Here is a 72,089-nt window from a genome sequence, read left to right on the forward strand (position 1 = left end):
ATAATGGGTGCTGCAAGCATTTTCCTTTCAGAGGTGGCAAATTACACTGTAAATTCACATACAATGCAAATGAACTTAGAAATGCTAGACTGATGCACTAAAAGGTTTCTGGCATGGAAAACAACTAACCCGAGGGGAACTTCTGAGCAAGTAAGGCCAAATGTGCTTCTCTCTGCCATTCTACCTTGGCATATGTTACTGTGATATGTTTTTACTATTTCCTGCCCTGCCCCAGGTGTCTCCAAGCTTAGTATTTGATTTTTGCACCCTTTTCCCTACCTTGCTTATGCTTGTTTCAGGCAACAGCAGCTGTATGGAATAAATCCTTTGGGTTTTATAGAGCCATTGTTCAAAACTGTGTTTAAGAGTACTCCTAGACATTTGCAATAGTAAACAACTATACAAAGAACTTGGCATTAATAAAAACATAATAAAAAGGCAGAGCTAAATACTGTTAGACAGTGAAAGCAATTGGAAGTATGCATATACAGTAAAACCCTTGTGATGAGCACACTATGAAGGAATGATCATTTTAGAGGAAGAGCATGCAGTTCTTATTTCATTTACAAAGGCATGTCATTAGTTTTGTGTTTTGAATCCTGTTTTGTATAAACACAGAGATGTTAGATTTACTTTCTTAATTTTGTAACTAAATGTCACTTTAAGTCCACTTTCAACCAAGTGACCAGTACTTTAGTGCGTACTGGAACATCTTCAGGAATGATCTAGTTATGTTCAGACTAGAGTTATTTAAAAAGACAGAGATTCCAGTTGAATATACAAGTCTTCTCTCTTTTTTGTCATACTCCTTTTTGCAGATGAGAGGCATTTGGCATACAACTCCTCTGGCAATCCTACATGAGCTCAGAGGCTGCCTTCCACAGATCTATTCTTTGGAGTCTGTATTGGACCTTATTGCTAGAAAAAGAGAATGGCTTGGCTGTAGCAGAATTTTCTCTGTAGTGTGTTTTTTGTTTGGTTTTAGTTTGGGTTTTTTGTTCTCTTGTTTGTTTTTATTGGGTTACCCACAAATCACTAATTAAAAGGAATGGATCCTTGGAACAGGTTAATTTAGAGTTAACAGTAAGAATTACTATTTAAAGACTATTTTACATTTTACAAGAAAGAAAAAAAATACAGTAAACATCTTTTTATAACCTTGTAGTTCCACTCATAAGGCCAACTGCTATTTTGTGAAAGTGTGGTATGCTTTTCTGTGTTATCTAGAACTTCAGAACACAAGATGGCAATGTACACTGTAAAGATTTCAGGCTTCAAGCTGCTCCTGCTACTCAAACATATCATATAACATTTTATTCATTCCTGCATGCATTAATTTGATCATGTATTTGTGGTATTAGAAATAAACCTTAAAGTTTATTTGTCAACAGCAGGAACAAATGCAGTTAGCCAATAAATGAATATTGCATGAACAAGTGTTAGGTAAAGCTTAATTCCAGGTTTTACTGTACTTAACAACACTTGGGAGACATTAAAAGCTTCTTACGGAATTCCTCAATTGCAACAAGAGGATATCCCTTTATGAAGGAATGGAAGTTGGCTCAGTCATAAGAGCTTCAGAGCAAAATTGGCTGCTGGGGAAAAGCACATAAGAGAGCTGGCTGCCTGAAATATGTGAAAAGCTCAGGGCTCTCAGAGGAGTAGTGCAGACCACTGAAGTGGAACAAGCTGAACAGTATCTAAAATTGAGCAGGTGCCTTTCTGTGGAAAAAGAAAAATACAAAAAATAGGCAGACAACTGTTTGGCATGGCAATTGAGAGAAAAAAATAATCCACTGAGAGGCACTGAATTGGAGGATAGGTCTATGACTGAGGACAATATTGCTTAAAGAGCTACAAGGAATTGGGCCTTCCTGTGCATAACTTCACAGAAAGCTTGTTCGGAGTCTTTCTGGGTACCAGTGGGCAAAGAGAACTGCAGGAACAAACTTTGTAGGCAGCTACCTCCCAGTGTCTTTTCTTGGGTTGATCTGAATATTGGAATTAGTAGATGTAGCTAAAAAGTTGTCTCAGCTGCCTTTCTCAGCTGAACTCCTAGCACTTGTTTGTGCAAACATGACCTTAGTAGAATGGTTTGCTGCATGCTAGAAAAAGCCCTAAGAAAAATCCTAATATTGCAGAGTATAAAATAATCCTGGAAAATGTTCTCCCTATAGGATGTGTAACAGTGACAAAATTTTAGGCAGTCCTGCTTTCTCCCTGGAGGATGTTCAGGTGATATTGCCTCCCTGCATCTGAACTTATGGCACTAATGAGCAAGTCAGTCTGACCCAGAAGATCAAAACTCAACAGCAAGGTTCATCATTTCTGGACACAGCTCATAATTTAACATAGTTATTTGGAATTTGTTCAAGAAAAAAAAATATATACTTCCTCAAATGGGTGGATATAACATGTTATATTTTTCTTTCCAGAATTGAAGTATTTGCCATCCTCCATTGTCCTAAGCAATGGAGAACCTCACATGAATGTGAGTGGAGCATGGCATGCAGAGCTTGAGCAGCATTTTCGATAGAAGGTAGAATTGGGAATGCTGCCCCCCAAATCCACTTTTCTTGTAGTCATTATCCATGTGTAAAAATGTTGCCCCATTCCAAATCCCTCAGTCACAATAGCTCCAATGAAAAGTTGTCAGATTTTTTCATGGTGGTCCACTCCTGTCATTACAATTGATTGCTGCTAGTTATTGCCTTATGTTCCCATGCATAAATCACTGGGTTTATTCCAAGACTTTCCCCCCCTCTCTCTTTCTGAGTTTGCATAAGATTGAGTTTGGCATTGATTCAAAATCAAGTAATTCACATGTCATTTTTGCCTGGTTTTTAAACTAAGGCTGGATATGGGTTCATGACTAAAATAAAGTGTCTTACCTAGCAGTTTCAGTCACTTGGTCTATTTGTCAAAGAAAGTATGGCATGCACAGAATTATGCATGCACTTTTCTGCCATCTAAAATGGAGGATAAATTGAACATGTCATGGTTCTAGGATAGTAATTTATATTGAGTACAAGCTGGGGAAGGACCAGAGCCAAAACCTCAGATCTAAATTACCTTGAGTTACAGGGAAATTTTAATCCAAATAAAAACTTCACATCTGTTCATTATATAATTAAGTCAGCCAAAAAGAGACTGTTTCTCAATACTTCCAAACTAAATAATTTACACCAAAACTGAAACTTTGTGTCTAAGTCCATAGATGCCCTATACAAATCCTGATTATTGAAGTTCTCTGTATGCAGTTGTTTCCTCTTGACTTTTGCTGTGTGTTGTAACCACTTCACATGTGCTTGTAAATGAACTTTTTCAGCCTGATAATATTTGCTCACTGAGAGTGTATTATGAGGATTCACAAATTCAAGATTTTTCATATATGGAATATTGAAGTTGGCCTTAAGGCCTTGTCTTCATTAAAAGTTTTTATTCAAGGTTTGATTTGCAAGGGTGCATCTTCCCTTTGGCAGCCATGATAATTGCCTGCCTTTCAAACTTCTGTAACTGCAGATACCAACAGTAATGTCCAGGTCAGAAAGGAGAAAGGAAAACATCATCTTTTCTTGCTTCTTCTGCATGGTCTTACCTAGAGTCTGTGCCATTTTCTTTTGCCTCTAGTCAACACTCAAGAACTTTTTGATGACAGTAGTAAGCACATACAGACACACAGTGAAATTCTTTAGGTAAAATAGTTGTTACTTTTCTATTCAGAATCCATCCTCCTTTTACCAGGTACAATTAATTTTCCCATAATCAAAGATAATCTAACCTCCTCCCACTATAAAATGCAGCAGTAGTAGCCAACCCCAAGATTAAGTCCTCCCTTCCCATTATGTATTATGTAAAAGCACCTCATTGACTTGACCCAACACAGATCAAAATTAATTCCTTTCCCATAGCCCAAACCAACTTTTTCTTACAAATCTAATCTCTTCTCTTGACATTGAATTGTAACGACACCTGCAAATTCAGGAAGTCATTGTGCACCAGAAGGATGTTAGTCCTAGAGACACTTTAACCTTTTCATTTACTGCAAGCATCATCCCTCTGCCTTTCATCAACCCATAATGTAGAAAAGTGTTGTATAGTTGTTTTAAGCACCCAGAGCAACGCTTTCTGGACCAGATGTAAGCAGGCGAAGACCTTTATTATGTTATACAGTAAAGTTATAGTCTATCAGAAGGCATATGTGTCACATCTCAATTGGTCATTTTCTACTGGCGTATGTGTAATTAAGGCATACAATAGGTCAAAATAACCAAACAATATTTTAACACCTCCAACCAAATTCTGCCCAGCTTCTCTCCTTCATTTACAAGGTGTTTACACTATTCTCAGAGTCAAAGACAAAACATAGCATTCTCTAATTCGAGCAAAGGAAAATCTTACCTATAGTCTTCTAAAGCTGTCTGAGAACAATCCTTCTCCTACAGAAAAGCAAGGTCTGGTCTGTGAGGGTATGGAACAGGAAATGGCAGTAGGCTGGACATTGACCTGGACCTTCTGATCCAGCACAGGCACCCAGGCTACAGCTGGGCCTTCAGACTTGGTCAAGTTGAGGAGTGACTGGGAATGGATATTGGGTCTTATGCTGCCACTGATATGTTTCCCAAGTAAACACTGATTGTAGTAATGAAAGTAAAAGGCAATATATTTTAAACTGGCAAAAGTAACATGCCTATGAAACATGCTGGCAAATGGTATCACTGACGCCAAGGGCTTGGCTGGATACAGTAAAAGGTTATATATACATATTCATACATTTATGTGGGGAATTAGCTTGAACCTGATAAAAATTCATAATGGATATAAATGTTCACAGTTCAGGACATAAATCAGCCACTAGCCTGAGGTTAGAAAATAACTTCCCTTATAGTCAGGCTGTTACATAATTATCCATTATACTTGCGGAGCGGGGAAAGGAGGTTGAAGAATAGGGCAATTTCATCAGAGACATCTGGGAATTACTATTGGCAGACAACTAATTTAGATTTGATCTGGTATGGAAGTTCATATTACATCAAATAATGTAACTTAGAATTAAAGCTTATGATTTATTTTGTATTTCTTACTCTTCATGTAATCAAGTTCATGCCTGAGGGTAACTGCAAACCTTTCCCTTATAAGCCAGCCAGTAAGTGAAATTCACTGTGCTGCGTTTTCTCACAGAACCTCCTTTAAAACAGCTTCAATTTCTCCAAAGAAGACAAGCAGAGTCCCAGGAATTTTTTTTACATTTTTTTTTTTTAAAGCTAGACAACTAATATAGCCAATCTAATGTCTGTATTAGCAGAGAAAAATGTCTGCAGCAAAAATCACATATTCTGAAAAGCTTTCATTCTTGTTAAGCTTGCATAATAACCTAGAAAGACTTGCAGAGCTCCTGAACATCACACTTCTAGCAGCTGGGCTACTCCAGCCCTGCTTTTTTCTGGTTGATTTTGCCAGCCCACCTGAGCAAAACATACTTGTTCAGTGGATTTGTTTTCATCAAGCAACGTACCTCCACCTCTTTTGTTGCACTTCCAAACAGCCTGCAAGGTAACATAACACACACGGCGCACTAATATTAACAGCCTTTGTGACCTTGCAAACAGCTTGATTGAAAGTTAAATTCCTAATCAATCGATTAAGGGACTGCAAGTGAATACAGGAAGTCATTTACATTTGCTGCAGGGGTCAAGGGATATTATCTGCATTCTGCAGTAGTTTCTAGAATGCATATGATACATATAGCATAAATTATCATCATGATAGATGTAGGAAATTGAGTAACATTTATTAACCAGGCATCTCACCAGTTTTCACCAGGGGAAAAAAAAAGAGTGGTACGTAGCATCAGTCCTTCTTAACCATAATATAAACATAATATAGTGAGTAATACTGGAAACATTGCCCAGCAATTGCTCAGCATCTGGAAAAGTTCTAGGACCATGATCAACAAACAGTATAGTCTTATTTAAAAAAAAAGAATCTTGCTGTGCAAACTCAATTGATCTGTTCAGAGAGATTTATAAAGGGAATGGCAGAAGAGAAGGCAGCAGATAGAGTAGATCTTAAAAAAAAAAAAAAAAGAAGAAGAAAGAAAGAAAGAAAAGAAAAGGTTTCAAATCTTATTCCATAAAAATCTTACTCGAACAATGAATTTAAACTGTTTTTTGCTTGGACAGCTATGAGTTTGTTGTGGAGCACCCGTGCCATGAAGGCAGGCGAGGAGGCCCCCTCTGAGCACTGCCTCCCCTAGCTCAGTGCCCAGCGACGGAGTTGGAGTCAGGAGGCTCTGCAGGCTCTGGTTACCAGCCTGTCCTCGTTTAACACGCTGGGGCTGCAAAGGTAATGCGACTTCTTTATGGCTTTCCCGGAACAAATAGGGCAACTCTCTTAAGCACAATTAACTCTCAACAGTGACAACGTTATCAGTCCTGCAGCTGAATCTCAAATGAGGATTATGATCGTATGGGGTGGGCTTTTGTTGGGACCATTTGACACCAGTCTTCTGCCAGTCACACATGCAGTTTTGTTGTGTCTCCTGCCTCCTTATGTCCTCCTGCTGCTACTATTGACAGCCTGCCAGCAGCAAGATATTTCCCTAGGAAGCTCTCAGGCTGCTTACCGTCCAGCTGCCTCCTTCTGCCAACGACCAAACTGCTGCTCCAGCTTCCATATAGGCTTCTCCCTCTTCAATGTGGTTTACAGTGTGCTGGAAACCACAGTATATACTGGGCCCCCAATAGAGTGTTGCAAAGACATATGATATATTGAACTGTGAGGAATGTTCTGGCATAATAAATATGGGTGTGAGGACTGATTTTTCTGGTATCATTTTCATGAGGAAAATAAGGTAAATTTCAGTGTGCTGCTGACACAACTGTACATCACAAAGCTGCAAATACCATTGAAAAGAAAATTATAGATGTAAAGTGTAAAGGGTGTAAAGGATGTAAAGATGTAAAGGGTGTAAAGAAATAATGCATTCAAAAAAGTAACTATTTTGATCTAAAATAAGGCAAATTGATAAGTAGTGTACAAATAATCAAACAATTTTTCAGTGAAAAATATACCCTGAAAAGCATGAATTGGAAAAGAGAATGATGGGAAACTCTCCATCCTCTCTCCTGGCAACTAGATGTGAGTTTGCATAGGATACAGCAAGGTGAAAGAGCAATGTCATTTTGGACTCCATAAGAAGAACTGTAACAGCATCAGGTTAAGTAATTTTCTTTATGATTTTAGCCTCAAATATACAGTTCCATCCACGATGCTATCAAGAAGACAATAGATAAATGAGAGAGAGCTTGGGGGAGGGCTGGGGCAGAAAGCAGCAGCAATGGCTGGAGGCCAGATTTATTTGGAAATACATGTATATGTTTAACTTGTTCAAACCTTTGAGGCTGATTTAGGGGGATCCATAAGGAATGAGTTTTCTTGTACCACAGTACTTAGAAATACGAAGTAGGAAATAAAAGACTCAGGAAAGTCATGGTCTGCCAGAGTTTCCAGCATTGCTTTATTAGCTTCTTCTGCTGAGCAGCTGCCAAATTATTCTAGCAACAGATCCTACAACACAAAATGGATAAAAATGTGAGTTGCATTTATATGTTGAGAGTCAAACCTAGTTTTTGTTTCCTCAAAAACTCACTTCCAGAGACAAACCTCTGTGTTTCTACTATGTTTTAAAATAAAAAGTAGGGACACAGTCCAGTATAGTGCTGAGGATCAAACCAATTGCTTGATGTTGCTTCTAATTCAAATATCAGTTTTCATTTGTCTGTCAGGCTATGTGCTACTCTCTCCCAAGCACACACCAACAGAGGTGAGGTTAGGAGTGCGGCTAATGGGTGGTAATACCATGTACATGATCACGTATTTAGGAGAGGAGCAAGAGACACAAGTTCAGATAGAAAGGAGGGGCGGAGAGAGGGGGGGAAGAAAGAAAAAGAGTCAGGCAAAATACCAACAGAAACATCACAACTCCAGGGTTTCTACATTCCTGCCAGTTGCCTTCATACTGACATAGCCAGTCTGTGCAGCTTGTTCAAGGTATTACCTCTGCTGCCTAGCTAGCAGTGAGGCTGCACAAGCATTCCTGCTCAGCACCTGCGCAGCACTGGCGTCTGCTCTCCTGCCTATGCCCACTGTCACAATCTTGAGCACACTTGGAGGTCAGCATTCCAACAGATAGCTCAAGCTCTGCACTGACAGTTGCTGGTAGCTAACAGGCTGCCTGCAGAATAGCCCTGCAGATGAGAAGTAGAGTATCTTGTGCATGCAGCTGCTCAAGAGCGGCTCTTGCAGAACAGCATGAATAGAATCTGCAGGTTGGATGTATTTTAAACATAGTAACTAAGGACATCTTGCTGGGTTAGCAGAATATATGGGGCATGACAGGAGGCTGAAGGAGAAAACAACATATTATAGTTTCATGTCATGTGACTATCAGAAGGAAAATCTCAAAAAAACAGAAAAGACAAGGAAAGTGGCAATAAAGCAGCCAGCATCTCCCTTTCTCTTAGAAAAGCAAAGCAGGAAGTAACTTGGGTTTTTCCCTATTTAGCAAATGCTTTTGTTACATCAGAGGACATACAGAATGATCAGTTAGAGGAAAAGGGAGGCATTTCCTAGAATAGATTATTTATATATCATAGATTAAACACTGTTTGAGTTATTAACTCTATTTATATGGCTACTGCTAGTATACTAAAATAATACTAGGACAGATATTCTAGCCAATCTTTGTGTTATGTCTTGCATCAGAAAATGAAAGTCAAAGAGACCTCAGTATTATTTTTGATTTCACATTTTCTGAATTTTTTGGGAGGTGGAAGGGGCGACAAAAAAAACTATGAGCCATTATAATATGCATTTCAGAAATGCCTAGGCTGTCTGAGCTGCTGGGAACACTTGAGAATTTAAAGGGAAAGATAGGCGGGCAGGAGCTGGGTATTCCAATGCTTAGAAGGTGATGGGGAGTTCAAAGCATGTGGGGTTCTGACTCTAAAGTGCGTGATGCACTTTAGACTGTTTGTAATATATTTATTTATAGTTAGTCTGGCTTCAGCAGCTGAAGTCACAAAACTAAGTCTTTTTAAACTATTCCCAGTATATTCAGTACAATGCAGGATATATATATGCACACACACACACATATATAAATAAAATATTACACATAGAAAAGAATATTATATATACATAATTTTAGAGTAATTTCCTTCATCTATTGTAACTTATTTCAATATTTAATTATAGAATAGTTGTTCTACTCCAGAATTATTCCAGAATTGTCTTAGCTCCAGAAGGTCACGTGGATATCTTTCATCTAATATACTGATGTTGTAGTATGCCCTGTGTAAAACAAGAATTAAGATTGTAGTTGAATTAGGAGCCTAGATAGTATAATTTATTACCTGCAGATGCCAAGACATTAAAACTTTCAACTGTTTTCCCACCAAAGTGAATGAGGCAGTTCATTAATACAATTACCTCTGTATAATTGGAAACTAAATCAACGATGACTGCGTGATTTGAATATTACTTTAAGTAATTTAATTTTTATGATGCTATTCTCTTGTACATGGTATTACAAAATAGCTTATACATTTTCCTTCTGACTGTGATTTGAGTTTGCACCTTTCTTTGAGAAGGAAAAAGCACATTTTCAACCTTTCTAGTTTTCTCCATGACAATGTGCAGGACTTTTAATTATTTAGGCTGACAATCATTAACACTAAAAGTCCATAATTCATAGTGAGTGAAACAAGAGGGAAGAACCACATGGATTATAACTGCCTTGGAAGAAGAGCAGGCACCAGGGGCCTTTGACAAGGCCCTTATAGGAAAACAGGAAATTGGGGTATATAAAAAGCACAGAACTTGAATGTTGTGAAGGATTTGCAAGGCTCCTTTCAGGGGAGCATCCCTAGTCACTGACTGTTCACTCTTGGAAAGACACAGTTTTAAAGTGTTTGGACAGGCAGTAGGGAGAAATCATCTGGATCTCTCAAATTTACAGGACAACATATTCTGCAAATTAAACTTTATTTTATGACCTCATTAGGAAGGACAACAAGCACAACAAACAAGGGCTCAATCCCCTTTGTACAGGCTAATCTAGCACGTGAATTCACTAATTCATCACTTAAGTCATGAGGTTTCTAACTCACAAGTTCTTTAATTTGTAACTCACAATTCATTAACTTGTAACTTGCAACTCATGCACCTATGAGCAAAGTAATTACCTAGCTAACAGTGAGAGTGCTTATCCATCCTCTTCTGTCCTGGGCATCCTGTGTCACATTAGAAACTATGAACATCAGTATTTTATCAAAACTTGTTTTCACAAAAAATCCAAAATATTGCACCATACAAGCTATTATGAAGAAAATTCACTCAATCCCAGATAAAATTAGTACAAATTTCACATCTTATTTCATACCATTTATGTCATGTTCAGGTCCCACACTACCCAGTAGATATTCTTCAGCCACTTTCCCCCTTCCCATTCTGTGATATATATGCAGATATCATTCCCTTAATCTGTGGACCACCCTATAAAATGTCCATGAAATATCCATGGAGTTCATTATTAATCCATGACTTGGGTTCTATCTGTTACAGTGGTCACTCAGGATAGGAGAGGTGATGTATTATGTGGACTTATTTGGCATCAAAGCCAGCTCAAGTTGGGTCACTGTTGCATTTGCACTTCAACTTCTTGTAATTCTCATCCTGCACTGGTGGTAGTTCCTGCCATAGTACTTCCTTTGACATGCAACTTGAATCATAGGTTACAACATTTTAAATATTACAATCTCCACCAGTTACTCATGGGCCACAGCGTCTTCAGCAGTATGCTTTCTGTGGCCTGGTCTTACCCACAGCCACAGATGCTTTCATGTGTACATGCTCCACTGTGGACTTAGCCACAGTCAGATACTTCAAAATATCCTGCTTCCCCATGGACTTATCTACAGTCTGATACTTCAAAATGACCTGCTTCCCCATGGACTTACCCACAAGTCAATTCCCTTTTACTGAAGTTCGCACTGGAGCTCCAACCTGTCCAGCACAGCAGCACAGGAACAGCAGTGATGCTCTGGCCATTGGCCAGCCTAAGGCACATGGCCATTGCTGTTATCAAAATGCTCCCAGGCACAGCTGGGTAAAGATGATAAGGCCTGCAGCAAACAGTATGTGCAAAAAGCAGCCACTGACAGCCACCAGACTCTAAGGTACAGCAACGCAGGCAAGCTCCATGGCAAGCACAGGACTCTGCCAATTAATTACCAAATAGCTATAACAGCTATAAATTCAGTCTAGCAAACTCTCATCAAGTCTGTCATTACCTCAAGCCCTTTGTGCCCCATGTTAGACACCAAAAAGGTTTACCCCAGTGGGTGGCTAAGCCCCACACAGCCACATGCTCACCCTCATGGATGGGATGGGTGACAGAATCAGGAGGGTAAAAGTGAGAAAATCTGTGGGTTGAGATAAAGGTAGTTTGGTAGGGAAAGCAAAAATGGTACCAGCAGAGCGAAATAAGGAATGAAGTACTTCCCATGAGCAGATAGGTTTTCAGCCATCTCCAGGAAAAACAGGGCCCAATATGCATAATGGTGACTTGGGGAGAGAAACGCTGTAACTCTGAAGGTGCTTCCTCACTCCTTCTTCCACAGCTTTTATGGCTGAGCACAACATCATATGGTTTCTCGGGGGTCAGCTGTCCTGTCTGTGTCCTCTCTTGGCTCCTTGTGCACTCCCAGCGTGCTCACTATTGGGCAACCTGAGAAATGCAGAAGGCAATTACATTGTGCAAGTACTAAAACATCATCAGTAACTAAAACATCCCTGTGTTTTCAACAGTTTTCATCATAAATCCAAAACATAGCACCGTGTAAGCTACTATGAAGAGAATTAACTAAATCCCAGCCAAAAACATGTTCAGGAAATAAGAAGTTAACATGAATTTTCACTGCATGAAACACACGATAACATCAACAACTAAGAAATGTATTTATCTTTGTTTTTATCAAGCTAATGTAAAAGGAGATTAATTCCTAATGTCAAATGTTGGTAAAATGTGCACCCAGAAGTGCCTGTACATAAGCATCTGCACGTTACAAAAATCTCTCTGAAAATTGTTGTCTGTTGAGTAGATCAGGCCACTGTTGCAAAATGAAGGGCTGAAGAGTGATACTGTCACAGCAGCAGCCCTTACCCTCTGTGCAGGAAAAGAGGGGACAGGCAAAGTTACCTTTAAAATGCTGCCACAAAGTGGCTAAATCATCCTTACAAGCCCTTTTACCTGTATTAAATGTGTTGTTCTCAAGAATTTTTCAATTTGAAAGGAAATTAATTTCTCAGGTAAAGTTGTCAAGCCATAACAAGACAGAAACTCTGATAAATTATTTCAATGTTAGTTTATTCTACAGCATAGGACAAGTACCAGCAGAAGATGAACCATTTCTGATTCCTTGGAGCCAAATTTAAAATGGGACTTCTCCTTAGGAAGATTAAGGCTCTATATTCTACTTGTTCATACTCATGTAAAAAGTCCTACCATTTCAAATATTTGCATGGTTCCTGAGAATGAGATCACAATCCATACTTATCATTTGGGACATGGGAAAAGGTTGTAGGCATAAGATTACTGTTTCACTAGTACTAGAGACAGGGTCTTCTCTTTGAAGTGAAGAAAGAAACAGCTACTATTTAGATTGTACATTAACTCTGTCCAACTTTTAGATGGTAAAGGTTAGGGAAAGAAGAATTTCAGCCATGATGGCTGAGAACATATCATTTTATGCCAATAGCCAAGCAGGGATTCATGGTCCATCTTATGACTTTGCAATGTAAGAAGGGAATAGAGCTTGTGCTACATGTGATGCTGATTACAGGATCCTCATGCAGAGCTCTCTGTAAAATAGAGTGAAAAGTAAATTTTGTTTCACTCAATCCTTGCCTCAATGCTTTTCAGTTACATCACAGGGACAAGTTTCAAAATGAAAGTTGTAATTAAAAATATAACATTGAAAAAACTTCTAGTCACAATCCCAGATCCTCAGTCACTTCTCATGACAGTCTGTCAAAATAGTCACTCGTTCAAAGTTCAGAAATTCAGTATGACTGAAATTCACTAAGCAAGCCAAGATTTGTCACCAACATTTTTCAGAGGTCTGAAAGATTGTATTCCAACAGAGATTTTACTCCACTGCCCTTTTATTTGAAGGTGCCCATACTAGTAATTTTTTTTAAATGTATATTTTCAGCAGTAGGTGGCACTATGAAGTTTCTAGCTTCAGAACTACTCTAATGTAAAACAATATACGTAACACAGATACATTGGAAAGAACTTCATCAAAATGTTATTAATAGTCCACTATGAGGTGGTGGGGTCGCCGTCGCTGGGGGTGTTCAGGGCAAGGCTTGACAGGATGCTTGGTTCCATGGTTTAGTTGATTAGGTGGTGTTGGATGATAGGTTGGACACGATGATCTTGAAGGTCTCTTCCAACCTGGTTAATTCTATTCTATTCTATTCTATTCTATTCTATTCTATTCTATTCTATTCTATTCTATTCTATTCTATTCTATTCTATGAAAATATGGCCAGATCTTTCCATTTTCTTATCATTTAAAAAATGAAAACATTTTAGAATAAATTTGGATAATAAATGTTTTTCTAAATATTATGATTGACAAAAAGCCTAATGCAATTTGCATATAAGCTGTGATATTGCAATAATGGATGTCAATACATACAGTCTAGGTATGCAAGTTTTATAAAGTAAATGGATGTATACTAACAGGAACATAGCAAATGGAAAAGCATTTAGATTTTTCTGTGCTTGGCCAAAATTTCATATTCAGAAGTGGAAACCAAAGCGTTACATGTGGGCCCATATTCCTCTATGTATATCAGATGGTGATGTTACTAATATCCAAAATAAACTCCAGGATTAGAGAGATACAATGCTAACTGAAAGCATTTTCTTTGAAACTTTATTATACAGAAAGTTATAAAGGGCAGATAACAAGCCTGTTTCCAGGTATTTTTGTTGTCTAATCAAATTAAAATAACAATATTGCAAGAGTATTGCTCATACTTTTTTTTCCTAGTGCCATACACTGTGCTTGTCAGTGGCATGTGGTGGGAACAGTGCAGTGAGATACAGCATTTTCATTAAGCTGATTTTTGCATGGCTGCCTTCTCTTCAGGAATGAAGCACTGGCCTGCCTGAGCTCGAGGTGTGAAGATAAGGAGAAAATAAATTAAGCAAGGAACACAAATTAAAATACATAGCAAATGCTCTTTTATCTGGCTGGGCCAGAAAGTGGCCTTGCCGCCTTTTTTTTTTCTCACCGCAGGGTGCAAGCAAGCTGCTTAGTTTTGCATCCTATTTCTGTACTATGATACCATCTACGCCAACGCCCAAGACTCCTGCTTGCTTTTATTTTGCTTTCTATTAAACAAAGCAGGTAGAAAAGACACCTTTATAGCTTCAGGGCATTTTTTCATGAACTGACATTGTTTATTACTCCTTTTGTGCTAATGTGGTCTGCTTGGTGTTTCTTTTATAATACTGAAAAAGTCAAAAGCTGGTACTTAATAAAAACATCATTTGCAAAGAGCTGGCAGCAGCTATACTCAAAGGTTTTTTTCAACTCATAACAGCTCACTTCTGTTTCTCCAGAGCCTCCAACAGTCCTTTACATTGCATTCAGTTAGATTCACTTTCAGATCACAGAATACAGTTACTATTTAAAAAAAAAGGCATAGAAATATACATACAATTTGGATGCTGGTTCTTCACTACAAATGATTTATTGTCACCATGCACTCTCTCCAAGGAATCAAAGCCATACCATTGTAAATACTGGGCCCCGCACTTTGCTCACAACAACCCCAATTAATGCTACAGCCCTGAGAAGAGTGGCTGGAAAAGGATCTGGGGATGGTGGTGGACAGCCAGCTGAACATGAGCCAGCAGTGTGTCCAGGTGGACAAGAAAGCCAATGGCATCCCAGACTGTATCAAAGACAGTATTCCATCAGGAGTAGGGAAGTTATTGTGCCTCTGTAACTGGCTCTGGTGAGGCCACAGATTGTGTACTGTGTTCAATTCTGGTTGCCACAGTATAGGACATAAACTGAGGTCCTGGACCACATCCAAAGAAGAGCAATGAGACTGGTGAGGGGTTTGGATGGCATGTCATATGAGGAGCTGGGGTTATTATTATGTGTGTGGACACATCCCCCTCCTTTCCTGAGGGGAATAAAGGCCAAGGCATCAGCCAGGCGGCGCAAACAACTGCATGCACCCGTTGCATGGGATGCTCGTGCTAATACCAAGTATGGGCATAATTCTAGCTTCATGCTTTCTACAGGCTAAAGCTGGTTGTTTACAAGAATGCCCATTGGTCAAATCCAGCCTTGAGAAACTTAGAAGTATTACTCCAACTTGTAAACAATTTGCCCTTTTCCTCTTTGCTCTCTTTCTCTTTGCTCAGGCTACCAAGCTCTCTGCCCACATGCCATAGCCTTTGCTATTAGGCTCATTGATAGTAACTCTTCTCAATCTCACATGCAAGCAAACTAGTGGCCTCTGCATGATGAGGAGAAGCTAGCATTTGGGAAGGCCTGCCATGCCTCAGCCCTGAGAGTCTCTAGAGGAAGGACCCTCGCTGAAAGCCTGAGAAGCCATAGCGTTGTATTGCCAGCCCCACTGGTCAGAAGAAGAGCCCACTGTGTCTTCAAGAGGACTGGACCCCTGAGGGTAAGACTGCCCAGTTGACGGGAAAGGGACTAGCCAAGTCTGGCAGTCCAAACGTCTGCCTCAGCCTTAACTAGCAGACTAACAAGCTGCACAACCCTGTGTGTCAGCTCAGAAAGCAGGACCAGCACTTAGCCACATGCCTGCGTGAACCCGCCATTGCAGGAGAGAAGAGGGGCCACCACTTCTGCCTCTCCGTGCCCTGTGAACCCCAGGGAAATCCAGAGCACCATCCGTGCCTGTGCTCCAAAGCCGGGACCACTCCGAGAGGGTCCCACCCACTCCTTTGAGCCAAGCAAAGAGAAGCCGACACTCCACACAGCCATGTCTCTTCCCCGGGGCTGCCCTCACTGTCCAGGGACAGTCCTACCAGCTCTGCCGGGCTGACCCCACTGGACCACTTCCTGCCATCCGGAGGGAGCTGCCTGAGTCCTGCGAAGGGAGCCTGCCTACGGACTAGCCTACATTCCGGCTCCTCTCTGCTGCCGGGAGAGTTGCCTACCACCTGCTCTGCCGCAGCCTGGCAACTAACCTTGCTACAAATAAAGGACACAGTGTACCTTCCACGTGCATTCCACTCACTAACGCTCAGTTCAAAGCACCCGCGCCTAGCATTATAACATTTCCAGTTCAAGCCTCTGGCACATTGTAATACTCTCTGTATATAGTTAAGCAGCCGCCAGCGTCCTGTCGAGTCACCGCCTGGTGGACAAGCGGCAGAATGACACCCTTCATGCCATTAATAGAAATTAATGATGTAAATATTCTAATTGGGTCCAAATTGTAAATGTTAAACCACTTATGGGATGTATTTCACGATCGTGCACTAGAATCTGTATATAAAATAGTGATTCGTGGGTTATTAATAATTTTAATAACAAAATTAAGGTTTATATAATTCATCTTTCATATTAATAAATGAATAACCTCTTCATCACAACAAGCCATACAGGCTAAATAAGCACCTGCAAAGGGAGAGTTGGAGGGTCTGTTATGGCTAGTAATTGTCCTAATTCCACACTTTTTGGTTAAATTACATCATTGAAAGTGGCCTCAAAAATGGGCTCAGGGAGTGATGAAAGGATCATTTGAATGGCTTACATTGTCATACACTGTCAGCCAGCCTATGGACACAATAGCAGCAGTCATAACCTTTACTAAGCTGCATTCAGTGTGTTGAATTAACTGTTTGACTGCTACTTGTATTTCCAAGTGGAATTGAGCTTGCTCTCTGATTAACAACATTTACCAAATAATGTTACTTAAGACAAGCCACTCCAGTAATCTGATATCTATAACACAGGGGCAGAGGTCCAGGCCTGTGGCCCACACACACAGAAGCATTCCCTCTCTACTTTTAGGTGTGCTGTGGGACGTGCTTTCTTACACCTAAGGAATATGATAAATGTATGGAAGATGGAGAAGTCAGAAGGCTTGCAAAATGTTACCAGGACCGGAGACATTACTGCTCGGGGTTAAAGGCCTTGTCAGAAAGCACAAATTCCAAACAATATGTGTATCAAACCCCAAATCCACCTGTGTTTCGTCTGGTTTGCCCGTTTGGCTACTTGTCCGACGGAAGGCAGGCAGTACAGGAAGGGTCAGCCAGGCTGATCAGTCTCGCCCTGCCGTTCCCTTCACTTGCATCAGCACCCACGGTGTGATCGACCCGCCGGGTTTTGCCGTCACTTCTATATCTCCCGCATCAGCGCTGGGCACTCCGTTTGACTACGCAAAGATGAAGAGCGCTCTATGAGCGCGAAACAGTCGGACGCACGCTGAGGGGCAGCTGCACTAAGGCACAAGGACGAACACACTAAGCCGCCCCTAGTACCGGGGGGGTTTGCACAAGAAACACGATGCCCTTCTAGTATGGCCGGACCAAGATGCCGCTGGCCGTCAACCTGGAGCAGGGCAGGATCAAGCCCCACAGGGAATGACGCGCCGGGAAACTGGGTCTCTGGAGCCGGGGCCACAAATACATGAGGTTCCCTGCCAGGAATGGAGCCGCCTCCACGGGCTCCCATAGCCGCTGAGTGGCTGAGCGGCGGCGGGGCGGAGCACGGGGGCGGCCGTTGGCCTGGTCCGGGTCGGGCCGCTTTCGTCCCCAAACAGCGTCAGAGCTAGCAAGCAGGCAGTGCCGGGCCAGCCACCACCGCGCCGTACCGGCCTCCCCGTGGACCCCGGCACCGCGCGATGGAGATCGAGTTGCCCCCCGCCGCCTGGGTGAGCGCACAGCCGGCGGTGCAGGAGCGGAGGCGGGGGCGCCGACACCCCCAGCTGCCCCCGCGGGGCCCGGCTGGGTGTGCGGGCGCGGGTGGGGCGGCGGTCACGAGGTCGGCGGAGCACGTGTCACCGCTCCGCCCCTGCGAAGGCGCTGAGTCACGGTGGGAGCGGGGCGGGGCCGGGCAGCCCCCCTCGGCACCCGCTCTATCGTGGGGACCGGGTCGGGTCTCTTCCCGTCCTCGCCGGGGGCGGAAAGGTCAGTCGCAGCCTCTGGGAGTCGCCTCTTTGGCAGCTGCCCGCTGCGGGCAGCCTCGGGCCGGGGCAGGAGGTCGAAGGCACCGGGGAGGGTTCGGGGGCTGGAGCCAGTCCCTGAGGGAGCGGCTGAGAAGGTGCCTATTGCCGGAGGGGCTGTCCACCCGAGCGCAGCCTCGCGTCGCTGTCCCCGGCGTGCCCCTGTGCCTCCTGCTCCTTGCTCGGGTGAGTTACCGGAGATTGCCTTCTGTTGTACACCGCTGCCCGTCGCAGTTGCCTCACCGGGGCCCTGTCCCCGCTGGTGTGCGAGTGGCCCGGCCCGGCAAAGTGCTGTTGCACAATCATGCGATTCCCTGGGGCGGTTTCGGGTCTGGCTCAGCCTGTAGCACGCAGTTTGAGAAGTCACCCTGCTTTAGGGTGACCCTGGCCTTCGCCTGGGCCGCTGGGGGAGGGGCTGTAACCGGGGTGGTCCCCTCTACCTCCGCCTGTTGGAAGCATCTCTTGTGGGGTTTGAGTCAGTGCTTATGGAGTCTTGACTCGGAGGCTTAGGAGTATTTGTCTGTTTTGTTTCCTTGTGCTGCAAAGCCTCTTCTGAAAGCCTGCAAAAGTTCAGTACTTTTGTAGTGCAAACTAGTTGCACGAGAGTGTGGGGTGAAAAACTGAAAATGGAACAACTCCGTGTTGAACTTACATAAGAATTACGTATTTTATTGTTGGACTTTAAGATGGGATACATACCCGTGTCCTTTAAGTTTAAAGCTTAATCTGGAGCTGCTTAAATTCTTCCAAAAAGTCCAAATTTAAGGCTCAAACTTTCAGTTTAAGGCTCACTCTTTCAGTGTATGTCACTACGGTATATGCAATGTAGTAAGAGTTTCTTTTTATGTTGTCTGCCCTTCCCTTAGGATATGTAAATGTGTCCGTCCTACAGGTAATGTCTAATTAGTGGTGTTGGATATACCTTTTTCTGATTCACTGAATGCAGCTTTTCTGAATATTGCTTTTCTTGGGCCACTCATAGCTCTGCCTGTCCTCTTTGTTGTTCTAGCCCTGAGTAGCATGGCTGTGACCTCCACCTTGCCTCCATGTTTTCTTGGAAAATACTGCAATAAAAATCAGGTTCTTGGCCCACGCTGCACCAACAGTCTGGGAATTTCTTTTTGCCTATAGGATCTAGCTGTGTAATTTTTTTCTCTCATTTCTGAGAGAATCTTGACAGGCTGGTTCTGGTGTGTTTGCTGTTGTATCTGCTTGCCCAAACCATTGTTACTGCTCTGCTAGCAAACTTCATTTTTGTTACTATTTTATCTGCTTTGTCAGACCAAGCCATCTCTTGTACTTTTTCCTCAGCTCCACAGCTGCTGGTTTCTTCTCTTGCAGAAGCCTGAAAAGGCATTGCATTTTTAAAAATAGTGAATTGTTACCATCTTTAATATACAGTTTAAAACATTTTTATAAAATGGCAAATTTAAATACCCTTTCCCATAAAACATTCATTCAAAGTGAGAGATGGGGAATACAGTCTTCATTTACCCTTCAGATTTTAAAAGCCAGTGAAGGGGAAGGGTGGGCGCTTGTGGAAATGGAGTCCAAACTCTTAGTCTTTTATGTGCCTTGTAGCAGTTGTCATAGCAGTAAAGGTGAATGTGAATGGCTGGGATTGATTTATCTCCTTAAGCAGAATATAAAATTGCCACTTCCTGTTACATACTTCTGTGGAAGTCATCAGTGCAATAAACATTAAATATTCTTGAAAAGCTATTTCTTTGCTGTACCTCTATGCCTGGGAATAGGGTGCACCTCTGTACATGGAGGTGAAATGAGATGTTGCCTGTTATGCAACACAGACATCAGAACATGTTAAGAAAAAATAATTCAATGGAGTAAGGTTCAAGATGTTTCAAATCACTTGTGAAAGCATGATAGTATCATAGTAGCTTGTTCTCTTAAATTTAAAGATAACTGAAATAGTTACCTGTAAAACAGTTCAACACGCTCATCAGTTACTGAATTTTAAGCCTTATAACAAGAAGAGAGCAGAAATAATTTACTTTACAACAAAAAGAATGAAGCTGTGGGTTGCGCTTAGGCTGAAGTAAGATCATCTTTACTAACTGGCAAAACTAAGTAGGTGAACATTTGAGTGGTTTTGTATGTTAGAGTTTTTCTACCTAGAGAACTACCCTAAAGTGTCTCCAGCTCAATTAGCATGATCCCTTCAGTGTAAAGGGCTTTAAAATATGTACAATTCCTTGTTAATTTTTGAGGGGCCTGCTGCCTTTAATTATCAAGTTAGTATGTTTGTTTTTTATTAGCTAATGGCCTATCATTTCCACATGAGGTAGGCTTTGCAGGCAAAGACAAATGTGTACTACTCAGGCCTGGCAAAGATTCTTTGGTTTTTGCATTGATGTTTTGGGTGGTTTGTCTTTTTTTTGTTTTGTTTTGTTTCTTGATAATGAATTTTAATGACCTTGTTGAATGGGAATATCTGATAAAGAGAGCTATGGAAATACCTGTTTATGTAGATAAATTTCAATAAAGTATATTTTTAATGTAATGCTATCTACTAAAATTATGGTCAAGTTCAGAGTAAATGGATGAGAGAGTATCACAAGCTCTATTGTACATTTATTTTGACCCTCTCAGTTCTTGTGTGCTCACCTTGATATTGAATTGCACTGAAAAGCTTTCCTTCAAAGCTCATAAAAGGATATCTTCAATTAAGACAGTGGTAGAGGTAATGCAGTGCAGTATGTTTGGCTGAAATGTATACAGTCTAATAGGAGCTGACTCTGTCAATCCCTTCAGGAGAACACAGGAATTGGTGGTTATTGTTATTGTAGTAAATCTCCTTAATATGATCACTGTTCTATAGTTTGTCTTTAAAAGGTGGTACATTGGAAATTGATGGAAGTGCCAGAAGTTAACTGCATCTGAAAATATGATTTGAAGTTTGTGGTTAGCAGTCAAAGTTGGAGAACAGATTGGCTTTCAAAGTTTGTTGGGTAATGTTTGAAAGAGACCAAACTGGAATGAAAGAGAACATTCAGTGTAAGCAGAGGGCAGCTGGATGATCCTGTGTGTTTTCAAGAATTTAAGACATCTTTATAGTGCTGTGTGGGTGCTTAGGAAGGTCTGTGTATCTTTCCCATTAATGTTTGTGGGCAAGAATAAAGTTTGACCATGTGTCCCTTCTTTTTTTTTTTTCCCTAACTGAAGAAAAAAATCAAGGCAGTGCAATATTTATCTTTAAGAATGATGCAGGTTATATGTAATACTGAAGGATAAGGATTTTGTTGAAAATGTGTCATACTACTGTATTTGTTATTGCATCTGAATACCATCCTGATTGATTTTGGTTTCTTTTCCTCAAGTTTCTATACCTGAAATTTGCAAAGCACAAAAATACCTGTTTGATAGGTATTGCTACTTTTGTGATCCTGACTGAAATTAATATAGCAGTAGCATATTGAATATACTTACTTCATTAAATCTCAGATACCTTTGTGGAATATGCTGGGCTTTGTGAAATGATGTTGAGGAACACTAGAAGTGGAAGGAGCTAAGTGAAATATTTGTTTATTTACATTCTCAGTAAAATCAATTCATACTATTCTTTAACACTGGAACAGGTTGCCTGGAGAAATGGTAGAAGCCCTATCCCTGGAAGCATTTGGGGGCAGGTTAGATGGGGCTCTGCGCAACCTGATTTAATTAAAGACATCCTTGATCACTGTGGGGTGGAGGTTGAACTAGATGAAGTCCCTTCCAACCTAAAGCATTCTATGTTTCTATTTCTGTAATTTTTTTCTTTGCAGTCATAAAATTGTTGTATTTGGTCCTTCAGTATAACCAGCAAACCCCAAACCATCACAAGCTGTCAGAGTTTCTCTGAAATTTTTTGGAATGCATTAAGTTTTTAAATGAGGTTGAAAAGTTGATTGCAAGCCCAGAAAAGGATGAGTTTAGGGGAGGAGGATGAAGTATGCAATGCTCAGATGAAGACCGTAAATGATGCCAAATATGCCCATGCCTGTGGCACTGCACGTGTACTTCACTGGGGGGAAGGAACTTGATTTTTATGTCTAGAATTCTACTTCTTTCCTTTTTTGCTCTTTGAAATTATAAAGATAAACTTTAAAAGAATAAACCATTTGCTAAAATTAGGCCAGTTTGTCAAAGCTTGATCTATTTGATTGTGTTGGCTGAGGCTAGTACAGTACAAGTCCAGGCAGTAACCTGTCACCATTAATTAAATATTAATCCCTGCTGCTGTGCTTGAGTTGCAGCCAGCAAAAAGTCCTCCAAAGCTACTGGGTTAATCACCTAGATAAAGTTTATTTTGGACTCCATCTCATTCCAACCCTAAGTAACCTATTACTTGAATATCACACATTCTTAGAGAACTTGATATGGCTTGAGGTCTGTTCAGTTTTCTGATACAGTGTATTGCAGCAATATTGTGCCACAGCATACAGCTTTAGGTGAAGGAAAAAGAATACAGTGTGTTGGCCAGATTGTTTCTTTTTGCAGTGGTAATCTAGTTTAACTAGTTTGGGAAACTCTACATCTGCTACCTAAGCAAGTCTTTCTATGCAGCCCAATGAAAAGTCAGGTAGGAGGATTTGGAAATCATGACTTTGTGTTATCCAAAGATGACTGATGACACAATGAACTTAAATCCTTCTCAGGATTGCTCAACAGTAATATTCTTATGGCATATTTGTTTTATTGAGGTAAACAATTAAACCAGCCAGTCAGAAATTAAGCCAGCAATGCTATCTGTGGTTTATTACCCAGTTTTAAACTGTGGAAGGCTTATCTGAAACAGATATGGGCAAACATGTTTCAAGTAAAGATAGGCTTTGTATGCTTTTATCTTTCCTGCCCAGTAACTGTTTCCTGTACAGGAAAAGTAAAGCTAGTGACAGTCGCATATTAATTGGCAGTAGCAATAACTTAATGGATCATACAGCACTTAAGTTTTTCTAAAGTATAAGAACAGTATTACTGCTCTCTGCAGCATAGTGCTAAAGCAAGCACAAGAACAGCTCTGTCTCTGATTTTTTTTTTTAAGTCATTTTTAGGTGCATTTTATTTTTTTCTTTGTCACATTTTAAATAAGGAAATAAAAAGAACACATTCCCCAGCAGAGTATCTTGTTTTAATATTAGTTTAGCTTTACCTTGGCTCACATAGTCCAACAGTGCCTATTTCAAATAGATGCAAAATCTCTCAGAACTATACATTAAACAGTTTTATCCTTACTCGATTTCCTTATCCAAATTAATATTATTCGACTGCTTTGCAGAAGAGGTTTATCTTCATCTTATGAAGCATCTTCTGTTTTCTGTCTTTAGCCATATTGAGTTCTTGGTCAAATATCTTGCTCAGTTTTCATTAACTGACACATTGATTTATTTAAAAAAGTTACATGTTGCTACATGGCCTTTCTTTGGCTCTTAATTTCTACTTTAATACTCACCTTAAAAGAACTAATTTAAGGGCTTCAATATATTGGTCATGGAGATGTTGAAAAGCTTAAAGGAGTTAATAAGAATGTTAATAACCCAAAGTTAAGTTAGCATTGTTTTACAAGCAGCATGTACCTGCTACTTAGTGGTAATTTAATAATCCCTAGCACAAGTAATAATTGGCAAGACTGTGGTAGAATCGATAAGCTTAGAAATAATACTTAAATGAGTCCAATTTATATACTAGAGTTCTAATTTAAGTTTTTTGATTGTCAGTTTAGAGTTCTGATTTTGACTTGGTCGGCTGCAGTTTTCATACTGGAATAAGGAATGTAAAATGTTTAGCTAAGTTATGTCAAAGGTGCTTTAAATGACTGTCAAATTTTCCTGTCTTTGCAATTAAACCATTTCAAGAAATGCATCTTTGTTGTTGATGCTATTGCAGTACTGAGGGAGTTGAGACCACCCAACCCTGTGCTTGTCTTTAGTCTTGACTTTTAGCCCAACTTTTGCAGTATTATGAGCAATGTAATTAAAAAAGAGAAGAGAAAGGAAGAGAAAGTTCCTTTAAAGTTGGATGTTGCAGCCGTAAGTTATGTAAGACCAGTTTGAAACCATCTTTCAAGCCTTTTAAGGAAGTATCTTCCGTATGACTATGAAACATAAAGATCTCAACTTTACCCTTCTTGTCCCCACCTCTGCCTTGCAGTTTCAAAGTTTTATTGCTGCTTGCTGTATTAGTTTTACATGCTGTCTCTTTTAAGTATAAAAGGGGACAAAAAACCCTACTCCTGGAGACTGATTGCAAAACGAAGTTGGCATGCTTGAGAAATTGACTCAGAAGGAGTTATATTGATAGAGGCTGCCTTTAAGAAGAGATTTGTTTTATGATTAAGGGTGTGCCTATTTGCTGTGTTTGAAATTAATGCATACTCAGTGTTGAAGCAGTGCCTTCTACAGCTGAGTTATGTGCAAAGCTACTGTGACTCTGGTTTGCTTCCTGCTCAGATAATCACCACTGTTTAGCCATAAAGAGCTATGATAGATCCTAGGGGGTTCTGTGTGAACCCTTGTAAAATTAGTACCTTCTTTCTGCTGCTATAATTTGAGTGATGCAATTCCTGTGCTGCTTGGGCTATTGGAAGATCCTCATTCCCCAGGCCACTCACTGTTGATGGAGGTCTACCACTCTGGCTGCTGCTTACTTGGATGTAAGCAGCCTATCTTTGTCATATCCACAGCTGGCACATGTGTTTTTGTACCACATGGGCCTGGATGCTTGGTCAGTTCTTCTTTCTTTCTTCAGGAACTGCTTGATTAATTGTGTGCTGTTAGGTAAGAAGGCTGAGTTTGGCTTATAAGAGGGTATTTACAGTAGGATTGTACACAGTTATGTGACTAGATGGCATGTTCTGCAATCAGTTGGGTAAAAAAACAATGGGAAAAGAGGGTGGGCAGAGGTGCATAGGTGGCTCTGAAGTTTGGTACAGCTCAGCTCACATGGCTAACAGTTCCTCAGAAGCTTTGTGGCTGGAAAGAGAACATGGAAAGAGATTTGAGTGTCAGAGGTCATCTGAGGTGTGTCAGTGGGAGTATTCCACTCCAGCTTGTTACCTTAACACTTGTCTTCACCCTGCTGCAGAAGTAGTGACTGATATGTATGTACCAATTCAAGTAATAAAATCACTAAGTGTCCTTGGAACAAGTGTACTGTAGACCCTGGGGCAGTCGGCTGTGATACTTGTAAAATACATGGAACAAAACTGAGCGAACTTTTGAAACAAATAGGGTGGAAGTACTTCAGTAACAAAAATGGCACTATATATGGTAATATATAAAAAAACCCCATAACTTGCATTTGAAACTCTCATGATTTCTGACAGAATTTTAATTCCTTGGTGATGGAAATGGGCATCATGTTTACTTGCCTCTCATCTTTATGTGCTGTAACAAGAGAATTACAGCACAGTGACTTCTGAAAGTGTGCTTTCTGATTTGGTTTTAGTATTTAGAATCATAGAACATTACCAGGTCAGTTCTTCAAGTAGTATAAATTGTTATGACTCAGTGGAATATTACAGATCTGTGGAATGTTTTCCAGCTTGATTTGTGATCCTTCATCATCTGCCACTTAAGGAGTCTGCACCTACTGCTCTCTGGAATCCTTGCTCAGCTGATAACCAGTGTGAACATATCTAGACGTCTTTCATATCTCAAAGTTTCTTTTTGCTGGCAAAATGAAAAATGAGAGCCACTTCAATAATGAAACTGTTAATGGAGTGCTTGAAATTACTCTGAAAAACTCTATTACTAAGGTCAGAGCCACAACTACTTTAAATTCAGAATGAAGCTTGGGATGAGAGTTTTTGATAAATTGTGTGTATGTGGCAGTGATGATGAACAAGGTCTTACAAAATGCAAGTAGTGATGGCAACAGTTTGTAGCTGACTCTGAGTAGTCGTTTATCCTAAAAAGATCTGTCAATTAATTGTGCTGTAGACAACTTTAAGAATCTTGCCGTTTTTGACGATGATTTAGTATAATCTGATATTCCCCTCCCCAAGTATTTGCTGAGGCATAAGGAAGTAAAAGTGTTTTAGTTAAAACCAGAAAACTATTTAAGGTCCAAATCTGATATTTTCTTTGCATTCCTTACCTTCTTATTTCACAAGTGGTGATCTTAATCATTTTTCTTCAACAAATTGATTGTAATTACATCTGAAAGTAGTCAAATCTTCTCTAGGAAAAGCATCTGTAAGTGCTGATTTTTAGAAACAGTCTGTTAATTATAGCATACTGTTATACACTTGCAAACTGAACGGTCTCTTTCTTCCTTGACATTTAATGTTTGTTAACCATACTAACATGCCTGGAGTGTGTTTGCTGCCTAGGGATGGAAGACATTTATTGACTTGTTTGCTTGTGGTGAACAGTCTCGTTTTTGCCATCATAGGTACTGGTAGAGTGTGTGAGGGGACATGTATCAGGAATTTGCCTCTACCTTGATTTCTTAGGTACATCTACCCATTTAATCAGAAATCCAAAAGAGGCATCCTTATGATAATAGCTGTACAGGCTGTGAGCCTCCTATGTACTCCAGGGGGACAGACATGGAAGCCCCAAGGTAGTGGTAGGTGGTATAAGCTCTTGATTTGGATGGAAGGACATGATTACTGCTTTGGGGGGTTTCTTGTTCTTCTGAGGATATTGAGAGTTCCTGCCTTTATATAACTGGAGAAGAGATATAAAACCATTTACCTACCCTGGTTCATGCCTTGGAAGGTCAGTTAGGTCCTTTTGCTTACAGAATTTATAAATTTAAATACTACATAAGAGCTGAATTGCACCTCACAGAAACACAGCATTCAGTTCCTCAGTGGGTTTTCCTTTTTATTTTAAGCAAAAGCTGTCTTTGTGAACAAACCCAATAAATTGTCATGTTGACATCTGACATGTTTGCCTGACCCTTCTAGAGCTTCCTGATTTAGTTATTTAACTCTTCAGGACCTTAAAGCGAAAGAGCTTCCTGAAAGCTTTGTGGAGGTTGGTAACTTAGGGGATTGCTTTTTCCTGAGAAATACATGAATCACAGGTGATTAAGAAAATGAATAAAATCTATCCTTGCCTCATTGTATGAAAAAACAACTCTGATCATGTATCTTGGAGTGGCTGAAGGAAGTTGGGAAAAGCTATACAAAGTCCTTTAAATAATGATTTTTGTGATGTTTTGCAGAAATTTAGGGAGAATATTTTTGGTCTTCACAATTGAATGGTATTGACATTTACTGCAAGTCTTCCATATGTCACTAATGAAGGCTGTGCAGTGTCAAATACACCATTTAATGGTAAATCACTTGTTTGGAAAGGTAGTGTCACCACAGCAAAAATATGCTGCATTGGCCTTTCTTCCTCGCATCTTACAATCTCAGTGTCCAGTGGTAAGCAATTGAATAGCAATGTGGGTTTCTGCCTTTTTTCTGTTTGTGGCTTGGGGGGTGTTGACGTTTTATCTTACCTCCCTTTGTAGAAACTGAATCACCCTTCCAAGTATATTTGGAGTTGAACGCTCCAAAAACAAAACAAAAAACCACCAAACAAAACTTGACCCTATTTTAGTCAAAACTGTGCACTGACACTAAATTCACAGCACTCTCACAAATTATGTATGTGAAAACTACACATTAAAGAGACTGATCCACAAAGGTGTTTAACAGCTATGCCCCACAGGGTGCAGTGGCACTTAGGCACCTATGTACCTTTCTAGATGTGGCTGATCACATCGCAGCTGACCACCTCTGGAGCAAACTGTATTCCTTGAAACATAACTATTCTTAAGCTTTTAGTCTTAAGATTGTAGTTCTAGGCTGGTGAGGTGTTTGTGTGACAGGTTCTCTGGGTTTGAAAGCATCCTTGCTCGTTCTTTGTCAGCTTAGCCTGGAAGTGTGGAATAATTTCCTTGATGTAGCCTTCTGGAGTAGATGTCTGTTTCTGAAGGATGGCTAACAGATGTGTGCTGGCAGTACAGTTAGTGAACCTTATTGCTTTCTAACACGCACAGATATTCCAGTTGCTTGCTGTTGTAGTTTGGCCCATGAACAACAACAAAATGAGATGCTTGTGAGATAACTGAAGTTAAACTTGGTGAGACATACTCTTCTACATCCAGGCTGTAGTGCAGCTGTAATGACCCATCTGGTGCCTGTCCCCATAATTTGCTCAGCCATCAGCAAAATGACAGCTAGAAATGGAGGCTTTACAGTAAGATCCCAGTGCACTGAAAATATGTAGTACAAGTCCTAAATAATCCTGGAGAGTATTTTGACTTACAGATACACTGTTTCCATGTTTGGTTTGAAACAGTCTTTTCTAAAAAAGTATCTCATTCTGATGAAATTAAAATAGTGGCTAAGAGGTAATAAGCCCAGGTTAACACAACCTGATAAGATATTTGTAGTTTTGTTAGTTTCTTTTCTCCATTTCTGTTTGGGTTTTTTATGGTTTGCTTTGGGTTTTGTTGTTGTTTCTTTGGACATAAGTGTGTGCTGTAGTTTGGCTGGATCCTGTTTCCTAGATGACCAAGCCATTATTATAAACAAATCCTGTTGTAGATAAACTAATGAGTAGCCTGCAGCAGTGTCCACACACAGCACATGCCTGGGTGGGTACAGCAGGATAGGCTGAAGATGATAATTTAACAGGTAATTGTTTTCCAAGTACCGTAGGTTCAATATATAAAATTAAATGGGACACAGAGGCTTTTGTATTCCTATGGTTAAAAGATAAGCAATCTTCTCAGATGCTGTGTATTTGCTGCATTTTCTGTTCACATGTAAGGTCAGGATTTTTTGCTGTGTAAATGACAAAATTTAGTAAATGTCAATTTTATTTTTTTTTTATGATGGAGTTTTAACTAGGGAGGGGAAAAAACCCCAAACATGAAGTCGTTAAGACCAGCTTTTCCTGAAATGAAGTAGTCTTCTGTCTGAGATGGTTGCTATTTGAATACCTTTCAAAATGGAGTTAAGTGGTGTGCAGTACATAGTGATAAGACAACAGCTAGGAAATCAGCCACAACAGAACCACTCAGTTTACTTGGTGGGGCACACAGCCCAGTTTTGTTGATGTATCAAGCATGTGAAAACAAATAGACTAATCCACTCTCTTATAAAAAAATCCCATGTTTTTTGCCAGCCTCTCAATTCCATTATGCAGCTAGTGTACTAGATTGTAACTTGAATACATATTAGTTTTGTGTACTTACTGACTTCATCATTTTGTAATGTTGTGATGCAAGATAGAGTAATGAAGTAGCAAATAAATGGCTCCGTTAAGCTGAAAGAGGGATTCAGAATTTCAGTAGAAGGGACCACAATGAGGATGTGAAAAAAGATGGAATTTAGAGTATTTAGAGTAAATAATCAAGATGAAAAAGAATGGAACCCATCTAATGGAAACAGCAAATCTCTGAAAACATGTAAGAGTTATTGCTTTAGGTACTGATGTTCCAGAAAGTACTCTGAGATGTCAAAAGATTAGGACTAAGTTTAAAGAAGTGAGTTGTTGCCTTTTTGGCTTTTTGCTTAGCAGCCAGGGTAGCACTTGTAAATATGGTCATAGTTAAATTTATTCAAGAAAAAAATCATCATCAGCAGCTCACAACATTAGTCCTCACTCGATCTTTTTCTTTAGGCAAAGGCAGAAATAGGGAAATTTGGAGCAGATACAATGCAGGACAGATCTGGCTATCAGTACTAGATAATAACTTCTGAAGAATCTTACATGATATAAAGGAAAGTACCAATGCCATATGTAAGACTTTGCTTTCTGTGAGCATTGAAAATGAGACAGTAGGTTTGGGCACTTTCTTGTTCGGTAGTGTGTGTTTTTTTGGTGTTCTGTGGGGTTTTTTTGAGGTTGTTTTTTGTTTGGTTGGTTTTGGGGGTTTTGTGGGGGTTTTGTGGGTTTGTTGTGTGGTGGTTTGTTTTTATGGGGTTTTTGTTTGGTTTTGATAAAGATGTTGAGGCAAGATCAGTCCTGGGACCATTCAGTCTCTGGAAACCACATACTCTGTATTAAACTCTTATTTTAAAGCTACCTTCTGAAATATATGATTAAACACTTTAGAAAAACACAGGTACTTCTGGAGTGTCTGAGACAAAGCACGAAACAGTCTGCAAAACGATCTGCAGCATTGAGGAAAAAATCCCCCTGTTCTGCTGTACCACTAACGGTCACCGCAAGGCAGACTGAATGTGGTGGGAAGAGGATATACATCTGTATTTCTGAGTCTAGAGAGTAATGAGGCAGAAGGGAGAATGTTGTTCGGGCTGCTGTGCCCCAGGCTGGAAGGGAGTGCTGTGAGACTGACACAAGTTCAGTGTTTTCAGGAGTGGCAGGGAGGTGAGGATGGATTGATTCTGCAGCAAGAGAAGAGAACCATTGTCGAAACGCTAATCACGCCCCTCCTTTTCCTTTTGTTTCCCAGTCTTGCTGATGAGCCGTTTTATTTTACCTGCTGTGGTCTTGCTCTGCTGTTAGCATTAGGATTTTGTAGCTTGTGGAGGTGAAATGAAGTTAGTGCACTAACGACCGTGAACAGCCTATGACGGCTATACTCTATTGCAGTTACGTTCTTGCCCGTTTTACTTTCCTCAGGCTTTAAAATACCTGCCTTTTCACTACTACTGAAGAGTGCATAAAGTATGTTTCCTTGGCAGTTTGAAAAGCTTGCTTGCCGTAGGATATTGCTTGCCGTAGGATATATGGCATGGGAAAACCATCATGTTGTGAGCTGTACAGATGTTAGCTGTAGCCTTTGTTGATACCATTCTTGGAAGCTGACTCTTCAGGTGAAATACTCTCCAGGAGTTATTTCTGGAGTGAAGGTTGGGAGAGTGAATGGGTAGTTTCCAGAATTGCACTTTCAGAGGAAGATTGTTCTTCTGGCTTTCCAGGGCCTCTTCCCATCTTTGTCAGAATATTGACCACACAAAGCTTTTAGTGAAACTTTTAAGAACTGCAGACAATCCAGCCAAGGAATTTTTCAATTAAACTAATTTCTAAGAGTAGATTCTGACAATTTGGCATTTATTAGGAGAGCCTGATGAAATACAGTGGGAGCTGCAGTCTGAAATATGAGATATATGTATATAAGGAGAAAATAAAAGCTAAACACTTCTAGCTAGTGAAATACTATGTTCCCATTCCTGCCTTGGCAAAGTATTCTAGAGGTTTCTTTCATGAAATCTGCTTACAAATACTTTCATTTCAGGGACTGAGCTTCCCAAGACACAGAGTCAACATTTTTCAACATATTTATATAGATATGGAGTGGAAATTCTCATGTACCATCAGTTCTTTAAAATTATGGCTTTCCAACCCTTTTTTAAGCTGTTACCCAGTCAGGCCTTAAAACAAAGTTTGGACAATATATTGGGCATCTAAAGACTCTCTAGTGCATGGAAGAGCAAATGGGCATCAAGAAGCAGAAGCTGGCTGGTTTAGTGTCAAGACGTACTGCTTTATTGTAAGTCCAGTAACACTGCTAGTGAATGGCACAGTTATGAAAGACAGAAAAAAAGACACCCTCTTATGTCAGCCCAAGCACACTGTCCTAGATTGCCAGCAAGGTTTTGGTGAAGAACATGGGACAGTAGGCAGCTCCACAGAGCAGTCGGGGATTTGACCTTGTGCATTCACAAATCACAGGTTGCTGTCATGTGGCTTTGTTTGACAGCTGTCTGGTCTGTCACGTTTCCAAATCCTAAATCCAGACATCTAAAATTGCTAATGTACCCCTCTGCCCTCCAGTGTAAATAGCTTTTGCCATTCCTTTCCCCCCATTCTTCGCATAAGTACTGCTGTTTGTTTGCATTTGTCGTGTCCTCACTGCCCTTTCCACATTCTTGAATTAACTTATTTAATTTCCAGTTCTAAGGGACTGAAAATTGTGAGTCAGCTTTCAAAACTCAGTTTCTTTGAAAGAAATTATGTTGTGGGGCTAACTTTGTCTGCTGTCTGTGCTTTCTCTGAAGTGTGATGTTTGTGTCCAGAATTTTTTTTTTTTTGCTGTAATTAAATAAGTAGCTTCCTTGAAAAAGACTTCAAAACCAAACCACTAGTTACCATGATTTCAGAGCTCACATAAAAACATTGAGTGATTTATAAATGATTCTTAAAACCTGCTTGAACAAAATCAGTTCTGGAGGATAATGAGGGAAAGACCTTCAGCTGTTGCTACCAATGCCTATGCTTTCCTTAAGTGGTAAGATGCTTCCAGTGCTTTCTCTTGCACTTGCTTTATTACTTGATCTCATCCCTTCCATTATCACTTAGTGTCTTAGGTCATTGATCCTCACTTCCTACATTTATTTTACTTTTTTTTTAGACCAAACAAGCAGAATTTAGGGGGTACTTTGCCTTCCCTGAGTCAGTCACAGGAGTGTTTTCATGCTTCTTGTGGGTTGCTAGTTGAAGCTCTGTGCTGAATGCAATAGGCATTGATTCTGTTGCTCTTTCTTCCATTTGATATCTTTCTTCTTGGAGTTAGGTGCTAACATATCATAGGAAAGAAAGACAAATCCTTGTCTGGTGAGAGATTCTGCTAGGGTTCTCTCAATTTGTGTTGCAAAAGACACGAGTTTAGGTAGTAAATGTGCAAAACCCAGAATGAGATCTTCCTTGAGGGGACAGCTACTAACAGCTTGAAAGCTCTGTCTGAGATAAAATTGTTTCTTTGCTGATACTTGAGCCACTGGATGTTTTCACTTTACCACTGCCACCTGTAAAGGGTTTATATTCTGGATGTAAAACCAGTCAGATAAACCAAACAGGAATGACATGAAAGATTAGTATTTTGTTTAAAGCATAAAAGTCAGTCTATGAAAATAACATGAAAACAGGGTGTCTTGCCTTTTGTTTACTGCTAAGGAGCAAAAAGAGTTAATTGTCAAACTTTACAATATAGTCAGAGATTTTCTCATAAAATGTATAACAGACTCTGCCCAGATGGCAAATGTTGATATGTAAATCTAAAACTTGAAAATTTCCATTGGGGACCAGATGGTGGCTTAATGTGAATTGTTTAACAGTTATGTTTATCTTATTAAAAGTGCCTTTATGTGTCCAAACTAAGCTATCAGTGTGGTGGAAGAGCATATCACTAAATGAACAACAAAAATCAAACCATGAGTATGGAGTGCCTTTTGCTTACATGAATCATGGGAAGCAATGAATGTCCTATCTGTTGAGAGAGGCTCTTCCTCTAAATTGTGAAGAAAATACTATAAGTAGAATTAAATCATTGTTTGCCTTCTTGGGAAAAAAACCAACACTTAGAACATACTACTTTCCCAGAAGTAAGAAATGATGGGCAATGGTAATCCACACATTATATACCTTGAAATATTTCCCCTCAGTGTAGGCCCTGGTGTTCAGTGGGAAAAAGCTGAGCTGTGGGCAAGGGGGAAGTATCATAGCTGCAATCCCTGCCAGGCACAGGTCCTTCCTCCTGCAGAGGAGGTCTGGCTCTGCCTGTGGTGCTTCTTGTCTCTGCCAGAACTGTTTCCTCTGATGCAATTCAAGAAATTGCACAATGGAGGAAAGAACAAACGGGCACTTGTGGACTCCATCACATGAGGTACTGCTGGTGCCATTACAGTAAATATGTCTGAAATTAAGGGAAGTGGTTAGCATGGCTCCAAAGGGCAGCAATGAGCCCTGGGTCAGATGAATCTTTCACAGGACTCACATGCTCCAGTTCAGATGTGAGTTTGCGTTCTCTCATCCCTCCACTTGGATCTTTCTGAGACTACCACATGATGTTGAGGTATCTGAAAATCAGAGGGTAGTGTAGCTACTGCACAGGCAAGAAGTAAGGTAGGCTTAAATAGTGTTGACTAAACACTTAAATACACAGTGGGGTTAGTGATACTTTCACAATGATGGGGGGGAAATGCTTCAGTGATAAAATAGAGTGCCTGCCTGTGTCTGTGGATAGTTCCATGTCTGTGTGTGTGTGGTCAACAAAGCAGAGAAATCATTCAAAGAGGAAGGCTGTGAGGGAAGGCTGAAGGAACAAAATTGCTTTAGACTGTAATTTTTATTTTTTAGTTCTTTGCCATCACCTCATGCTGGGAGCTGTGATTTACTCTTTAGGAGTCACTGGTCAGTGCTGATTCCATTAACCTGAGGCTTTGGACTTCCTTCTTGAAGAGAGTAGTATAGCTAAAAGCATTGTCTGAAGTGATGCATGCATGTTAAATGTTGGGTTAATATTTAATTGGTGTGCTTGTGTGATATTACATGAAAGCATGTTGAACAGAAAAGCACTTCTTCCATGGAACTCATTCATGTGAAGAGTAACTACTTGAATTGTTATTTGAAGTTAGGGTAATATTGCTGTATTTATCTAGGAAGTTTTCAAATTGGAAATAGGAGGGTGACAACTTTCAAAACCCTACCCTTTTGGTTTTAAGTGCCACAAACAACTAAATTAAATGGGGAAAAAAAAAAAAATGGTGTTCCTGACAAGCATCTCTCTCCAGGGTAGAGGACAACACCCTTTAGCAAGGCTCAGCCCTTTGCCAGGGATAAGATACTGGGCTAAACAGAGTCCGTTGAAACACAGTGACAAGGAGCCAATCAATGCAGTCATGTTTGTCAAACAACAGCCCAAGATCTTACAAACTGTGCAAGCATATTAATTAAAAAATAATAATTTGACTTGCTGAATTGACCACTGCGTACACACAGAACTGTGTGGGGCAATGTAGAGATTTTTTTTGTGTTTTGGCCAGCTGGTGTGTGTGGAACTCTCATCCTGCAAACAAGGCAGCACCCAAGCCTACTTGTGATTAATTGATATAGCCAGTAGTATGGCTGAAGAATTTAGTGGCTACGCTTAAAGTTATTGCACAAAGGCTGCATGGTTTTTTTTCTCCTTAAGGAAAATGTTATGCTTTTTCATTTTTTATATATATATTTAATCACTTTTGGGTTTCATTATTTAAACTGAAACTTAAACTGAGCACCAGTTCTGCTATTTTTATGCTGTGGTCTGTTGCAACTCAGGGAAGAAAACAGAATCTGTGAAGACACAGCCTCATGCATTATACACATACAACAACAGCAAATCTTTTTAGTCACACTTTTAATGGTGCCTTGTAAATGAATAATTCAGAAGTGAGCCCTAAAATCCAGATCCTGCAGTTTTATCCAGAACATATTGCAAATGCTCTGAGACTAGGAAAACAGTTTTGAATCTGCTGCAGAAGGAGGCAGTGAGCAGCTGGTAAACTACTGGCCCTTAATGAAACTATACCATATTGCAGTATCTTCAATTACCACAGAACTTAATTAGTTCATTTTACCCTGCCAATCTGGAGAGACCAAACATTGTCTTGGGCAGATCTTCATTGCTGGCTGTTAAAGCTGAGTTTGGTCTCTCCCAGCAAAGTGTGTTAAACATGTCTTTATATTTGGGGATGCCTGCATTGTGTTGCACACAGATACTTTATGTAACTGACTAGAGAAATGTAATTTTCTAAGTAACTGGTAGAATTATTTCATGCTGTATGTAAATATGAGTGCTAATGGTACAGAATTTTTAACAAAGAAATGAGAATATGGAATTGGTTTGTTTGAATGTGAGCTTGTCCTAAAGCTTTTTGTTGTACAGAAGGGATTGTTCTGAATGGCAACATGACTTGGCCTTCAGGTTGCTTTGCTTCTTTCATATGATAATAGGCTTTAGAGAGAAGGAAATGTTTTGGGTTGGTATAACAGCAAAATAAATATATCTTGGGTGTAGAACTGTGAACTGAATCAGTAAAGTTCTGTTTGTCACATTTAAGTTTGGTGTGCTAGCGTGATGAGACTGCCCAACATCGAACATTATTTTTGCTACTGTTGCTAAAGGGTGCTTTTAAGAATAACGAAACATGCCATGAAATCAAAACTCCCAGGCACCAGCTAGAAATTGTTGGCATTTACCCATTTGACAACTGTGGCTACCAAGTATTAAAATTCTGTATCAGCTGATATCCAAATTAATGATTTTTTTTTTTGTTGTTAGTTGCCTTCACAGAATAAAATAGGCCAAGCTTCAACCCTTACAAATACTGAGAATTTGAAGAGCATAAAAACCTCCAAACAGTCCACTAAGCCACTTCACCCCCCCAAAAAAAACCCCACCCTTTATGCAATAAATGGAAAGAAACTACAGTCAAATTGATTAATATTAGCCAGTTGATTATGTTTTTCTTTAAATAGCAGAGCATAGTTTGCCCTCTGAAACACTAAGTGCAGAGGGTAGCTGATTGCCCAGAAGTTTGTGTCACTGTCAGCTATCTCATAATTACTGACTCTGTGATGAGCCAGAGGCAAACTGATTAACAGTATTTGACACCTACTGACCTTTAGTTTATACTCAGCTGCTCAAACCAACAGCATTTAGAACATCAACTTAGACTAAGCTTTAAATTACAGGGTTTTTAGTAATAGCCTTAATAGTTGTATTTAATGCTAGAGTGATGTTGTATCACTTGTTGACTTTGCAACCAGGTTAACCCGAGTGAAGCCTTGTTCTGCTGAACCAGAACCGAAATATTTTAAAATACCATTTGCAGTATGGGTATTGTAGTTACTTTAGACAGCCTCTGTCATGTTTTTAGTCAGGCTTTACAGTTTTATAAAATAATCTGAAAACAATTTGTATGGGCAAACTTGGGCATTTCTGTTCATCTAAAATTACTTTCTTCGTGGGACATCATTCATTCTATAGCTTTATGTTTTCTGTGAGCTAACCTAGGAAAGAAGAATATATTTGTCCTTTGGCTAGTTCATGTTTACCTTACCAATTGTAACACACTGAAAGGTTTTGTAGACCCATGTTTTATTTAGGTAGTTTTGTAGGATTAAGAGAATAAAGCCTGAGTTACATGAGTCTACCTGTTTAAAACAGAGATTAAAACTTTGCTGTTCTAAACCAGTTTTGCTGCAGAGGATACTTGCTTAAAAAAGGCATTTCTATTACAGGACATGAACTTGATTGACATCCTTTGGAGGCAAGATATAGACCTTGGGGTGAGGCGTGAGGTTTTTGATTTTAGTCAACGACAGAAAGAGTATGAACTTGAGAAACAGAAGAAACTTGAAAAGGAAAGACAAGAGCAGCTCCAAAAAGAGCAGGAGAAAGCCTTGCTGGCTCAGCTGGAGTTAGACGAAGAGACGGGTGAATTCATTCCTGTTCAGCCAGCTCAGCACATTCAGCCAGAAAATACTGAGCAACCAATCACTTTTTCACAGGTAAACTCTGCTGTGTGTTTGTGAATGTATTTAAACCTTCTTCCATTCATGGGAAGACATAATTCTATGATGTTAGTGGTTATCTAAAATGAATTTGATTTTGTTGCTCTAATTTTCTAAAGATGCACTAATGTTTTCTTGTCTGGTTTTTTTTTTTTTTTTTCTCTCATAACTTTTCCTATTTAAACCACACAGACTTCAAAACCAGAAGCGGAGGCATTGTCCTTTGATGACTGCATGCAGGTCTTGGCAGAAGCATTCCCATTTATAGATGACAATGAGGTAAAACTGCTCAAAACAGCAGTGCCATGACCAGTCTTCTCTTACTAAGATTTGTCTTCAGGATAATATTGAGTCTTGTCCTCAAGGTGACTCCAACCAGAATAAAGCAGTGTAGTAGGCTTTAAGTAGGGCTGTATCCAGAGGGCATGGAGTTGTACTCCTGTGTTCCTGTAGTCCGTATGCAGTATGCAATGCCAGCTGATGGCAGCCACTGCAGTTACTGCAAATAACAGGACTGAACTTCATTGGTTTGTTCCAATGAGCTTAGTATAGTTCTGTGAGAGTCAGTGCCTTTGAGTTGCTTTATTTACATGTGCTGACCCAAATTGTCTGTGTAAGGATAAACCCTTCACAAGCCAGTTTCTAGATTTCCTACCCCCCCCCATTTATTTTCTTAATAGGAAAATGCCCTTTTATGGGAATATTTCTATATTATCCCATTGTTTACAGAAAAGGTTTTTGTTAACAAGCACCTGTCTGTTTGTTCTACAAGAATGGTAAAACAGATTCTTTCATTTGGAAAATGAGAAGTTCAGTCTTGAGTGGAATTAATTTTTTAACTTTATTTATTTGCTGTTGTTTTGTTTGGTTGGAGGGGTTTAACTCTTTTTTTTTTTTTTTTTTTTTTTTCTTTTTAACACTCCAGTCTGCTTCAGCTGCATTTGAGTCACTGGTTCCTGCTCAGATTGATAATGACCCGGTTGTCATTTCCTCTGATCCAACTCAGCCACCTGACTCGCTAGTTCCACTCACTGGTGCAGAGAATATGCAGAACATAGAGCAAGTCTGGGAAGAGTTGTTATCTCTTCCAGAGTTACAGGTAAATGTTCAGTATGATATGCATCTGAAGAAAATGGTGTGATATTTTGGAAGAGTATGTTGTTCTGGAGAATGCAGTACAGTAACAGGTGTTGATTACAGCTATCATGTTGGATTCTACACAAGTAGGATGTCTGTAACTCAGTATAAGCTTTAATTTTTTAAAAGTCATAGATTGGAAAATAAGTGAGAGGAAAGAATTTAGTTGCTTATCTAAAGGCTTTAATAATATACAATCTACCTTCCCAATCAGAACTTCCCCATGTTTAGCAAATCATTGTTTGTCTTTGTCTGCAACTTGTTGCACCGTGACCATGGTTGAAGTTTCAGCTGCTTAAAACTGGATGCTTCTGAATTATGGATCTATAGGGGGAATTGTTTCCACAAAGTATTACTGTAAATGGGTTTTGGGGTGGTGTGTTTTTGGTTTTGTTTTGGGTTTTAAGCATCTGATTGTTGTAATTCATGGTTTCTTTTGCATTCAAGTTTTATCTAAGGAAAAGGGTTTGTAAGGATAATAGAACATATTTATACATATATGAAAGGGTCAGGTACAGTTCTATAGGGTTTATGTATGTTTAGTAAGCACTAATTATAGAATGTACATGAATATTTCAAAGGAAAAAAATAACATCACTGTATTGTGCATTGCAGAGCACATCTACATATGCTTTTCCTCCTATCCTTATGTTTCTACTTACATTTTCCTTAGATTTGACTGTAAAATTAAATAAATTTACTTCCAAATTTATTACCGTGTAACATCATCATGCCTCAGCATGATGCTGCTCTGCTTTGTGCTGTTAATTCTTCCAAAATTTTCTTAAGTTTTGTAGTCTTTACTGCCATGGTGGTCTTAAAAGCTGCACAAAGTAGCAAGGGCAATTGACTGTGAAGAGGCAGTAGTGATACTGAGAATACATTAAGAAACTAACCTAAAATTATCTGTTGCTTCAATTCTGAAGAATAGTAATTGAGTAATCTTCTAAAAGAACTGCAATGATTAAATTAAGGGCATCACCTTTTACACTTTGTTTGAAGAATAGAAAAGGTGTCTCATATTCAAAACCATTCAGCCTTGAATGATCTCTAGTTAAATAATCAGTGTGTGGTCCCTTCTTAAGAGAAACAGAACAATTTTGGTAATTGCCCAATTCTTTGGGGACAGCAGGCACACTTATTTCAGCTTCAGTTAAGAAACTGTCACCCTGTTGGAGGGAACACTGGTCTTGTACCAGTGAAAGCCCATCAGAGTAGTAGATTTTGAAGCTCACACTGATGTTAGCTGGCTTACCTAAAAGCCAGTGGAGTGAGTTAATGTTTGCAAAGCTTCATGTTAATACTGGTTTTACCTCACTACGAATTACATTTTTCTGCACTGAACAGCTGCTTCATTCAGTAACCTCAAAAGAATCTTGGCTTTTGAGGAAACTATTGCATAACATGAAAGTAAGAGTGTCAAGTAATTATCTGCAAGCAATGTTCATTAAGTCTCATTCAATAATTTTACATGTACTGTGCTTGTACCATTCCTAGCAGTGGTGCTTGTGAGACGTTGATACCTGGTAGCTCCAGAATCTCTGCCAGCAATTTACCAGAACAGGAGAGGGCTGTACAGCTTCCTTATAGCACTTCAGCATCTTGCTCTGAGTCTGAGAAGCTCTGCTTTCATATAGCTCTCTAAATATCTTTGTCCAGAACAAGTTGCTTCATCCTCTTGCTTAGGTATCTAGTCTTCTTCCAAGATTACCTCTCTGCAGTAAGTGTGGTCATCTGTGTTAGAGCAATGATATAATGCCCATTTTATGTGCATGTTAAGTGATAAACTACTTGATGTTTGTAGGTTATAGAAAAATGTTTTATCAACCAGAGATGTTACTCAACTTCTCTCTTGCATTTCCCATGTAGTGTCTTACCACTGAAAATGATAACCTGGCTGAGGTGAGCACAATCACAAGCCCTGAAACCAAGCCAACTCAGATGCATAACAGCTATAATTACTACATCTCATTACCCATCACGAGGAAAGGTGTTAACTGCAGTCCAGATTTCCTGGGTAGTATTGAGGGCCCGTTTTCCAACGTTTTGCCACCAGAAGACACCAGCCAGCCAAGTGTGAACTCTTTAAATGATATGTCCCCTTCAAACTCTGATTTCTGTGAGGATTTCTATACCACCTTTATTGATACAAAGGCAAACGGTGACACAGCAGCAACAAACACTATCAGTCAATCGCTTGCGGAAATTCTAAGTGAACCTATTGATCTTTCTGACTTCTCACTGTGTAAAGCATTTAATGGCAACCACTCAGGAGCTGTACCAGAATGTAATGATTCTGACTCTGGCATTTCATTGAATGCAAATTCTAGTGTTGCATCACCTGTACACTCTGTTGAATCATCTGCCTATGGAGATAAGACTTTTGGTTGTAGTGATTCTGACGTGGAAGACATGGATAGTGCTCCTGGAAGCGTGCCACAGAGCAATATGAGCTTGTACTCTTTGCAGCTCCAGGATCAAGTGTTTCCTTCTGTGGGGCCAAGCACTCGAACACCTAGCTTGTGGTGTACAAACACACCAAAGAAAGAACCTCCTGCTGGTCCAGGCCACCCCAAGGCTCCATTCTCAAAAGATAAACCTTCAAGCCGCCTTGAAGCTCATCTCACAAGAGATGAGCAAAGAGCAAAAGCTCTGCAAATTCATTTTCCTGTTGAAAAAATCATCAATCTCCCTGTTGATGACTTCAATGAAATGATGTCTAAGGAGCAGTTCAATGAAGCCCAGCTTGCACTTATTCGAGATATACGCAGGAGAGGCAAGAACAAAGTGGCTGCCCAAAACTGCCGTAAAAGAAAACTGGAAAATATAGTGGAACTGGAGCAAGACTTGAGTAATCTAAAAGATGAGAGAGAGAAATTGCTTAAGGAAAAAGGAGAGCATGACAAAAACCTTCGTGAGATGAAAAAGCAACTAACCACCTTATACCTTGAGGTCTTCAGCATGCTACGTGACGAAGATGGAAAGTCTTACTCTCCCAGTGAATATTCACTGCAGCAAACTAGAGATGGCAATGTCTTTCTTGTTCCTAAAAGCAAGAAGACAGAGACTAAACTTTGAAGAGCAGCACAGCTGGCTACTGTTCTTCAAGTTGCTATTTTTGTATCGTGATCCTGATAGTTTTTACTGTGAGGTGGAATGCAGGATTAGGTAATATTTTTCAAGTAATTCTATGCAATTATGATTTTAGTTTATGGAAGATGCAAGTTTAAAACTAATTGTGTAATAAAGATGAACATATGCAGAATTTGTAATCTCACTTTGATAACAGACATTTCTTTCTTATGGCACCACTTTGACTGGTTTCCACATACATGTAAATATTTAAATATTTATGTACTGTTCCTATCTCTTGTTATATTCATAGATTTTTATATATATATAAATGATTTTAGCCTTCTAAATATAATTCCTTGCAAGACAAAACAGTATGACTTTTTGACACTTTTTTAAATAAATATGCAATAGTGTTTGTTTCCTGTTTTTCTTACACATTTATACTTGCTTTATATTTAATATATAATTTTAATGTAGTAGGAAAGTTAATACTGAGTGTTTTTTGATTTCTCACTTCATTAAACTTTTTTACAGTCTCTTTCATACACATTGATTTCCCTAAAGAAGGGAAATCCTCAGTACTTTTCAAAGGCTGTATCTTCTTGTAACAAATGAGCTTAACAAACAGAGGTGTATGACACAGCATGCTCGGCATTACTAATCCTTCATTCAGCATAACTTTAACTGCCTGTTGGAAGGATTGTTGTGGTAATTTTAGGCTATGCCTTTAAAATTTAGCTGCAGCTTTTGAGCTTCAACCCACCCCAACTGTGTTACACAGAGCTTCAGCTCTGAGAAGTTTACATAATTTCTGGTTTGGGGTTTTTTTGGTTGTTTTTCTTTTTAAACACTACTTAAATTCGTGGTGCCCTCTTTCCTCCGAAGGCAGTTGTCAGCATTATGCATTTTTTCTAACTACAAATCTTGTACACTTGAATAATCCTAGAAGTACACTCTCCGTCTGCCTTGGATCAGCACGCAGCCTTTGTCACTGCTCTTACTTTAGAGCTTAGGGAAGAAGATGCAGTGCCAAACAGTGGCACTGTTTGGAATCTGCGCTCGATTAAGTGAAAAGCATTGTGGAGTTGAAATAATATTTATGAGAGAATAAAAATTGGGCAAATAAATGGCACTTGTCAGATGGACTCATTGTACTTGATCCCTGTGACTTTTTTGAATACAGAAAATGAGTAATTTGTAATTTGCAGTACACATTGATCTGAAGATTAAAAATCGTATCATCTTTCATCTTCTGTATGAAGCTTCCAAAAGGTGTGTGCAATCTGAAAGGGTGTTTGGTTGGTTGCTTTCCCCTGCAACTGAAGCTCTCTGTGTAATTCTGGAAATCTTTTCTCTGTGAGAGTGTTCTGCATAACTTTATACTCTATAATGTAAAACCAAGGTGGTACATTTTAAAAAAAAATGGGTAGGGTAGGTCCCACGATAACCCAGTAAGGTAGGAAAAAGAGTTTAAAAAGGTACATTGGATTAAGAAGCCAGCCTTGCATTATCTCCTTAATCATAGAGTTATGCTAAATAAAATAGTAGTTGTTGGTGAGTTCAGTTTTGGGATTATTTCCCAGTTTTGTTGGCTGAGCATTTTGGGTTATCATCATTCCAGTTTCATTCTGTGTCACTTTTTTTTTTAGACTTTCTAAATGTCCTCAAAAAACCCTCCAAACCAACACCACCCCACACAACCCCAACCTCCAACCACTCCTGAACCCCCAGAACACCAGAGTTTGGATGAATAGTATTCTGTTCCCAAGATCCTGTGGAAGGTGGGTTTGAATGTTGTGTGCTGTGTGCTCTCCAGTAACGTCAGGCCCTCTCACCTGAATACCATTAACTGGCTTGGAGCCTACAGGGCACCAGGTACTGGTTTTGTTTTTCCCTGAAAACACTCACATGCACACACACAACTTTAGGTAGTATTTTATTGTGCAGCTAGTCATGGGAGTATATCATAATCAGCTTTTGTTTTTATTGCCCCAAAGATTTTTTTTATTTCCATCTTCTTCACTGATATACCACTTCTGAACAGCAGAGGCCTCTCCGACACCTGGTGCGAACATTCTCTCTTGCAGTTCATCTAGTTTGACCTTACGTAACCAGAGAAGAGCAGGGGATTGAAAAGCAGAGCAGCACCAAAGCTTCACCCAGAAGGTATTTTTGCTCCAGGAGAGTGCAATGCCAGGAACCATGATCCCATTTACTGTATCTTCTTTAAATTGCAGCTGTAATGGCCAAGTGCCAGAAGAAAAACTTCAGTACCTAAACCTGGGACTATTGGATATTGCAGCCCTGCATATCTATCTTAAAAGAAAAACACAACTTTTGTACTTCTTACACTCTGCTACTTGCTGCAAGCTTTCAAATGAGGTCATGTCCCACAAAATGTCTGCAGATATAAAAAGATTGTGAAAAAAGTTGCCTCAGATTTCCTACATCCCCAGAAGTGCTAGGAACCCTGCCCAATACAAGTAGTAAATTTTGTTTGCAGAAGACAGGGAAATGCACATCCAGGTGCCCTAACTTGCACTTTGAAGGTGTTACCTTGTTAATTGCCTCAGTCCATCCCACTCAATGCAGCACACTCTTTTTGAGGCAAATGGTCAGCACTAATGGTTGAAAACTTAGAGGCCAGATTTGATGGATGAAGGAAATTTATTTGCTGCAGCTAGAGCAGCCAAACCACCAGCTAAATCAAAGATGCTGCAGCAATTTCTCTTGCTGATGCTGTTCAAAGGTGCCTCTATTGACTTTGCTGCCACCACTGCCAAGGAAAGAAATTGCCAAGTCAGGGTGAACACTAGGCGAATGCAAGACACTGGTGCCACTTACAGCAAGTGGGTCTAATCCAGGATGGAAGCTTTAGAGCATAGACATTAAGGAGTAAGTACACCAAAAATGGCCCTGGACAGTTGTTTCAACACTCACAGACAGGGGGTCTGCTGGCAAAGCAGAGAGAACCCAGAGGCCCTGGGTCCCCCCTGCCATGCACTGGGCTATCAAAGGTATGACTTCGAGAAAATGTTCTAGTTGCAACAGAAATGCTTTAGTTACAAATTGGCTACAGAAGACCCCCGTAACCCCCCACCCTCCACTTCAAATTTGTTCCTTGTTTTAGCACTAATGTGAAAGCCAAAGGCAAACAGTATCAGCCTTTGCAGGGGCTGTTGTATTTATACTATCCTGTCATGGGTTACAGTTGAAGATGCTGCCACTATTCAATACCATGCTGCCATCATGCCAACTTTAAAGTGGTGGTTGGAGCAAAGTGTCACAGGGCTTGAAGCTCAGATCATAACATGAGAGGCTTCCTGTTCCAGTTGCTGCTTCTGTTTTCCAGGTTTTCAGGGTTGGTCTTTTCTGTGAGGCAGGTGCTGGGGGTAGGGGTTGCTGGCTTCTGCTGCTGCTGCATTTTGCTGTGCTGCTCTGTAGCCAGTATAAGATAATGGTGCATTACATTATCTCCTTCCCAGTTAAAACCCAGAGGTTGGGTTGTTGCTTTTTGTGTGTCATTTTCCCTCCTCTCTGTTATCCCAAGACATACCCACATGCCTAAAACCTAATACATAAACACTTGTTCCATTACCAAGATGAAAAGAACAAGAAAACCCCTCCAGTTAATGCAGAAGCCTTGTTTGAATTCTGCCAGGCAAAGCAGCAGGCTGAAGTAACTTGGAACACAACCTGCATTTAACAGTGCATGGTGTAGTCACATGTAAACACTCACCGTCAAGGAAAAAATACTCCACTTTATTTTGGCATGTGAAAAGATGTTGCAAATTATCTCATTGTTACTGAGGTAGAGTATGTTCCCAAACCTGTGACTTAGTGACACTGATACATTGACAAGTCCTCATGTAAACACCATTTATTTCTTGATCAAAAGATTCAGTTTTTAATATTAACAGTTAAGCTGAGCTGAACTAAGGCTTTCTGACTCGGCAGTCCTGAGCTGTAAAGATGACCCTGTAAGATACTGTGTTGCAGTAACTTAAGACCACTTTGTGTTCCTCAGAGCACTAAAAACAAAAAAGGTGATGCCAACAGATTTTAGGTTGTAAGTCATTTGACAATATACACTTTATTCTGATACAAAATGCCAGTATTTTAACAAATTTCAATCCATTATGGATTATATTGAAAATTTTAATTCGCATGCTATTTTTAAACTTGTTTAACCACAAGTTCAGCTCACTAGCACCATTCCTCTTGAAGTCTTTGCCAGTTATTATAACAAATTATTCTGTTCCCAATCTTGCGATATTATCTTCTACATGAAGGCCATTTTTCTTCTATGGAGATACTTGGATTACTTTAGTTCAGGAAAAAGCTAATCTTAGATAGAGATGTCAACCTGTAGCACCCACAGCAGAAAAAGAATCATCCATCAGATACCTGAATTTTAGTGACACTCAAGATCTTTCATGCTCCACACAATTTAAGATATAAACACTTGTCAAGAGACCACAGACTGATAATGTAAGTGAATATTCCACTGCGGTGTAGACAGTGTATGAAAACACATTAATGTCTTAAACACAGGAACCAAAGACAGCAAGCTAGTACATCACGCAACCAATGCTTGAAAGACCAGCAGCATTCCCCTTCCCACCTTAAAGTGAAATCACAGTTAAGATGCTGTTGAATTTCAGCAATCCTTAGAACACTTATCACATCCACATGGGCCCCTTTTGGGGAAGGACATTGGTGCTACCTGGAAGTACCGTTTGCTTTCAGATTAACACACAGGTTTAGGTACCAAATAAAACTTACGTAGAACTGCAGCTTAGGGATCAATGCTTTGTTAACTTTACCTCTTTAAATCTCCATTTGCAGTTACTATTTTCAATAGCAGCCACTATAGAAGAACCAACATTCTTAACTCTTGACATGCCTCTTAAGCAAAGATACACTGGACCTTTAGCATGTATTTACCTTTGACAGGGTTCATTTATGAATGGAGTATGATTAAGCTAATTACTCTAACAAAAGTGTTAAAAATCTAAGCATGAAAACAATACAGCGCAGGTGTATACAGAGAACAAGTCTGCAGCATCGTAGAATCCCCTCACTCGTGTTACAGAAAAAGTAGAGCTTTGCTCTATACGCAGGCCTAGTAATGAGAAATATAGAACATGCTAGAGGTCTTGTTAAAGCAACAATAAGGTCTTGTCAAGACCTTATTGTTGAAACCTGTAATGATCTCCCTCCCTTGCTCCAGGTACAAAAGCATTTGCTTTCAACTGAGTAATTCTGAAACATACACTGCTACTTCCCGTTACCTGTTGTTGCATACCTATGTGCCTAGGTGAGCTCACAAGACAACTTTGCCTAGCAGAGAAGCAGGTTTTACTCCTCTAGGTTTAAGAAAGCAAGCTTGTCACCTCAGCAACAAGCTGCCTAGCTTCCTACACTAGACTGTGGCTTTATTGCAGCCTTTTCAAAGTTTGGCTCAACCATGGCTAAGCTAAAAAAAAAAAAACAAACATTTGTTCACTTAAGAGTCACTGGAATTTCCATTAAGCAGCTCTCAATTAGATGAATACATCTCAACATTGCCACCGTAAATTACTTCCAAGTTGACTTTTAGTTGTATGCTGTAATTTCAAGTTTGCTTTCTGGATGTTTAAACTTGCTACCTGCTGCCTGTAAACATGTGAATCAATCTGTCGACAAACCTAAAGCCCCAAGCTGAACTGAAATGTACAGGTTCCCTTTGACTTTTTCTGAACAACTGAAGCGTAACTGACAGTAGAACTGAAATTGAACTCACAATAACAGTATGACGTCCAACTCCGTGCAAGTTTAAATAGGTACAAGACTACTAAATAGAAGTTACAAATATCCAAGACCCGTAACCATCAAGTACGCAAGAAATGAAGTACGTGTTCCAAGACTTAAGAACCAGTGTAGATAAAAAGCAGATTCCATGACAGTTCTTTCATTGCCAATCCCATGTGCAAGTACAGTGGTGCTTTTAGGTGAGCATTACTTGACAATATTTGCCTCTGCTAAACTATCCTGCCTGAAAGCACCAAAAAGGGAGCTCTTGGATTTATACAGAAAATAAAAACACCCAGTAAGCCATTTTAGGAGGAGAACCAATGCAAAACACCTTACAGAACTGCTGCAGCAACAGTGCATCACACATTACTGAGAATTGTAACCAACGACTTCCAGGTCACCTCTCCAGGATTCTGTAAGGTGCTGCTTTCTCCTTGAAGGTAATGAACAATTTCTCCCACCCCAGAACACTCTCCATGGTAACTACAGCACATATTTCAAAACATTTTTCATTTTTGTGTTGTTGACCTCAAATGTACAGCAGTTTTGTACCTGCCAGGAACAGAAGATTATCTTAAATAGCAATTATGGCAGCAAGCGACCCCCATCCAGAACAGGAAATACTGGACAGCATATTCTAGAATACTTGTTCCCTAAAGCCTAATGCTTTCCTTGATATTAAAAGGCTGACAAGGAAAAGCCTAGAAGGAAATAAGGGTTAAAACAAGTGTTTTACTATGCACTACAGATCTTACCCAGTCAGAAACCTTCAGTTGAAGAGGATGTGCAAGACATTCCCCATTTTGTCAAGCAGCAGCTTCTCATTCAACCTGAAAATTAAAGAAATTACTCTTACCTTGTTTAAAAACCTCCCACTACTCTTTATAATTCATGAAAAATTTTAAAGGCAAACCTTACCTATGCTCATTGCCCTTCCTTTCAGGTCTAAATGCTAGACCTATTGATTTTGAGTCAACTCAAGTAGCTATCACTCAAGGAGGTTCCAAAAGGTGAAGAACTCTTGGCTAGACTTTCTTCGATATTTCAGCTGTGATAAGCGGATTTAACTAGCCTTTGGAAAGCTGCTCACTATCAGCACAGAATCTTATGCCTTCACTTTTCTGGAAGTTGAAGCTGTTGCTCCTGCTGCCTCGTCATTCTTTAATTATGCTGACTTCTCCATACTCAATAGGCTGCTGAAGTCCTGTCTTATGAGTCTCCTTAGCAAAGTATGGATCAAAGAAGTACATCCTAGGTTCTTTGAAGCTGGTTAATCACTGTCCTCATGGCTTACACTTTTCCACATCACAAACAACAGCTAAACTACACCACCCACCTACAAAGCGGTCACTTACATCCATCTCTTAAAAGGTTGCATACAGATCTTGTTCATAAAGTTTATTATGACACTATTTTTCAAAGTTAACATTGTTGTCACAGTACAGCTACAAGAGGCCCTGTTAAAAAGAACACTGTCAATACATTCTAAAATTTAGAAATATCAGATCAATTGTCAGAGGGACATCAACCCCATCCTCCAGTTGTCCCTGCAATCAGATGCAGGCCCCACGTAGTACAAGTCTACACATCATCTAATTGTAGTAACGTACAAAGCAAGTCGGTAGTTAGGTGGCTCACTCCCTAGTGAGTTATGGTTTGGTTTCCAATGTTTTCAAACTCCAAATGGGTTGTTTAAAAAATGCCTTTATTGAAATACAGCCTCCCCCCAACCCCAAATCGTATGTACAACAACAGAAGCATTCACTAAATCACCAGTTCTTGCTTTAACTTTAGAGATTTTATAACTCCACAGAAAATAAGCAGACTTTGAAATCCAGTTTGGAGGCTACCATCTTGACACGGGTTCCTTGTTTTAGTGTACTGCAGTCTAAATACACTCCAATAACAGTGTTTAAATAACATTGTTTAATTTTTTTTTTCCAAACAACACACTCATTTTTCTACTTAAAATAATTCGTTATTAATATGACTGATTATGCCTTGAGTATTTCATACATCTTTGCAAATTCATTCCTACACTGGAATTGCATTTACCTTATACTGCACATTGACCCAGCAGTGAAACCAAGTGTAAGTAATGCCAGCCAATACACATTGTCAAGTGTCAGTATTTCTTCTATTGACTGAGTCCCTACTCCTCTGAGTCTGAACCGACAGAAAGCACTGTCCTGGCAACACTTGAGAGAATTTACATCAGATGAGAAAAGAACAGACTGCAGTGCTGTAATTTGGAGGTCAAAAGTGAGAATGAAGTACAATTTCTAGCCATATGTGCTTATAAGATTTGCTACTCCAGTGCATCAAATAAAATTGTAACACGCTATCATTCTGCCTGTGGAAACTCAAGATTGTACCATTCTACATCGTGGGAAGTGTTTCTAGTCAGTAAAATACACCTAGATTGTGTTTTATTTCGAGCTCTTAGCTGAGCACAGACATTTGCAAGGGGAGAAGCTTGAAAACTATACTACTTAGAGCCCATGGTGAATGGGCTTTTGGAACGCATTACCTGGGACTGTCAGTGATTACACCTGTGCTACCCTTGGCTCCCAGTCAGAAGAATGTGTCCAGAAAATTGCCTAGGGTGCATGCAAGAAAGTATATAGCCATTAAGTTATTGAGGAACATTCCTATTACTGTCACTATGACGCCTCATTTAATTGAAACAGAGCAGTCTGGTGTGAGGGAGAGGGAAATGGGGACAAAGGAAGGGATGAAAATTCCAAGCCACCCTCCCCAGAGTATAGTTTTATTGAAACAGAATCATTGTATATCCCAAGAAAACAGGCACTTGATTCCCCCCACCTTAACTTCTCGGGAATTACAATAAATATAAAGGTAAAAAGCAAGTTTCTTTTTGTCTTCACCCAAGACTTAAGCAACTGCAGTTATCCCTTATACATCTCAAATGAGACGGGAGACAGCTTTAATGTGTCTAAAGTTGGTCTTGTTAAAATATTTATCATGCCTTATTTTCTTGAAGCGCTAGTACTAATACAGAACTACAAATTAAAAAATATGCACAAACCAAAAAGTAATTTTGAGTTTTCATTAAGGTAAAGCTTAGTTCTATAATTCACAAACACTAATTTGAGTAACTCAATCCTAGTTATACATCTAAAACAAACTATAATGCAACATACAGATGTTTTCCCTCTGTATGCCTATGTAACTCATGTCAATGACAGTTACATATATACACTGAGACTAGACCCCTTAAGACTGCAAATCAATAGGTGTTTCTATTGTTAAATTAATACAAAATCGTAATTGAGAAATGCATTTATCCTCTCTAACAAGGAAACACCCTAGACTACATTTTATTTCTGTTATAGAGTTCTCTGTACTAAGTGTGGAAAAACTGAACTACACAAATATTGAAAAGTTAAAAATTCCTTAATTTGTTTATTCCTGGTACCACTACCACAATTTACAGGGCAATATACCTGATGTAATGGGAAAATAAAAAGAAAAAAGACAAAGCTACAACAGATAAAGACCTCAGGAATGTACATCTAATCGACACTACATTGCATTAATCAATAGCTGCACTTTTTGCAAACTGTGGCTATGACAGTCCTGAACAAGAAGGGTTTCCTGTTTAAGCTGCAGTAACTTTTCTGACTATGGATCATCGTTCCTTCTGTGGCAGATTTTACAGTTCCTCTAATGCATTTGGGACGACTGTCTCAAAGTAACCTGCAGCTTTCCTGACAACTCCTCGCTCTCTCTCCTGCTAAGAACTGTAGCCTGTTGAATACAGGATAAGAAAATTATTACTCTCAGTGAACAGTTGTACATTATTAATCATCATTATAAATATGCATTACACCTACCCTTTTCCTGGTAGCATTTTTAGAATCGTCTACCACCATAGCCCCCACTTCCACTTCCAGATCCATAACCACCTGCAAAAAAACGAGTGCATATTGAGAGACAGCAATAACATGAAATTTTAACCCAAAAACCTTTGCTGTACAAAATCATACTTACCACCATAGGGACTGCCTGAACTTCTGCCACCAAAGTTGCCACCTTTCATGGGACCATAGTTAGACTGCTGCTGTCCACTGTAATTTCCAAAATCATTGTAGTTCCCACTTCCACCGTAATTGCCTGAAACAAATACAGATTTATAAAACCACTTTGGTTCAAGACTTAGGATATGGAGCATGCCAAATTATGACATACAATGTCATGTAAATTGTAGTTTAAAACAATTTGAAATAGAATTGCAAGCATTTTGCATGCTACCTCTACGCCAAATACACAAATGACAGAAGACCCCTAGCATTTTAAGGATTAAAAATTGGCATTTTGTTGATGATGAAAAATACCACACAACGTACCAACTGGACTTGATCTCAAAGGTCTTTTCCAACCTAAAGAGTCTGTTACTAGAAATTGCACACAGATTTGAGTAGGCAATTAGAAGTTAACACAACAGAAGAAATTTAAGGCCTCCGAACTCAGAAAAGCACAAGTTTCACTGTTATCCTTCCAGTGCTTTGTATGGAATACATTATATACAATCGATTTGCTCCATAACATGACAGAACTGTTAACAGGCACGCTGCTTACACAACATCAGAGGATATAATAAAATTATGCAGTAGATTTTCCAGCTTAACTCCTCAGACCTGGAGCACACAATGAAAAAGTTTATATAAACTTAGATTTATGATCTTCACAAAGGACAAAGTGATCTATGTGTTGTGAACCGCTGAGAGCAACAGCATAACTACAGTGCTCAAGTGCTTAAAAATTCTATTTGACTTCCCCATCTAGATTTGTTATTTTTAAAAAAGAACAACTAGTACCATGTAAAACAATGCAGTAGCTCTCCTCGTGTAACACTGTCTACATTTAAGACCTAACTGTACAACTTATTTTATACAGTAACATACTTTGGGCATTGTACAACTCGGACCCGACTGAAAAGCATGCATGCCTACTGTCTAAAGCCAGCATCTTACCACCGAAATTTCCTCCTTCATTGTAACCATCGTATCCTGGTCCTCCACCACCATATCCACCACCTGGGTTTCCATATCCTGGTCCTCCACCACCACCATAACCTCCTCTGTTGCCATAGGCAGGACCACCTCCATAGTTGCCACCTTTGAATAAAATAGTTAAACACATCAATGCTGAATACTGGTAATGAAAGGTCCATCTAACAAAAAAAAAAAACCAACCCAAACCAAAACCACACCCACCCCCAAAAACTCCAAACAAACAAACCAACAACCACCAACAACAGAACCACACAACACCCCACAATGTTTTCCCTGTATTATATTCATTGCAGTGCCGCAATTTCTAAACCAGTTAATCCAAACATCACACACATGCATTAGCTTACATGTCCTCAGAAGCACAATGCTTATGAAATTCATTTTGGTTCACAGAGAATACACAGACATTCTGCTACCACCACCAAAACCCAATACATGTAAAACCTGTCTCTTGACACAAATGGCTTTGTGCAACACCCTCTGTATTCCTCTGAACAGAAGTGACTGAAGTAGACAAAACCCCTCAAAATTCTGGTTTACAGTTTTTATCCAGACATACACATAAGGCATCTGAAAGACTTCAGTTAGTCTATATGCTGATCTAGTCTCTGACATTTTGATGGAGTACTTCCAAGCAGTTCCAAAGAACTCAAAATGCATCTGCTTAAAGAATTGGGACAGAAAGAATTACATGCTATTTTCCTCATTTCCTGCCTCTCCCAAACACAAAAAAAGCTACTTCTATATGCATCGGTATTTTCCAGTTCTTTTGGATACTCATCGAAACTTCATCTTGGAAAAGATACTACTGAACCATGAAAAGTCTCACATTGATTGAAAAGGTATCTGTTAATTGGTCACTGCTTTATGCAGTTTTAGTCATCTCAGCCGACACTGAAATTTCATTTAGTTCAATAATCATAAACATCTGCTTCATGACATGAAGTTATTTAAAAGGACAAATACAGGAATGTGGCTTTTTAAACCCATCCTTTTCTGCTGAACAAAAAAACCCTTTAACTCTACAGCGCAGAAGTCCACTTTGGTGATAATATTTTCATTTCCATGGTGAAGGTCAGACTTAAACCTAGTTATGACATTATGATGAGAAAAAAAATTAAATACTGAGCAAAACACTTACCATCACCAAATCCATTGTATCCATCATTACCTCCAAAGCTTCCTCTGCTACCTCCACCACCACCACCCCCACCATAGCCTCCTGGAATACAAAAAGAGACAATTGTTTTCAACTGTCTAAGACAACTAACACAGGAATTACAACAAAAATTCTACTCTCTATAAAACACTCTAGTTATTTACCTCTTCCAAAGTTTCCTCTGACAAAGTTTCCTCCACCACCTCCAAAGTTTGCACGACCCATGAAGTTGCCTGAGCCACCACCACGACCTACAAAATGTTTTACTTAAAATTACATTAATTGAAAACCAGTTACACATAAAATAACCATGCACAACTACAAACTCACCTCTCTGAGAGCTAGCAGTCTGCATCTCTTGTTTTGAGAGTGCTTTTTTAACTTCACAGTTATGTCCATTTATAGTATGATATTTCTGAACTAGAAAAAAAATTGTGAAATACCCAAGAGTTAGAAAACCAAATCACTGAAAGCAATATGCAATAGAAGTCTCATAGAAAACTACTGTAAAGCATGACCACACTTCTAAAGGAACATTAAAGCTACCCCATTTCTTCCAATACAGCAGCTGGTTAAACCATCATCTTATATTCCACACACTCTTCTCTGTAATTCACTGTTACACTTTTATCCTTGAGCCACTTCTCACTAAGGAGTTACCTACCAACAATTTTATCAACTGTATCATGATCATCAAAAGTTACAAAAGCAAAGCCTCTTTTCTTTCCACTTTGCCTGTCTTCCATGACTTCTATGGTTTCAATCTTGCCATATTTTTCAAAGTACTCTCTTAGGTTATATTCTTCTGTATCTTCTTTAATTCCACCAACAAATATTTTCTTTACTGTGAGATGTGCCCCAGGCTTCACAGAATCCTACAATGCCAGAAAGTTACAATCAGTGTTTTAAACCATTAGTTAAAGATTAGGAAATGAAGTTAACTGAAATACTAACTCACCTCCCTTGAAACTGCTCTCTTTGGTTCAACCACACGCCCATCAACCTTATGCGGTCGAGCACTCATAGCAGCATCCACCTCCTCCACACAAGAGTAAGTCACAAAGCCAAAGCCTCTGGAACGCTTTGTTTGTGGGTCTCTCATCACCTACAAAAAACACAGGGGGCATTCTGCATGTCTGTACTAAATTATGTACCTGTATTCTTACAAAAGCACAAACTAGTATTTGACACTTTACCACACAGTCCGTGAGTGTGCCCCATTTTTCAAAGTGCTCTCTCAAGCTATCATCTGTTGTTTCAAAGCTCAGACCTCCAATAAACAGCTTTCTCAACTGCTCTGGCTCCTTTGGTTCGTGGCCCTACAAAATAAAAAATTCAAAAACATATTTCAAATGCAAACCACAAAGTTACTAAAAATTACCTGTGCACACTCTAACTACAATTGAGTGGAATATATTTACATAAAAACAATGACCACTAAGGAGTTTAGACAGCAGCATAGTTAACACTTAGTGAGGTGTGATTTTAATTAAAACATTAACAACTTCAGACAGCTCAAACACAAGTAACAGTAAGGAAATTTCAATATCCTGAATGATTCTGTTACTCCACAGTACTGCCTCTCTTACATTTGGGTTGCATAATACTCTGCAGGGATAAGCAATGAAGCACTGGTAAATAAAAAACATTACCACAAGGAACTATAAAAATTTAAGAATAGAGTGTAAAAGAAAAACCAGTTATTGTGCAAATCCAGTGTCTCATTTTGGGTCATCTATTTTGAAAAGTTTTTTTCCATGCACTTTGGAAGAAATTTAAGAATTTTAATTCCTTAAGTATAATTTTCAAATTGAGTACATGCAAGCAAAAAATCTGGAAGTACATATGCAGTACACATGAAACAACATGGACTTCTTTTACAAAGTAAATGACTAATAAATGACTAGTAGTGGGTACAACTACTGGTAAACTGATACCTTAAACTTGTTTTAAGATGCTTGTTAAGAGTTCTTGACAGTATCACTCATATATGACCAGCCACGTTTAAAAATTTGGCAGTTTTCAGAACTCAGTTTTCTATAGCATAAATAAAGTGGCTTTAAAGGTGCTTTAGTGTTTCTGCTTTCCTTCAGTGTTGGGGTTTTTTGGTATCAGGGTATATACCCATACATTTGTCAGCAGATTGTGAAAAACAGTTTTATAGCTTTCTCCCATGTCCAAAACAGAAATCTTCGTTTAAAAATCATATAAAAAACTTCTTTAGGAAGTTGGTATTTTTGTGCACATAAAACACTGCACAAGGTACATGATAGCTATGCTGTGTATGACTTCAATTCTGCAGCATAAATGCATTAACAGGCATCAATGTTTCTGCTGCAGTGAATTAATGTAGACTACATGTATTAGTCCAGAGCCGAACTACATAAAACCACCCACAGACTTCTACATGTAGATGTGCTTCAAACTTGAAGGTGAAGTGCTTTGACCTCTGCCAAAAATTTAAATAAAGTGGGTGGTGGTACCTGGGCTGGTCCAGAAAGTTTACATCCCTTTGAGTACAACCCTACCACCCTGAAGAGCCATGAGTACTGCAAAGCAATACTTGTCAAAAGATAATTTCATTACATCATAGTGCTTTAACAAATCATTGTTTTACAATGTTCAGGTTATATTACAGAAAACAATGCCTAAGATTATGAAAAGCTGGGTGGGGAGTAAATGCCTGACTTCACACCTACTAAACAGGAAAATGCAACAATGTGTTGTTTAAGGTTTATGTCTGTTACAGGAATATTACATAAATGATAGTCAATAGTCTTATGACTAAAAAGTAAAGCTTCTTTTCTACAGTCTTCCAAGTGGTCTGGACTACAGAAGTGTAACAAAAGTGTCCCTTCTATCTATATGTAAACTTTAGTATAAAGTACCAGAATAACACACATACTATATAAAGAAACTACTTCAGATTAAGTACATATTGTCTCCTGCTGCTAATTGCCCCCCCCCCCCCCCCCCTTTTTTTTTAAACTGACAATAGTTAATTTTTAGCTGGGTTATGTTAAACCCAGGAACATTAAGTGTTTCAAACTCTCACATACACATTAAAGGAAATGTATCATGTGCACATAAACTGTCATTCCCATGTGGCTGGAACAAGAGCTTCTCCCTCTCCTACCAAAGAGGACAATCTATTCAGAACATACCTGTTACAGTATGTCTCTACAGATATCAAAAGAAGCATTTTCATAGGGAATTAGTTTTTTTCAGGCATTGTGTTCTCACTGGGGTTAAGCATCTCCACGGCTTTCAGAGTGCTGCTGTCCCCTATCACACGTGTTGTTTCTCAATCCTTCTGCTGCAAGCTGATTATAACAAGTCTCTGCTGGACAGCAAACCTTGCACAACACACTTCTCCTTCCCCTGTGTAACTACCACACTACTTCAACAAAATCTCCAAGTTCCCTCCTGCGCAGCTAATAATGCAGGCCAGGACGCCATTTTGCAGTTTTCCTTTGTCAGGGCAGGGAGGGGTAGTTGTAAGAACACCCATCCTGCCTGCAGCCAGCAAGCAGCTTCGTTTCTCCCGCGCGCAGCTTAAAGGCCTTTCCAAATACATTAACAGGCTCTAAGGAGACAGGGAACTTTAATTCCAGCCTTGACTAGCGACTTCCTCCCGCGAAGCAAAGCTCAGCGGATCCCAGACCGCCTCCATTTTGTGTGCGATCTCGTCTCCTCCACCCTTAATATGGAGCCGGAGGGGAGGAGCCACGGGAGAGCGGGAACGCGCTGGCGCAGTAGCGCCCGTCCCGCCCGCCACGTCCCAGAGCCCGAGCGGCGCCGAGGTAGAGTACCGACGGCCCTGCCCCGGAAAGCACGGCCCGGAAGGAGGGCAGGGAGAGACCGGTTTGTGGGGAGCACGTGGATCACCCCTTCTCGCCACCAAAATCCACCTTCTGGTTGGTACGTCCTACCTAAAACCACCAACACTCAGCGAATGAACTGCACGTCTCTCAGAAGAGAGGAAGAATAAATTGGCAACTAGCAACCCCCGGGGATTCCTGTAAAAATCCTAAACTGTAGGACTCATGACCCCTTTTCACAATGCTGCTGTGATCCACACTCTGTATTCCGAGTTTGCTGTAAACTTAACTTTCACATGGCAGGAGGTTTGAAAAATCAGTGTTTTGGCACTGCAGTACTGCTGTATAAAGGCACTGTTTTCAAGTCGACTCCTCTGGTGCATCATACCTCTATGAACACCAGCAAGTGCCAGGGCACCACAGCTACGCTTACCTGCAAGATGAGACTGCTCTGCTCCTCAGGCAGTCCAACCCTAGACTGCCTTCTAAAATGGGAAACCTTACAGACAACTAGCACCTCATCAACTTTGTGAAACGTTTTCTATAGAAATTCTATGGCTTTGAAGTACATTCCAGTGCAAGCTACTTTGGTAAACTTAAGAGCTGTTTTACTAGGCAGCTGAGTGACCCCAGTTACATTCTATCCGAAGTCCAAACAAAGGAGACAGTTGCAACATTCCTTCCAGAAGGACTTTACCCATATCACATTTCAATACAAAATAACCATAAGGTACCCCACACATACAACTCGGATAAGGTTAGTTCTAATTTAAGTGTAAAAGCCCTCACACATTGCAGGAGTATGATTCCTGGAAAAAGTTAAAATAGTTCAAAATTCAGGCATCCTGGAAAAATGTTAGAAAAAAAAATCAAAACAATCAGATAACGTCTGTTATAAGCTATGTAAAAAAATATTCAATACCTTCTGTTTTGTGATCTTAAATTTCAGGTTATTTTCTGAAGGGTACCAAGGCTTTTTCTCCCACTCCCATTTCCACACCCTGCCCCGAAGTAACTAGCTCACATCCTCCCAGAACAGCCCCACCATCTTCTCTATACTATTTCTGTTAGAAGCAAAAGAAAAGTAATCTTTACTTAGTACAGCCACACTTTTTGTTTGCAGTGAGTAGGCGTCAATCATTTTTAATCACAAAAAAACCTGACTTCATTCCCTCTAATACCAGGATTTTGAAGATAAAAAGGAATCGAGTTCCTGAGGATGCATGAACTTGTTTTTAAAAAAACACACACTTTGATCACAAGCATACATTTCATCACTTTTGTTATAACAGAAAACTAGAAAAGCAACGTCTCCCCACTGCACTGAATATCTCACCCCTTAAAATTTTAAGTAATATACCACAACAATTTCACTAATATGGTGATGAAAGTAAAAGGGAAAAAAAAAGCTAGGAATTAATATATCAAATAGAAATGGTTCAGTTGTGGAGTTTTTAAAAATATCATCATCCCCTTAAAGCTACTTTTCAAACAAGAAATCCCCTCACCTGTGAGGATCGTCTTCCTTTCCTCTTGTAGTCTTCCACATCTCTCTCTTCCTTAAGAGCAGCCATTTTGGAAGGGTACTCTAGCTCAGCCTTTATTTCAGATGTAGGAACCCTAGAAAACAGGTTGGATAAGTTAGTACTTAACTCAATTCCTGTGAAGCAATGCATGAGTGTAGCTTTATAGGAGGAAATGGGAGAAGGAGTGAATGTAGAAAAAAAAAGCAAGTATTTAAAATAGTAGAGTAAAAATCCTCAGCCTATGTTACTCATGATTAAAAAGAGCATCTGTTATCCTAGTAAATCTCTTATACCAGTTGGACTACCTAGGTACAAATTAATGCTCAAATTCACAGAAAACAATCTATGTTGATTACCATCTTGCATAACAATCACAAATACACCTCGTAAACGGCAAATTCCACCTCTTGATACCCAAGTTCACTACATAAATCAAACTCTACTTACCTAGATTTTAAACCCCATAATATTCAACACATTGCAATTATTTCTTGTAAGAATTATCATATGTGTAACTTACTGTAATCAGTGATCTAGCAGCCTGGAACTGTAACACTAGAGGATGTGTTAAATGCAAGAATCCTCTACTGATTCTATTCTTGCAACATCAGAAATTTTAACAGATGATTCTCAGCCATCTGCAGCACTAGTAATCTGAATTACTTTTCTTCCAAGTGATATATGTGATTATCAGCCTTCACCCAACTTTTAACAATAAGTTAAGTCTGTGCCATACAAAAATCAGGTCTTTTACCAGATAAGCTAAGTGAGCAATCCATATGTAAACATTCTAACAATAACCAAAAAAACCCCAAAACAAACAGCCAACTCCACAAACACCACACAGAAACAGAATTTTTAAATCACATTCCCATTAGTCTTTATTTCTAATTTTCTGAGACAATATATTAAGTTTGTCTTGCTCTACTTTATTAGTATCTTTGTAGTATCACTACTTTGCATGTTTTTTAAAAACTTTATTACAGTAGCCAATACATTGTCAACTAAATAACCTCGTTCTGCATACTTGTACTGCATTAAAATAATTTATATTTATCAGATTAGATGTATTTTGGAGTTTGCTTGGATTGTGGGGAGGGGTTTTGGGTTTTATTCCTTCAAATACTGCATAATAAAAGGCGGGCTGGCCTCTACTAATGACCAGTATGTACTGTCATTCAAGAATGGAAATTGTTATTCCATGTTAAAAGCCAGCTTCAAATTAAACTCAGCTTGGAAACAATGAGTACTATGATTTAATACATTAACAATTTTCAAGGCTTTATGAAATAAAGTGTTTGCTTTATTTTCAGTTCCTCTCTACACAATGATAAACCTGCTATTGAGATCGTTAAACAAAACATCAGTTTGACTTATTAAGATACTGTTTCAACTGAGCTGCTTCAATTCCTGAAGCCGTAGAGGGAAGGTACTAAACAGAACATTAGCAATTCAAAGGCTTTTAAAAAAAAAAGTACTTGCATAGGGAAAAAAAACCCTTTGGTAATTATTAAGGAGAAAAAGAATAAGCCTATTAAAAGACTTTAAGTAATGAAAAGTATGCAATCCCTGTCTGATTTTGTCACCTGCTACTTTCTCTACTGAGGCTCCATGGTGGCCAACAAAAACCCGTGAAGCATGGTCCCTGCCACCGTGGCGGAGACAGTCAAAAGCGAGCTGTCTCCCTGCTAATGCACACCATCTGCTGAAGTAAACAGCCCTGCTCAGCCCTATTCCTACTGCGCCTTACAAAGTTAATAAAGCTGTCACTATTAGCTTTTTTTAATACTTAACATCAACAACATACTCTAGTCAACTTTAAATATTGCGAACGTTTTAATTAACTGAGTTAAACTAGCAGATACACGCTGCAACTCAACTACAGAGCTGAAAGTAGTCTCAGAACAAATCTCTAAGTTATGAAAAATCCTGGGACATGCCTCATTACTCAAAGGAACCTCCAAATGCTACTGTAGCCTTTACAGAGACAAGGTAATAAAGGTGAAACAGACAACCCCAAAATGGAAATTCACCTGTCCTTCAGAGAATACTATGGAGATTTTTTTTCCTATAAATAGCTAAAACTAGACCTAATGTAGATACAGTGTATTTTACCAAATCCAAGAGTTAAGCAGCAAAACAACAGATTTTCATCTCTTAAGTATGTTGGCAGTTTATTCCCAATGCCAACAGGTATATCTGCTAGGAAAAATGCAAAAGATACTCAGGAACTTATGCAATTACTTTCCAAGCTTTACTGAAGCATGTCAAAATGCTTTGAAGCCAAACTGTTCCAGTTGCCAAACTACTCAATAACCTTGAAACAGCTAAACCAATTGATTACATGGAAGTTATTTTTAGCTCTTTTTCTAAGGCACTTAGTTTGTTCTCTGCTTTTAATGCAGGAACAGAGAACAGAGTGACTCGAATGCTCTACATTTTCTAAGGTTTCAGTTTATAATGAAGAGGGTCGAGACAGAAGAAAAAAAACAACCACACACATGCCAAAAAAAAAAAAAAACACCACAGAAAAAAACCCCCAAAGCCAGTTCTGCTTATCATGATCTACTTGAAATAACTGAAAAAGAAAATCCATAGGTTTGAGAAGAGAGTAAAGAAAAAACAAGGCGAGATATCATGACAATATTTCCCTCCAGGTAGGGCATGAATGACAGCGCCTGCTTGCATTTAATCTCGACTTCATTCAAGTTGAGGAATAATTTGAATCTGCATTTGCACAGGACTGCTTCTTCCTGCTGCCCGCTTGGATCGCAGTGGAATGCCACCAAATGCCGCAGCGATTGTGTATGTGCGGCTGGGGGACTGGATAAAGGCATAAAGAGAAAGCTTTGCTCTATGCCTTCCCCCACCTCCCCGAGCAGCAGAAGCTCGCTACACGTGCTAAATCCCTCGGGAAGGGGTGATGGGGGAGGGTTATTACGAAGGTGCTGCAACGTGTATCAGTATTCCTCAGCGAGAAGCAGCACATTGCATTAATGGAACTTAAGTGCTATGAAAGTCTGTTACCAGGAAAATTAGTAGGTAAAGAATATCCCTACCACACTACTCCGGGTAGTTTAAGAGTGGGGCCACAGAGGGAGGACAGAACAATGACACACTCCTGTGTGGGACGCACTTCTTCTCCACTATCGCTCGAATACGTGCCTAAGTGTTTCAGAGTCACTTAGAATAGCGGAGAAGGAATCTGCAAGTAACAGTCTCGTCCCAAGCCGAGGCCCAGATCTTCCCCACCCACACTATACAGCGCAGCAAAATGGCGGCTGAAGTCACTGCGCCCGAGGGTCTGCACGGCGGAAGCGCAGCCTCTCCCGCATCCTCCCTCTTCCTGCGAGCATCCGCCATTGCGGGCTAAACCCGCCATGTCGCAGAAAAAAACGGATCTAGATGGCAGCGGAAACGCTACAAGGCGGCCGCTCTACAGTGGCGGAGGGAACGCCAAGGGGCAAGATTACGCGCACACACACAAAACCGCTGCCCGTCGCGCCCAGCGCTACCCTTTCCCGCTTAGGGGCTCCGGCGGATAGTTAATGCGGGTCTACCTCTGTAGAGCGCGAAAGGGGAAAGAGGTCACTTCACCTCCCTTTCCACCCTTGCCTTATCTTAGCCTAGTAGGTTCTGCTTCCTACACGCGGCGAGCAGTTACCTCCATTTTGTGACCAGAATCGCCTCCTTCCGTACCAATATGGAGCCGAGGGAAAGGAGGAGGAGGGAGGAGAGCGATCACGTGGTGGAAAGGCGGGATACAGCCACCCAGCAATAGAGGGGGAAGGGAGGGCTAGGTGCCGCGTGCGCGCAACGGCCGTTACTGCTTCTCTCACGGCGGCCGCCGCCCCTCCCCCCGCGAGCCGCGCCGCGAGCCCTAGGCCGCACTCAGCAGCCCCTTCCCCAGCGAAGGAGTGGCAAAGGACGGTAGCGAGGGCAGAGAAAGGGGGAAAAGGGAATAGCGAGCAAGACAAGATAAGATATAACCGTGCCAGCGTTCAGTCAAGCGCCTTCCCGCCCTGCTCAGTCCCACGCCGGCAGCCGGCCCTGCGCACTACCCGCCGCCCGCTGTGGGGTGGTAGCGCTAGCGCGCAGCCGTGAGGGGTACGTCACGAGCTCCGCCTCTCCTCTCTACGTCAGGCCGCCCGCCGGCCTTACGGCCTGCCCCCACCGCGGCTGTCTGCGTTTTGGTTTGGGTTGGGGTTTTTTTGTGTGTGTGTGTGCCGAAGGCGGGTCTAGAGCCTGGGATGCAGGCTGTAGATCTCAGGCTGGTACTTCGTGGGCCTGTGGCCACGGGGTTGATGGGTGAAAGGGAAGCAATCGGAATATTGGCCTTGAGGGATATTGTTAATAGGACGTGTTAAAACGGCTTATAGGAAAGGGAAGGCGGGAATGTGATAGTTACAGAGGACTTCTGCAGGGTATGCATGAGGCGTCCAGGACCTTTGAAAGGAGGGAGACGGCTATTATTTATAGTCTCCACGAATTGGTTTTATGCTGTAGACAGTGCAAAGATGCCACGAAAATGCTTGCTTTTCACAAATTTGGCTTAGCACTCGCCCTTTGAAGGTGAAGGTAGGTTAGTGTGTTTATGGTTGAACAACAAAAAAATCCAAGCAATACATTTTGCAAACTTTTGTATCTTAAGCAGAGAGTGTTTCTATCTTTTAATGTCTTTTGTCATAAGGCAGCATGAAAGGTTTAAAAGAAAGGGTCTTTGCAAGAATTTGGTGTAGAATAAAGCATACACAACAAAATTTTCCTTATCTGGAAAGTTACATCAGGAAAAACAGGATTATAAAAGCTTACCCCTATAATAAAAAAAAAAAAAAAAAAGTTGTATAAAGGAATACCTCAGATTTTACTGAAGGGTTTGTAGGTGAGTACCCCCCCTATAAAATGTCTGACTGAAAGGGTTATGGATCACTGGAAATTTAGTATTGGCTGCTAATTTAGTATCTTTGGATTTTTACCCTGCAGTTCCTAAAACACAAAAATCACACCCAGAAACAAACAAAACCAAACCACCCCACAACCCACCTCCCGCCCCCCCCCCCAAAAAGCACCAGTCTCATGAGTTTCCAATTAAAGTCTTTATGCAGAAGTGTCAAGACCTGTTTGAGTTCTCTGATTAAAAATATATTTTTTTTTTAAATAGAGGAAATCCCAATAGATTTAGAAATGTTTTCACTGCTATTGTGTACAGAAGTTGAAAGAATTTTTTAGGTTATTACTATATTTTCATCTCTCTGAGAAGGTAGGTAACCTCCTATGAAGTAAAACAGCCTCCAAGATATTCTTTGCAATGAGGCCAAACCTGACAATTTGTTATCTTCCTTCTTCCAACTGTGTAAACCACATGATACAACTTTTTATTTCAAATAAAATTCTTTTTATATGTGTTATTTATGTTGCATGCTCTCTTGCCCCTGTTATCCACCAGTTGAGAATACTGTTGAGACAGACAAGAGTAGTGGTTAAATACATTGTTTAAAGGTTCTTGCCATTTACACGGGAGATGCCTCACAGAGTTTGAAGAATACCATTCCTTTATTAGTTTAATTTTTACTTATTTCACAGTCAAGTGTCACTCACAGAAGCTAATTGTCCTGCAGTCTCATTTGGTTGCACAGCCATAGGCAGCTTATGTTCAAATTCTATAGTTTCAGTTCATGATCTCCCTCCTCCTGTATGTGTAATCAATTGTACAGAATGTAATTTTGTAATATTATCCTTACTGCATGGACATAAAAGACAAGCCAGTAAATGAGGGAGATGCACATTTTACAAAGATTTCACAGTTGCTGATGAAAATTATCTACATGTGCGGTCTCGGATGAAAAATTATAGTTTTGTTATATTGTAGAATATTGCTACTCATTTTGGATTACCTGTTTCCTTAAGACAAAACGTAGCATTTAATACACCTGTATCTATTCTGGCTGATGTTATTTCATGGTTGGATGAAGTTTCATATAGGACCAGATGGAGTATTGGTGTTCTGTGCAGATGGCCAGCAAGCTTTTATTTTTCTTAGCAGTGTTTGCAAACGTACTTTCTTTGTAAACCAGGGGAACAGTAATTTGTACTTGGTAAAAAAAAATCACAAAAACAAAACCCAAAAAACACACAAAGGAAAGACTTTCAACTTTTATTTATTTATGAATCTCATATGTCTGTTTCTCTTCACTGGCATTTTTTGTAGTGGTTCTGTTGGAGGATGTTATTGCTTTATTCTTACATGGCACTTGTTTGTAAAAGTGAATGTTTGGATATGTATAGTTGGTGAAATAGTCTGAATCTTTTTTAGTCTTACACAGAGATGCAAGATGTGAATGTGAAATTGATCTTGAATTCTAATAATAATAATAATAGAGCCAATTAACTGAACAAAACACATTTTCTATAAGCCCTTTAAACTGCAGGAAAAAAACTGACTCATTAGTAATTAAATGCTAGTATTGTGATGACAACAAAGATAGTTGGTTTGCATATATTTTAAGTTTCATTCTTTGAAAAGGACACATATAATTATGATAAGAAGGCCTGAATGCTATATAGTAAATGTTCATGTGAGCAGAGGGCAAAAGATGGTTTAACACTCATCTCTTTTTGTAGAAATATTATATATTTAAGCATGACCAAGGTTTACTGCAGACTCTTGACTAATGTGCAAGCAACTGTGGCTTCTGCTGTCTTCTTCATTTAGAAACAATTGTTTTCTTCTCTGAATTTAATTTGATGAGCTACGCTGAACAAAGACAGGATACTATATTAGTGTAAGGTCTTGTAACATTTTGGCAATTGTATGCAGTGCAGGGTGCATGAAAGCCTTTTATTTCATCAAGTGAAAAACTACAGAGAACCAATAACCTCATTCTTGATATTGTAATTAGCAGTATGATTGTGCTACAGTATTTGCAGTATTTCAGAAACTGTGTGTGTATATATACACACCCATATATACTCACATGTGTATACATACGTTTGTATACACACACTTCCAATTTAACAAATCCTAAAGACTCCAGATTGTGCCAATTCAAGTGTCTTCTGCTCCAGAACTTTGTCAGTCACTGAACAACTTATTTTCAGTGGCTTGAGATAGTATTTCCCCTTTCTGTCTGCTTTTCTCATGTGGAAGTCACTAAATGCATATAGATATGTGAGCTGCTTCAATTTACATTCTCCTATATCATAGAATCATAGAATTATTAGGGTTGGAAGGGACCTCAACTTTAATAATTGATAAAGGTGCATTTGAAATAATATGTCAGTCTATGAGCTAGTTTGAAGGAAAACCACATATAATTGTCCACCAGCCTAGAACAAGTTTACTAATTTCTAGCAACATTGGGGGAAATAACATCAGACTCTTACATCTATGTCCATTAGACCCCATCTGTCAGAGACTTTACATCATTTTGCATGACATACTTCTGAAGAGCTACACCTCAGAGCGGTGATCCAGGAAATGAGACCAAAGAATTGACAACTAGCTCAGTTAAAAATACTTTAAAACCACTTTCCTCTTGAATATTTTGGTTTCATTCTGGGGCAGAGGATTAATTATTTATAGAAATTATACATCTATGTAAAATGATTATGTTTTTGAATAATCCTTCATTTTGTATTGCTATAGAAATTACTATTTTCCTAAATATTTTTTTCCCATTTCTTCTCTCTCCTTTGGATGCTAATTAAATCTGAAAATATTAGACCCTATTTTATTCCATACCCTTCTCTCTATATATTTTATCTGAATTTTCTTTATTTGCTTGAATCCTGATAAAAATTGAAGCAGCTTGTGTTGGGAATGATATTAGGACTAACCAAACAATGAAACCTCTAGCAGTGAAGGGAAGATAGCTTGCTGAGATGCTCTTAGAACTTACTTGGCTCTGTAACTTCTCTTACACAAAAAATTCATGTATTTTTTGTCTAAATCTTAGGGTAGGAGGAATTCCGTTCCTAGCAAAATTATCCCCTAGACAAAGCATAGAGTTTTCATGTTAAAGGGTCAACAACCATATTTAAGGAGCTTACTTGAGATAAAAAAATGTATGCTTAACACTCTGTGCTGCTTGATTTACACAAGGCTCTAGGGTAAAGTTAGGGCTTCCTTAAAAGCAATATATTTAAGCTTTTTTTTTCTCTTCTGTTAGCATACATACATTTTCTTTAAATGTACATCAACTAGAAAGGAGTATTTGTATTGCTGGGGAAAGAAAAAGAATATGATAGTTACATTTGAAAACTCCAGGTAAAATTTGTGTGATAAAATCGTCAAAACTGGGGTAAAGGTAAGCAGTACAAGATTTCAAAATAATTTTTAATTGAGATTTGTTTTGTCTACACAGAAAGAAAAAAAGAAAACAAACAACAAACCAAAACCTTGAGATGTAGAAGAAATAAGGAAAATGGAGGACGTAGCAGGTAATTGCTGTTCTTATAAAAAGCCGAGTATAATTATTGCAATACATGTGACAGCAGGAACTGTACAATTCGCTAAATAGTAAGTATTGTTTTGTGCATTTTATTAAGGCAAGGAACTGCAGGTGGATTTCCTTCTTGCCTACGTATCTGTGCAAGAGTAGGGCAGGGGAAATAAATCTTGTTCTTTCTTTGACTGCAATGCAGATCTGGCTCTGGGCGGGGTTTTCACATCCGCATGGCTCAAACACATGGTCAGTAATCAGCCAATAGTTAGCCTTACATCTGGCACACGATTTGTGTGGCTCAAAATGCCTTTTCTGCAAACATGAGAACCTCTCACTTTTTTTCCTAAATTGAATTTGCATGTGTTCTCCAGCCTGTGATTTATATAAAACATAATTTTAACTGTGTATCTGGCAAACACTGTAGCTATCCTGAGAACTACCTTGCCAATGACTGTCACAGACAGGATTTTTTAAAAAACACAACTGTGTGGATGATTCCTTCTCTGTACTTGCTCTGCTAGCTATGCTTAAGATGCTAGGATCACGTTTTTTGATGGCATGCTGTTAGAGCCTGTTTGTAAATTATACTCCACTTTCAAGTATCACACCCCCCTGGCAAAGTAAGATGTTTCAAAATACATTCCTTTCATTTTTATTTTTTAGATAATTATCTTCTGGTCTGTTGTTGCAGAGAAAATTTTTATTAATTTTATAACATATATTTTGAGACTTTTGTAATGTGAGGAAATAGGTACAGTTCTTTGTACATAGCATTGAAACACATGTGAATAAGGTTATCTTTCAAAAGCTGCCAAAATAAATTTAAATTTCAGCCAGTGCTAAAGTTCTATCATGTGCTAGTGTTGAAGGTATTTGTGTTTTTAAAAAGTCATCAAGTCTTCATAATGAATTCTAAAGTTTTCTTTTGTAACCTAGTAATTTAGTATTTAGTTAGCAGTATATTTTGTTAAATACAAAATATTACACCCTGAAATATGAGTGGGTCTAATTAAAACCAATGTTCTAAGCATTATAGTGTCTGCTAAGTATCTTATAATTCTTTCTCACTAAAATTAAAATAATTTTTTGACCAATACCAGAATTCAATGGGCAAATAGAATAAAACTCTAGAGAGTGTCAAAAAGCAATCTACTTATTGTGTCTGATTAAATCACTTAATTATAAGAAATATATTGAAACTACTGGGAGAATGTAGCCAAAGGTGAGGAACTGCAGCTGGTAATTTGTACATTCAGGACCCTCAGGTGTATGAAGTTATGTATTCCATGGAAAATTGTGTTAGGAGTTTAAAAAAATGCCCTGTAATGCTAGAATACCTCCCATGAAAATGGATGCACATGCTTGTTTACCAAACATGGTAGGTCAAGTGCAATAAATACATCTGGAAAATGCTGAGTAGTGAAAATATTTATGGTGATATATAACCTGATGACATTTCTGCCTTCAGGACACACATGGTTGGAATTAATTTGCCATATAATTAATAATTGTATATGTGTTAATATGAGAACAGTAATATAAGCAGATAGATTATACAAGAGAAATCTAACACAAGGTCAACTATCTAATTCATAAAAAGGTATTAACATTTAAGGCTGCAGCTTTCAAACAAGTAACATTTTGTAAATGGAAACAATTCAGATTTTAAATGCTGCATTTTGCTTTTGGAAAATGACTGATAAGCACTTCTTTTTCGTGGAGTTTGTCCTGAAACTTGTCCTGAAACTCTTTGTAAAATGTAATATAAAAACTAAACTAACTAACCTTTTTAATGTTTGCAACCATAACACTGTTGTATCATCTGCATTTAACATATACTTCATCAATATATGTTATCCAGTTATCAGAGGAGTTGGCTACAGTGTCTTGTAGCAGATATAGTTAAAATGGTTATGTGGTTTTGTGGTGCGTAAGGGATTTAATAAACTGACAGCGTCCCCAAAACATGCAAAAAAGTCTAGATAAAGGCTAATCAGATTCTTGTCTGATGTATATTCTTGTACTTCATGTTGGCAGAGGACAAGGTCTACAGTCTAAGCAGGCCCGAGTAATTTTGCAGATATTTTATTTTCGTATTCTTTCTGGGTGCCATTTCAGAGACTTGTTACACAAAATATACAGATAAATGGGTCTATTTGTACCACTTCAGTGAAGCTAGCTCAGAGAAGTATCACCTAAGACACTGTGACTTTGGCATTTCTTTCTAAGTGTATTCAACCAAGTAGGCTATAGGCTGTACTATTTTAAATACTATGTCTAGTTGTACCACAGATTTCCAATTATAAAAATAGTTTCTTATATTTTTGTGTCTATCAGATAAAATATTTTACTTACAAATCAAGAAAGTTGCTTGTAACATTTAAATACAGAAAATGCACAGGTGGGTATTTCTGTAATTAAAAGTCGCTGGTTTAGCTAAGCAAGAACTAACTTTTTTTTCATATCATGTGTTAACTCTCTAGTACACCTGTTGCTTTTATTCCCTCCCTCTTGTGAGGCTGGCTATGGGATTAACTGTATCAGCTGTTGGTTTTTTTTTGTTTGTTTGTTTGTTTTTTTTGTGTGTGTTTTTGTTTTTGTTTTTTCTTTTTTTGTTTTTCTTCTGTGCTGTAGTCCTGTGCCCAAACAAAGCTTCTGCCTTGCCTGTTTTTTTTAACCTAACACCCTCCTAAGAGTTTCAGAAAGCAGACTGACGCAATTAAATGGGACATTCCAGTGGAAAACCAGGACTGCTACGTCAGGCCTGAAGCAAGATGACTGCTTGAAACCACAAATCTTGACCATTATTGCAAAACTTATGATAGGAACAGAGAGAAGAGTATGATTAGCTAGTCATGGAGCATTAAATTATACAAGACTGCCAACAGTCCATCTTTGGAATTCAAGCCTGCCTTTTTTTTTTTTTTTGGTGACTTCCATATCTGAGATCCATTTACCCTAAAACAAAACCCTGTATGCTTCCATGTGGTTTACATGCATTTCAGGCTCTCCTGGACATGGCTGTTCTTCTTAGAGCGCAGTTACTGCTCCTGCTTCCGCTGAGGACTGTATAGGAAATTTGCTGTGTAACACTATAGGACTGCCACCTTGGTACTTCTAGTTTACAGCTGAGACCTGTAAGGTCACAGTCTAGGTAGGATGATTTGGGAGCAGGTGTGGACTAGTGTTCTGTCTTTGTGATAATCATCTGTTCTTTTACCATTCTGGGAGGAGCTGAGTTATAAATACACACAGAATTATGAGTATTTTGAAAAGCACATAATTGCTCACCATTACTTCATAGTGATCAAGCATCTGTGTGTTACTTAAAAAAAAGCTGCTTTCATAATTCCAAGTTTGAATACTTCTACAATATTATTTTTCTGAAACTCCTGGCAGCTTGGTTATGACTTCAGCTGTGGTAATTGAGAATGTTTTCCTACGTCACATGATTTAGCAGCTGAAGTGTAGGCCCATATTCCCCCTCTCCTTACTATTTTGTGAAGGTGATAACTTCCAGCGGGGCAGGTATTAGACAACAGGCAGTGTGCAAATGACTTAAATCTCTGCAGCTGTTGGCTCATTTGTATTCCAGTGCCACATGTTGTTATCAGTAATTTGTGACATTCATCAGAAGTGGAAAGCACCTATGTTTTTCCTTTTTTGGAGCATATGTACTACCACTGCAGTTAAGCTGAATATTAAAGTATTAATGCAGTTTTCCTTGGCAATACTGCCCTAGCAATTCTGCTCAACAAAAAAAAGAAAAAAGAGTCACTAGCTCCTAGGTAATTTGAAACAATACCTTGTTGGTTTTTTTGTTTGTTTGTTTGTTTTATTTTGATTTTCTCTTGTTCTTAAAAAAATTACCTAGCAGGGGGGAAATGATGTAAGAAAGACAGGGCTTAATGAACTTATGGAAACAAATAAGCCCCTTTGTTCTCTTTCCATGTAAATGCTTGGTCAGTTTCAGACTCTGGACTTTTCTGCAATTGTATTTACAGATAAGGTATTTGGTACTAATTCCTCTGGAGTTAGTATCAAGTTAGGGCACACGACAACATAATAAACACTTGAATCCATGTAGAACTTACTCAAATATATCAATGTAATAGGCTAAAAGATTTTCACCAAAGCTTACATCCATTACACTAAGGATCTGGGATTTTCTGCCATTGTACACAAATTTCTAGTCCTCATGCAGTATTCCATTGCTGGTTGGTTGACCAGGATCCAGATTATTCCTGAATGATGTATGTCAAATTTTCAATTTCATAATAATGGTGATACTGATTTGATGTATCAGTTCTATTGTTGAAATAGAGTCCTATTTGTTGAAATAATCTATTCACTCAAGAGATGAACAACAATCAGAGTTTACATTGCATTAACTTATCTTTGGCATTATATTCCTAAATTATTTAATGGTTCTCTTAATATCATCAGTGTCCAAGTGACCTACCAAACTTAAATGCTAGTTGTAAGAGCACACTTTGTCTTGTGCTAATAAAGGTGGTGGTTTGTGCATGGCATAATATGTGAAACCAT

General features: G+C 39.3%; 2 protein-coding genes across 2 annotated transcripts; one reads left to right on the top strand and one right to left on the bottom strand.

The window, feature by feature from the left end:
• The first annotated feature begins 17,852 nt into the window (after positions 1-17,852).
• On the top strand, positions 17,853-42,001 carry NFE2L2 (NFE2 like bZIP transcription factor 2). Its single transcript, XM_054174176.1, has 5 exons — positions 17,853-18,006; positions 37,272-37,541; positions 37,737-37,823; positions 38,470-38,643; positions 40,551-42,001. The coding sequence occupies exons 1-5, from the start codon at positions 17,977-17,979 to the stop codon at positions 41,757-41,759; spliced, it is 1,770 nt and encodes a 589-aa protein (XP_054030151.1). The 5' UTR covers positions 17,853-17,976; the 3' UTR covers positions 41,760-42,001.
• A 3,633-nt stretch (positions 42,002-45,634) lies between these two features.
• On the bottom strand, positions 45,635-59,191 carry HNRNPA3 (heterogeneous nuclear ribonucleoprotein A3). The gene is made up of 13 exons (XM_009906637.2): positions 59,080-59,191; positions 54,947-55,069; positions 54,709-54,855; positions 54,415-54,625; positions 54,081-54,170; positions 53,915-54,001; positions 53,733-53,813; positions 52,550-52,693; positions 51,567-51,689; positions 51,410-51,481; positions 48,908-51,323; positions 48,308-48,382; positions 45,635-46,122 (listed from the first exon to the last, which is right to left on the bottom strand). Exons 1-10 carry the CDS (start codon positions 59,143-59,145, stop codon positions 51,429-51,431), a joined length of 1,125 nt encoding a protein of 374 aa, XP_009904939.1. The 5' UTR covers positions 59,146-59,191; the 3' UTR covers positions 45,635-46,122; positions 48,308-48,382; positions 48,908-51,323; positions 51,410-51,428.
• Positions 59,192-72,089: the final 12,898 nt, after the last annotated feature.

Source organism: Dryobates pubescens, chromosome 2 (genome assembly GCF_014839835.1).
Source record: "Dryobates pubescens isolate bDryPub1 chromosome 2, bDryPub1.pri, whole genome shotgun sequence".
Classification (NCBI taxonomy): Eukaryota; Metazoa; Chordata; class Aves; order Piciformes; family Picidae; genus Dryobates; species Dryobates pubescens.

Bases quoted from the DNA above. Each gene is read 5' to 3' on its own strand.
- HNRNPA3 (XM_009906637.2), bottom strand. From the start codon at position 59,145: ATGGCTGCTCTTAAGGAAGAGAGAGATGTGGAAGACTACAAGAGGAAA. The intron at 54,626-54,708 runs GTGAGTTAGTAT...CTGGCATTGTAG, and splicing joins AGAGAGCAGTTTCAAGGGAG to GATTCTGTGAAGCCTGGGGC. The intron at 51,690-52,549 runs GTAAGATGCTGG...TATTTGTTTCAG, and splicing joins TGAAGGAGGAAATTTCGGTG to GCAATTACGGTGGAAGTGGG.
- NFE2L2 (XM_054174176.1), top strand. From the start codon at position 17,977: ATGGAGATCGAGTTGCCCCCCGCCGCCTGG. The intron at 37,542-37,736 runs GTAAACTCTGCT...TAAACCACACAG, and splicing joins AACCAATCACTTTTTCACAG to ACTTCAAAACCAGAAGCGGA. The intron at 37,824-38,469 runs GTAAAACTGCTC...TTAACACTCCAG, and splicing joins CATTTATAGATGACAATGAG to TCTGCTTCAGCTGCATTTGA.